Genomic DNA, 66,306 nt, shown 5'->3' with positions numbered 1-66,306 from the left:
GAGGTGGGATTACTGGACTTCGGAGTCTGGTCAATATATTTTTCACCTCTTTCTGGACAATCTCGGAGAAAGTGGTCAAGTGAACCACATTTATAACAGGCTCCACTTTTTAGTCGGCAGTCCCCAAATGAGCTTTATTATAATACCGCCATTGGGGCTTAGGATTTTCAACACTACCTACATTGGTCACAAATATAGTGAGAGATCTCGGTTTGGAGCATTGAGAGCCTCGCTCTCTTCCAGAATACCCAGAAATAGAAAGAGAACGATCTTAATACCTTTTTTATTTCTTTGAAGTAAAAAATTGAGATTTTCTTATCAATATTTTACTAGAAATCCGAGCTTTCTTTTCAGCCTATTTCTTTTCTTTACTCATTTTTCGGCTTTATGTACCCGATTAGCTAGAACCGTAAACTCCCTTAATTTGAGAATTTCAATCAGCAATTTTATGTCTTTATTTAAACCCTCTTCGAAGCGCTTGCATATCTCAGCCTCAGTTTGAACCTATTCTCGAGCATATTTGCTCTGTCAAACAAAATCCCTCTTATATTTTGACACCATTATATTACCCTACTTAAGTTCTAGGAACTTTTTCCTTTTCTGATCCAAAAACCTCTAACTAATATACTTTTTCTAGAACTCGATCTGGAAAAATTTCCAGGTAACCACTTCCTTTGGCACAACTGAAATTTTTGTATTCCACCAGTGATAGACTGTGTCTTTTAACAATGATACTGTACACTTCAGGCATTCAGTCGGTGTACAAGACAACTCATCCAAAACTCTAGTTGTATTCTCTAACCAAAATTTCGATCTTTCAGGATCATCATCTGTTGTAGCTCTAAACTCTTCAGCCCCATATTTTCTTTTTTGTCGACTGGAGGTTTAATAATTCTAACAGATTCGTTACCTTATAGCAGTTCGAGAACTAGTTGAAGAGTAGGAGGGGGAGTTGGTTGGACCACTGGGTTAGTTCTCAGGTACTGATTGAACTATTCATTCATCATTTGGAAGAAAGCTATTTTTTCCTCCTCTCAACTGCCCTCAGACTCTTGTCTTCTACTAGTAGTTTTTTCCCTCAAACTGAAGCTGGAGCATGACTCCCAGCTTCCTCAAATTGAGCCCAGTCTGATGACATTATTATAAGAAAACCACATTTTAAATAGTACGGGTAGGGGGTATTACATTTATTAGTATCAAAACTATGGTTTAGCCAGTTCTAGGACCGATGTAGCAAATACGGGATTAGCTATACATGCCATTTAAATTATTATTGATAGTGTGATATCTCCTGACCATTTAAAATATGTTTTTCTTATAGTAATGTCATCCGACCAACTCAATCTGAGGAAGCCGAGTCATGTCTCACTTCAAGACAAAGAGAAGAAACTAGCAGTAAAAGACCCGAGACAGAGGGTCGAGGGGAGGAGGCAAAAACAACATTTTTTCAAATGATGATTGAATGGTTTAATCAATACTTAAGAACTAACCCTGTAGTGCAGCAAGTTCAAGCTCCCCCTCCTGCTTCTCTACCTGTTTTTGAGATCTCACAAGGTACAAGTACTGAATCTGTCAGAAAAGGAAAAGCTCCAGTAGATAAAATTCGAAAATATGGGGCCAAAGAATTCTGAGTAGCAGTTGATGATGATTCTAAACAGGCTGAATTCTATTTAGAGAATACTACTCGGGTTTTGGAGGAACTATCTTGCACACTAGAAGAATGTCTGAAATGTGTCGTTTCACTGCTAAAAGACACAACTTATCATTGGTGGAATACTAAAGCTTCAGTTGTTCTGAAAGAAGAAATTACATGAGAGTTCTTTTAGAATGAATTTAAAAAAAAATATATCAGCCAGAGGTTCCTTGATAAGGAAATAAAAGAATTTCTTGAGCTGAAACAAGGCAATAGATCGGTATCTAAGTATGAAAGAGAATTAGTTTGATTAAGTAAATATGCTCAAGAATGGGTACAGTCAGAAGCTGAAATATGCAAACGATTCGAAGAAGGGTTGAATGAAGACATTAAGCTACTGGTCGGAATTCTTGAAATTCAAGAGTTTGCTACATTGGTAGAGAGAGCTTATAAAGCAGAAGAATTAAGTAAAGAGAAGAAACAAGCTGAGAGGGGAGCTCAAATTTTTAGTAAACTCAATTTTCTGCTCAAAAAAAATTGAAGAAGTACCAGAATCGTTCTACTTCAGCCACTGGGTATTCGGGCAGAGAGCAAGGTTCTCAACGCACTAATCCAAGACCTTCCACTCTATCAGTGACCAGTGTTAGCAGTGTTGGTACCCCTAAGCCGAGATGCCAGTACTGTAATAGAGCTCATTTTAGAGAATGCCGGCTGAAAAGTGGGGCTTGTTACCGATACGGTTCATTTGATCATTTCCTTAGAGATTGTCCAGAAATGGATGAAAAAGAAGCTGAATAGATATCGAAGCTGAGTAATCCAGTTTTGAGAGGTAGACCACCTCGACCATCCGGTAATGTCAGTGGTAGCTGAGGAACTAGAAAAGATACTACAGGTAGGCCTAAGGCACGAGCACTTGCTAGGACATATGTCATTCGTGCCAGAGAAGATGCCTCAGCACCCGATGTTATTACTGGTACATTTTCTTTACTTGACACTGATATTTTTACATTAATTGATCCCAGTTCTACGCATTCATATATATGTATAAAGCTTGCATGTGTTAAAGATTTATTTATTAAACCTATTAAATTTGTGGTTAAAGTCTCGAACCCCCTGGGTCAATCTGTTTTGATGGATAAAATTTGTAAAAATTGTCTACTGATGGTAAAAGGTTATTGTTTCCCAGCTGATTTGATGTTACTGTCATTTGATGCATTTACATGATATTGGGCATGGATTGGCTAACCTAGCATGATGCAATAGTAAATTGTAGACAAAAATATATTATGCTAAAATGTCAGAATGGTGAGTTGCTCCGGGTTAAATCTGATCAGACAGATGGGTTATTTGATGTGATTTCAGTAATGGCAGCACAGAGGTATGTCCAAAAAAAGTATGATGCTTACTTGACTTATGTACTCGACACCAAGGTATCTGAGTCAAAGATACAGGCAGTGCCAGTGGTATGCAAATTTTCCAATGTGTTTCCAGAGGAATTACCAGGGTTGCCACCAGAAAGAGAAGTGGAAATTTCTATAGATTTGATTCCAGAAACTACTCCGATTTCTATAGCTCCATACCGGATGGCTCTTACAGAATTAAAGGAGTTAAAGATACAGTTGCAAGAACTTGTTGACAGGGGTTTTGTCCAACCGAGTCATTCTGCCTCAGCACCCAATGTTATTACTGGTACATTTTTTTTACTTGACATTGATATTATTGCATTAATTGATCCCGGTTCTACGCATTCATATATATGTATAAATCTTGTATGTGTTAAAGATTTATCTACTGAACCTATTAAATTTGTGGTTAAAGTCTCGAACCCCTTGAGTCAATCTGTTTTGATGGATAAAATTTGTAAAAATTGTCTACTGATGGTAAAAGGTTATTGTTTCTCGGCTGATTTGATGTTACTGCCATTTGATGAATTTGACGTGATATTGGGCATGGATTGGCTAACCCAGCATGATGCAGTAGTAAATTGTAGACAGAAATATATTGTGCTAAAATGTCAGAATGGTGAGTTGCTCCAGGTTAAATCTGATCAGACAAAGGGGTTATCTGATGTGATTTCAGTAATGGCAGCACAGAGGTATGTCAAAAAAAGTATGATGCTTACTTGACTTATGTACTCGGCACCAAGGTATCTGAGTCAAAGATACAGGCAGTTCCAGTGGTATGCAAATTTTCCGATGTGTTTCCAGAGGAATTACCAGGGTTGCCACCAAAAAGAGAAGTGAAATTTCTATAGATTTGATTCCGGGAACTACTCCGATTTCCATAGCTCCGTACCGGATGGCTCCTACAGAATTAAATAATTTAAAGATACAGTTGCAAGAACTTGTTGACAGGGGTTTTGTCTGACCGAGTCATTCACCTTGGGGTGCTCGGGTTCTGTTTGTGAAAAAGAAGGACGGGTCTTTGAGACTGTGTATCGATTACCAGCAGCTTAATAAAGTAACCATAAAGAATAAGTACCATTACCCCAGATTGATGATTTATTTGATCAGCTAAAAAGTGTTACAGTGTTTTCAAAGATTGATCTTCGATCAGGTTATCATCAGTTACGGGTAAAAGAGTCAAATGTGCCAAAAACAGCCTTCAGAACCAGGTACGGGCATTATGAGTTTCTGGTTATGCCGTTTGGGTTAATTAATGCACCCGCAGTATTCATGGATTTGATTAACCGGATATTCAGACCGTACTTAGACAGATTTGTGGTAGTATTCATTGATGATATTTTGGTTTATTCTCGGGATGAAGAAGAACATGCAGAACATTTGAGAATTGTGTTATAAATCCTGCGAAGGAAGCAGTTATATGCTAAATTCAATAAATGTGAATTTTGGCTTCGAGAAGTGGGTTTTCTTAGACACATTGTATCTACCAAAGGCATCAGGGTAGATCCAAGTAAAATCTCAGCTATTGTCAATTGGAATCCACCGAAGAATGTATCTGAAGTTAGAAGTTTCTTGGGTTTAGCTGGTTATTATCGGAGATTTATACTGGGATTCTCTATGATAGCTTCACCGATGACTCGATTATTACAGAAAGATGTAAAGTTCGTGTGGACTGATGAATGTCAGCAGAGTTTCAACCGATTGAAAGATCTACTAACGAAAGCACCTGTATTAGTGCAGCCTGAACCGAGTAAGGAATTTGTTATTTACAGTGATGCATCATTAAATGGTTTAGGTTGTGTCTTGATGCAAGAAGGTAAAGTAATAGTCTATGCTTCAAGGCAACTTGAACCACATGAAAGAAATTACCCAGTACATGATCTTGAATTAGTTGCTATTGTATTTGCGCTGAAGATATGGTGTCATTACTTGTATGGTGAGAAATCTCATATTTATACTGATCATAAAAGCTTGAAATATTTGATAACACAGAAAAATTTAAATTTGAGACAGCGTAGGTGGCTTGAACTGATAAAGGACTATGATTTGATTATTGATTACCATCTAGGTAAGGCTAATGTTGTAGCTGATGCTTTGAGCCGGAAATCTTTGTTTGCTTTACGAGCTATGAATACCCGGTTATCATTGACTGATGATGGTTCAATCCTAGCTGAATTGAGAGCTAAACTGATATTTCTACAGCAAATATGTGAAGCTCAGAAGAATGATGAGAAGTTACAGGTTAAACGGGCACAGTGTGAGGTACTGGTTCTGAATTTCAGATTGGTTCTGATGGTTGTTTATTATTCAGAGGTAGGGTATGTGTACCTCAAAATTTAGAGCTCATACAGAAGATTCTACGCGAGGCTCACAACGGTACTATGTCTGTACATCCAGGGAGTAATAAAATGTATAATGATCTGAAAAAGATGTACTGGTGGTCGAGAATGAAACGTGATATCTCTGAGTTTGTATCAAGGTGTTTAATATGTCAGCAAGTTAAAGCTAAACATCAGGTACCTTCAGGGTTACTTCAGCCAATTACTATATCGGAATGGAAATGAGAAAGAATCACTATGGATTTTGTATTGGGGTTACCGTTGTCTCCGAGGAAAAAATATGCTATTTGAGTGATTGTTGACCGATTGACAAAGTCAACGCACTTTATTCCAGTACGTATGGATTATTCTTTAGATAAATTAGCTGAACTGTACATATCTGAGATTGTCAGTCTACATGGAGTGCTTGTCTCCATTATATCATATAGAGACCCTCGATTTCATCTTGTTTTTGGGACAAATTACAAGAAGCCTTGGGTATTCAGCTGTATTTCAGCATTGCATTTCATCCTCAGACAGATGGCCAATCTGAACGTGTAATTCAAGTATTGGAAGATATGCTCTGATGTTGTATACTAGAGTTTGAAGATAATTGGGAGAGGTATCTACCTTTGATTGAATTTGCTTACAATAACAGTTATCAGTCTAGTATTAAAATGGCTCCGTATAAAGCTTTGTATGGTAAAAAATGTAGAACGCCGTTATATTGGACAGAGCTCATTGAAAGGAAGATACATTGGGTTGATTTGATCCAGAAAACAGAAGAAAAAGTAACGGTTATTAAGGAAAGTCTAAAAGTAGCTTCCGATCGTCAAAAATCATATGCCGGCCTTAAACGAAAAGAGATTGAATTTGGAGTCGGTGACAAGGTATTCTTAAAAGTGTCTCCTTGGAAGAAAGTTCTCCGATTCGGTCGAAAGGGTAAATTGAGTCCAAGATTTATCAGGCCATATGAAATCATAGAAAGAATTGGATCGGTCGCTTATCAATTGGCATTACCACCGGAACTTGATAAAATCCATAATGTTTTTCATGTATCTATGTTACGACGATATCGATCAGATCCTTCACATGTTATTTCTTCGACAGAAGTGGAGATTCAACTGGATATGACTTACAGTGAAGAACCGGTCAAGATATTGGCACGGGAGACAAAATAGCTTAGAAATAAAAAGATAAATTTGGTGAAAGTATTGTGGAAAAAGCACGGGATTGAGGAAGCGGCATGAGAACCGGAGGAGGCAATGAGAAAACAATACCCAAACCTCTTTACTGGTAAGATTTTCGAGGACGAAAATCCTTAAAGGGGGGAGAGTTGTAATGGCCTAAATTCAAGGTTATCAGAATAGTAGTTTCGTAACCATAAATCCGATTTAAAGAGAAATTTATTTTAATATTTTTGCATGAATATTTATATGATAGGAAAATCGTATTAAAATATCGATAGAAAAATTTTACCGATTTAGTGGTTAGTTAGAAAAAAAAGAATAATTGAAGGAATTGGGTAAAAACAAAGTATCGAGACCTTGATCTCGTAAAGCTGAGTAGGAAATATTTTTATAAATATTTATAAAATGTTAGTGATGTGGTATTAAAATTTCGTTAAAAATTTTAACGTTTGGGTAGGTAATTAAACGAAAAGGACTAAATTGGAAAAATGTGTAAAAATTGCTAGAATGATTAAATAGCTTAAGTGTCTAATGAGAAAGGATTTAAAAGGAATTAGACCCAAAATTTATTTGGGCTGGATGGCAAGGGCATGAAATCAGCAGGAAAATTGATGATTTAAGGGCAAAATTGAAATATTGCATAATTAACTAAATAAAGATAGGACTAAATAGGAAATATCTAGATTTCTCTTCATTTTTCTTCATTCTCATCAGCCAAAACGCCATAGGAAGGGTTCTTTAAGCTGATATTCCATAATTTTTGCACCAAGTGAGTTAATCCTTGCCTTTTTCTTATAATTTTTGTATTTTTAAGACTTTTACAATCAGGTCCTACTTTTAAATTCATTAGTTTTTTATTTCATGGATGAAATTGAAAGTCACCATGGTTTAGTGCTATAAGTTTATGATGAAATAGAATGAAATTTAAGCTTTAATTTGTTTATAAGATGATTTTATTAGGTAATTTCAATAGAAATTGATTTTTAGGATCTAATTGTGAAAATATTTGGAATTAAAGTCTAGTGCTGAAATTCTGATTCCCAAAGTTTATAAGGTAGTTTAAAGTGATAGAATAAAGTGTTAATTGAGAAAAATCAGCTCAATTAAGAGGCTAATTGAGTACGGACGAAATTATTATTTATTAAAAGCTTAGGGGGAAAATAGTAATAAACAGCTTGCACTAAAACAGTTTTAGACAGCAGTAGTAGATTAACTTTGAAAAATCACCATAAATTGTAGAAATCGAATTAGAAGATGAAAAAAATATGAATTAAAGCTTATTAAGTCTAGTTTCCCATAGAAGAAACGGTGTAAGCAATGGATTTTTAAATCATGAGATATAAAAAATTTTGTGAGACAAGATCAAAATAAATTCAGGTTCCCCTGTTCAAACTTTGAAAAATCATAAAAAATTGAATAAAAATAATTAGGGGCTTAAATTTATATTTCTAGAATCCTGAATGAGTCTATTTTTAATAAAACAAACAAGAACATCATTCGAATCTTGTATCAAGAGATAATTAATTTTTAGTGAAGAGAGGTCAGAACTATTGGACAGCAGAACAGGGGTGAATTTAAAGAATAAACTGTACTTATTGGCTAAACCAAAAATTCTAAAAATTTTATGGTAAAAATATATGTGAGCCTAGTTTCATGGAAAATTATCGGATCCTAATTTGGAGTTCTGTAGCTCAAGATAAAAATAATTTAGTGACTATAACTCAAGTAGATAGCTTTGAATGAACAATAAATAATAGTTGAATTATAGAGAATGTTGCATATGAACATGAAATGTATTAAATTGATAATTAAATTTATTTATTTAGATCCAAAAAATTCAAACATGAAGCAAGATCAAGGAAAAGAAAAAGTTCGGGATTAGTAGATTTGTGTATATGAATAAGTATCGAGATAAGTTCATGTAACTTGAATTATATTCTTAAATGCTTGAAATGTATGTTATTGATATGAATATAATTTGAATGTTCATTGTATGAAAATTGATGAAACATTGATACATTTGATAAAAAGGGGAAGAAATCTCGGTTGAATGAAAGGAAAATTCGATGGATCTCTGAAAAGGAATTGACGGTAAAATGGATCTTGCCCGGACGGGTGATCCTATCCTAATATAGCCCTCCCGAATAATATGTGGAAAATGGATTTAGCCCAGATTGGTAATTCGAATTAGGGTCTAAATTTAGCCTGGACTCATAATTCAGATCCAAGCTCATTAGAGTAATTGTCATTGCAAGGGATTTAGCCTGGACTGGTAATCCCGCTGTAAGGATGAGGTTCGTGGGAGTGTGCTCTCTGAAATGGAAATGTGCGCACATGGATATGAATTGATGGACCCGGAAATGTACACTAAAAGTGTACCTCTGAAAATCCATCGAAAATTTCGAGAAATTTAACGGGATAAATATGGAAAAATAATAAGGGAATGGAAATCATGGTATTGATGAGTTCATCAATCATGGTATATATATTATTGACACATGGAAATTATTGTACTAACTTGAATGTTGAGTTTGTGCATGTTAGGGTAATAATGCATTGAATGGATATATGAATGTTTATTGCATTGTATTGAAAATATTAGGTAAGTATAATTCTTGTTATATGAGCTTACTAAGCACAAAGTGCTTACCCTATTTCCTTTTTCCCTGTTTTGTAGTGTTAAGAGCTCGGAGGTAGGATTTGGTCGGAGACACATCACACTATCAACTTCAAGATTTCGGTATATCAAGAAACTTTATTTTGGAAATCAATGGCATGTATAAGCTAATACAGTAAATGTTAATGTGATATGAATGTAAGGTCAGCCATTGGTATGGCTAACAAATCTTGGTTTTGGTATGTGATGAGGTTATCTTATAAAAATGCATGAATCTACCTTGAAAATATGTTGAATTGGATTGGTTGATGTGGATTGGTCTCAGTTAAATATTGCAGGGAAGGTTAGATATCTATAAAGGGGCTATATTGAGTAAAAAAAAATTAATTCGTAAACTCCAGTAATGCTTCGTACCCTATTCCGGCAATGAGTACGGGTAGGGGGTATTACACCCTAGGCTCAAAAAATGAAACTTGTGCAATTTACTCCCTATTCCAAGCCTAATCAAAATCCCATCACAAAATTTATAGCACATGTTTTCATAGAAATTCAGAATTTTCATCAAATTTCACAACTTTACATTTAGTCCATTTTTAATAATTTCATCAAAAATCACTTTGTAAAAGTTGTTTATCTACAACAACCTTTCATTTTCTACCATAAATTTTCAATTTCCAGCATATTCATCCATGACACAATTTCTATACTTTAACATCTTTTCAAATTAACCCCAAAAATAAAGAGAACAAGTTGTCCCGATCTCAAAAATATAAAAATTACTAAAAACGGGACATGAGAACTTACCAATTCAAGCTTGATTAGTTTCTTTTCTCTCTCCTAGGGTTTACATAAAATTTGGGGAAGAAGATGATATGAAAAAGATGATAATTCCAAGTAATTAAGTTATCATCTTTTAATTTTCATAAATTCCAATTTAGACCTTGCCCTTTTTTAATTTTTCCATGGATGAATCACCATTGATATTATTTAGCATATAATTGATGGTCTGATTACCATATAAGGACCTCAAAATTTTCAATTTCACAACTATTTGATCCCTTTAGCTTCTAACATATAACATTTACATTTTATGCAATTAGGTCATTTTTCTAATAAACCATTAAATCGGTAAATTTTTCTGTCAATATTTTTATACGGCTTTCCTACCATAATTAATCATGCAATAATATTAAAAAAAATTCCCTTTTTATCTCGGATTTATGGTTATGAAACCACTGTTCCGATTTCACTAAAATTTGGCTATTACAAGAGGACTTATTTGAAAATTAATTGAATGAATGAACAATTCATAAAAACAAAGCTTTCAGTCATATTTCATATATTTTATAGCTCCTTAACGTGTTAATTATCAATTATTAGTTATTGATATTCAGGAGCAATAGAAATTAATATTTAGGGATAAATATTACCTTTCTTTATCTTCTTTCAAATAAAATTTAATTGGTTGAAGTTTTTCTATTAGGAATCATCTTAGGTCTAATTCGTATTACTTTAGTCGGATTATATATTCATAATCGCATATTTACAATATAGATGTGTTGATGAGTTAGACCTTTGATTAATTAACATACTTTTTTTGGATTAGTTAACCCTTTTGACTGACCCTTTAATTTTATAATTTTAATTTAATTAATTTAATAATTTAATTCAAAGAGGTCAAATTTGAATTGTTATTCAATTTTTTTTTAGTTCAATGTAATTTTTGACCTAATAAGAGCGCAATCACACTCTGTAGGATTTGAACCTATGACATTGGATTTTGGAAACCCACGTTCTACCTGATTGAACTAAGATCGATTTCTTATCATAATAAATAAGATTGTAAAAAAAGGTTTCTTTTATTTTATAACCCCAATATATCGCGCACACCTATAATATCATATATAATATGATAAAATGATAGATTATGTATGCTTAATTTTAATCAATCTAAAACGACTCCCTTGTTACTATTCAAAAGAGAAGTAATAAGTAGGAATGACAAAATTTGAACCCGTGACATTTTGTACCCAAAACAAATGCGTTACCAAGCTACACTACATCCAATGGTGAATCTAGGGGTTGGCAGGGGCCCCGACCCCTCTTAAAATGAAAAATTTTTCATTTTGGCCTTTAAATTAATAAAGGTAAAATTTCACTTTGGCCCCCTAAAAATGATAAAATTTTGATTTAATAATTTAAAAATTATTTTTTTACTGTTGTAAAAATTATGATTTAATTTTGTCCCCTCCTAAAAAAATTTTCTGGCTTTGCCCCTAGCTACATTCTTTTCAATTGGCCTACAATGTTATTGTAAGGAATCCCTTTCAATCTTGTTTTCCGCACCCTTATTTCATCTATTGGTATACAAAAATTATCATTCTATTTCCTTTTTTGGTCTCATATCATATAACAACCATATAATGAATAACAAATGAATATTTTTAACGGGAATTCTTAGGCGAAAAGGGACTTATTTTGTTTTGTTGTTTTATGAAAGAGAAATTCTTATTTATCAAATCATAGTACATTTGAATTTGAATTTTGAATTAGGAATTTTGGGTAAAAGTAAACAAATACAAGTGGTCTTTTTATATACGTATTACCATAATGTAATACGATAAAAGGAGGATTTTAAATGTGACATCCAAGAATATATCTTTCCGTAGCACTGGTATTAAGTACTTTCTAGTTCGATTCTTTAGTGGGTTATTGATAGAGATCAATCGTTTCTTCCTAAATGTGTTAACATTCCCCCTTTTTTTTTAATTCTAGTTATTATTGCGAGACAGAGCGAAAAAAATTAAATCGAGATCCAATAAAATATTTGTGACTACTTTTTTGCCCTATTGTTTTATTTTTATTTTAGTTTTTTTTTTAGAATTACATAAGAATTAGATAAAATAAATAAGGAAGGTAGAACGAAAAAAGTGGATTCAACCTCACTGAAACTCAGGTTCAAGCTCCAATTAAATTACTAGTAGAGGAAAAATAGAAATGTGGCTGGAATAACAGTATCCTACAAGATGCTTAAAGAAAAATGGTACTGCGGTTCTTGTATCAATTTGAAATTTCAATTGATTCATAAGGTCTTAACAAGAGACTTCCTATCAAAAAGAAAAAAAACAATAAAAAAGCCACATTTTATACAAAAAACAAATCAAAGCAAAGAAAAAGAAATAAGTAGGCAAATAGAATATTCAAGAGCCTTGTAACGATCAACATAAAAACGACTACGCCAACTTGATTTTTTGGCATTATAATTATAACTACAAAAAAAAAAATCTTTCGAATTTTCACTCTTTTGTGTCTTCAAATAATATTGAGTGGAAAGATTAAGAAGTTTCAAACTTTCTATTCCATATCTGTTTCAGCTATTACTTGGGTGTTTTTGTTTGAGTTGTATAAGATGAAATTCTCATATACAGTTCTTGGGGAGGTCCTCTTAATTTACCTATTTCAATAAAGTCTAAGATTGGTTCAAAGTATGCCTCGAAATTTAGGCGATTGCAGATGAGATAACTAGTAATATGTTCCTCCTCATGTTAACATATTTTATTGTCTAGGAGGAATTACGCTTACTTCTTTTTTTGTTACAAGTAGCTACAGAATTTGCAATAACTTTTTTGCTATTGTCAAATTGTTACTGAAGCTTTTGCTTCTGTTCAATACATAATGACTGAAGCTAACTTTGGTTGGTTAATTCGATCAGTTCATCAATGGTTGGCAAGTATGATGGCCTTAATGATGATCCTGCATGTATTCGTGTCTATCTCATTGGTGATTTTAAAAAACCTCACGAATTATAACTTGGGTTACAAGTGTAGTTCTAGTTGTGTTGACCGCGTCTTTTGGCGTAACAAGTTATTCCTTACCTCAAGACCAAATTAGTTATTGGATAATCAAAATTGTAATAGGCATTCATAAAGCTACTTCGATAAGAAGATCGCATTTGGTTAAATTATTGCGTGCAAATGCTAGTATGAGACAATCCACATTGACTTGTTCTTATAATTTACACTTTTTTATATTATCTCTTCCTACGGTAGGCACATGTGCCTTAGCCCATACCAGGGGCAAAACCCGGGGGGCTTGCAGGGCCCTAGCCCTCTTAAAATGGAAGCCCTTTGAAATTTTAAAAATTTTAAATTAGTAAAGGTAAAATTGTACTTTGGCCCCCTAAAAATAATAAAAATTTGATTTGATCCTTCAAAAATTATAAAGATAAAGGCTATTAAAATGGTGAAATTGTACTTTTACTATCGTAAAAATTACAAATTAATTTTGGCCCTCCCTAAAAAAATTTTTTGACTTCTCCCCTGGCCCATACCATACTCATTATTTTTGGAATTTCCTAATATATGATATTTACCTATGTTTGTCCAAATCAGAAGGATTATCATTCAATATTAATTGAATTGATAGTGATGATACCGTAAACTTCTAAAGACGGTAAACTAAGTACTTATGTTTTCTTTTTTTAAGTATAAATAATTTGACTAATATTTGATGTATCGATGATAAATATTTAGGTAAACTACAATAATAGTTTTTTTTATTTGTCTCAAATTATATTTTAGTCACTTATGTTTAAAATGTTACGTTTTAGTCACTTACGTTATCGTTTTGTTACGAAATGGTCACTCTACCATTAAGCTCCATTATCTCCCTAACAGCGGTCCTATGTGGCAGTCTAAATGGATTTTAAATGCCAACTTGGATGTCCTACGTGGCAATCCAAATTAAATTTATTTAATTAAAAACCTATTTTCATCCTAGCAACTAGACATCCAAGTTGGCATTTAAATCCCATTTGGACTACCACGTAGGGCTGTCGTTAGGGAGTTAACGGAGTTTGGCAAAAGAGTGACTACTTCGTAACAAAACAATAACGTGACTAAAACGTAACATTAATTTCAAACATAAGTGACTAAAATGTAATCTGAGTCAAACAAAAGTGACTATTTTTATAGTTTACCCTTAATTTTATACATTAACACATTATTTAAAATGAAATTAATTGAATTTATTTTTGAAAATTTTAAATAATATATCATTATCTGATTTATTGACGATGCATAAAATTATACTACAACAAATATAATATTAATTAATTAAAGTTTTAAAGGGTTTAAGAATAATTTTTAAAAATATATATTTATAAAAGTTTATAGGCAAATATTTCTATTTCAATGCGCAAAGCCAGAATTCACTACCATTTCTAAAACGTTTTGAGATAGTTTCGGTTTAAGCCCAAGGTTTTTGGTGGGGCATTGTGCTATAGTCCGAATGGATGGAACCTTTATCCCTCCCGAGCTGTCCATATTTGAGCTTGTAGGCCTATTCCCCAAATGTTCATCCAATATCAAAGCATAAGTATCAACGAGCTTCCCTGACGTCTAACAAAAAAGAATTACCTGTTGGGTTATGGCGGCGAGCGGCAGCTATCCAGTGCATGCAAAGGCAAAGACACATCAGTAACCTACCAATGCACAAGTGTCTCCTTTTACTACTACGTGTCTCCATTCCAGGTACACTCCAATCAAAATGCTAATCATTTATCTAACCTCATTTTTGAAGGAAAAAAAAAAAAAAAAGAGGCTACGAGAGAAGTGTTTCTCTGTGTTTGAGATAACAAACCGAAGTAACATATTTTTCCAGCAAAAAAAGTGAAGTGATCAAATAGCCATGTCGAGTACGGGCGCCGCTGTAGATCCCCGCAATAAGATGAGGGCAAGAGACGTGAACAGGGTGGCCAGAGGTGAGCAAGCTCCTAGGCCGGTCCACGAATATGGCACCGTTTCGGCACCGCCTAGTCCTCAATCCACCTCGCCACCTCCTGCTCAAAATATAGCTATCAAAGACATGGCTCGCAAGGTTCATGCTTATCTTTTATGAAAATCAATATTTGTTGGTGAATAAATAAATGGGTGATGATAGGATATAGGTGTTCGATAAACATACAGGTTGCGGAGGGAGAGGAGGACGTAGCACCAAAAGCAAGCCACTGTTACGACTCCTACGTTGAATATCATAAGTAAGGTTTAATTTATACAGACGTGGTTGAAATGAGTTAAAAATTAACGAAAAATTAACTGATATCCAAGGTGCATTAAAGACAAGGATGCTCCCCAATGTGACAAGTTGGCAAGGCATTTCCGGTCACTATGTCCCGATGAATGGGTAAGTAAAAGGGTTTTGTCTTTATTTTGCACAGATGATGATATGCCTAAACATAATTTGTTTGTTTAATTAGATTGAAAGATGGGATGAAGCGAGAGCGGTCGGAACCTTCCCTGCCATATGAAGACGAGAATATCATTATTACTACTTGCTTTGGTTTTTTACTTAACATGATGTGGCAAACTAATTACTATCCTATAAGATTAGATCAATATTAAATTCGCTTCTTAATCTTAATGGTATCTTTTAAAAAAATTTCAAAAAGCATTTAGTAATTATAAATAGAAGAATATATATATATTAAAAATAATTCTGAATCAAATTTCCATTTTATGTAATCATCGAAATTTTTAATAACATAATAATTATAATTTTTGTTTACGGTGAGATAGCAGGGTTTTTTCATATCATTGCCTTGAGTATAAAGTAATTTTAAAATTTATAGTCAATATTTACTTTTTAATGGACCTATAGAATGTGGAGGAAATCGAATATATATACACTAATTATGCTTAATTTAATATTTAGTATTTAAATTAGATATAGGTATAACAATTTTTCTAATTTAGTATTTAGAATTTAAATTTGACAATTTTTTAATTTAGTACTTAAATTTAATTTGTTACCCAAACTTTTAATGATATAAAAGTTATTTAAAACATTAATTGTGTTAAAAATTATGTTATGTTATGTTATAAAATATTGTTAATTTTAAAGGAAATTTGTGTGCATTGAATTATATTTAAAAACACAAGAGTTTTATACTTTTAACAGAGTGTTTGAAATTAATTATCAACTCTATTCCTTTCTCAATCATTAAAAATTTAAATATTATGTTTTAAAGAAAGTTTAAATATTATTATGGTGTTTAGTTTAAAGTTCAAAATGTATATAAATTTTAGTTGGTTTTATATAAATATAAAAATATATGCTCATAATAATGCTATTGATTTAAAAAACATTTTAAATATTATATTAATTTAATCAAACTTTTAAATAATAAAATTATAGATGAATGTATACATCTTATCTGATCACTATAATATGCTGGACAAATTATTTTAAGGACTCATTTAATATTTAAATTTTAGACTTGTTAGGATTTCGACCCGATTAAGCAACGAACAAGAAAATAGCAGAATAAATTGAGAAATTGAACACACAAATTTAACGTGGAAAAACCCCTCCAAAGAGGATAAAAAACCACGGGCAAAGATAATTTTATTATAATGGCAAAAGAACGAAGAGTACAAAAGATGGAGATAAAAGTAAACCCCGAAAACTCGAAAATAAAAAACCCACAAAACGTAAACACAAAATTCTCTAAATGTGTTATGAGTTCTAATCTCTAATGGTTGTTTTCTAAGGTTGTAAAAGAGCCTATTTATAGGCTAAATTCATAAGTCAAATAATAGTAAAATAATCTAAACTAATCAGTGTTTGATTGAAACAAGTAAACAGAGTTTAACTGAAAGACTATTTTTCAAATTTGACTGAAAATAGGAGTCATATTTAACAAATCTCCACCTTAACTCATATTTCCACAACACCATCTTTGCCAAAGCTCGCCATGAGCCTATTTTGAACTATGCAGGGAATTAACTGAGTCGAATTTGTGCTTAGAAATTGGAAGACTTCTAGCCTTCGACTTGTACACTGCCAGATCAAAACTAACTCGGGTCTGATTTTCACGAACACAGTGCCCTAACTTTTCAAAACCTGCATCTAAAAGAGAACCTCTCTTCAACGAAACAGTCATACCTTTTTCCCTTGCCTCCGCTCCAAACAAGTTGACTTCAACTCCGTAACGGACGAGGGACGTCCGATTTCACCGGTCATTGTATAACCTTCCAGAATATAAAGACTGCCGGTTCTTTTACCTTTTAACAAAACGAGAGCTCCACGAGATACTTTAATACCGCTCGACTCGATGTTGATTTTGCATCCTTTCAAGTCTAAAATACTTAAGGAGATGAGATTCTTTCGTAAATCAGGTACATATCTGACATCTGAGAGTGTCCTAATCGTCCCATCGTGCATCTTAATTTTAACAGTACCAATACCAATTACCTTACTAGATGAATCGTTTCCCATGCGCACAACTCCACCTTCAATTGAACTGTATGTGGAGAACCATTCTCTATTGGGACACATGTGGAAAGAACATCCTGAATCTAGGATCCACTCGGACGTGAGCTTGGTGTTATCACTTGTTGACACTAACAAGAAATCATCCCCATTTTCATCGGCCAAATTAGCACCAGCTACATCTTCCTTGTTACTCTCAGCAGCTTTTTTATTTCGCAGTTTATAACAATCTGCTTTGACGTGACCTAACTTTTTACAATAGCGACACCTTTTATCTCGTTTCTTTGATGCTACCAAAACGAAAGCTTGCCTATCTGTCTTGCTATCCAAATGAAGCTCATTGTCGAGTTTGTCTCTACTCAACAAATAACCCTTCACATCTTCGAACGAGAGTTTGTCTCTGCCATAAATCAGGGTCTCCCTGAAAGACTTGTATGAAGGGGGTAAAGAGCACAATAATAGCATAGCCTGATCTTCATCGTCAATATGAACCTCAACATTCTTTAAATCATTTAAAAGAGTAATGAATTGACTGATGTGATCTCTAAGAAGCTCACCTTCGTTCATGCGAAACGTAAATAGACGTTGTTTCAACACTAAACGATTAGCCAGAGACTTAGTCGCATAAAGAGTTTCTAACCTTTTCCACAAAGCAGATGAGGTCTTCTCCATCAATACCTCCTGTAATATCGTATTTGTGAGGCACAACTGGATTGCAGATAAAGCCTTTTCATCAAGCTCTTCCCATTCTGTTTTATTTAGATTCTCAAGCTTTTTCCCGATAACAACCTTTTTCAAGCCTGACTGAACTAGAATTGCCATCATCCGAACTTGCCACAGATTGAAATTTGTCTCACCATCGAACTTCTCAATTTCAAACCTTGTTGTTGCCATCTCTGAATGGGCTGATCTATGAAAATTGAACTAGCTCTGATACCACTTGTTAGGATTTCGACCCGATTAAGCAACGAACAAGAAAATAGCAGAATAAATTGAGAAATTGAACACACAAATTTAACGTGGAAAAACCCCTCCAAAGAGAATAAAAAACCACGGGCAAAGATAATTTTATTATAATGGCAAAAGAACGAAGAGTACAAAAGATGGAGATAAAAGTAAACCCCGAAAACCCGAAAATAAAGAACCCACAAAATGTAAACACAAAATTCTCTAAATGTGTTATGAGTTCTAATCTCTAGTGGTTGTTTTCTAAGGTTGTAAAAGAGCCTATTTATAGGCTAAATTCATAAGTCAAATAATAGTAAAATAATCTAAACTAATCAGTGTTTGATTGAAACAAGTAAACAGAGTTTAACTGAAAGACTATTTTTCAAATTTGACTGAAAATAGGAGTCATATTTAACAAGACTTTTTACAAATCTCAACAAGAATTTTATGAGTTAAATTAGGTTATTAGTCCATTTAATTTACAATTATGAATTTTGTTCTTGTACTTGGAAATTTTTGTTTTGTATTTATAAATTTTAAAATTACAGTTCTAGAAAATTGTTAAGTTCATTCAATTAAGTTTTGATATTTCTAAAATTTGATATAAAAAACATAATATCATATGTATAATGACATGTTAGTTTGTTATTTTCACATATTATTTACTAAATTTCATTTAATGGACTAATGACGGTCATTTACGTCAATACTAAAATTTTAAAATTTGAAAAGTATTGGGATTTAGAATAATTCAATTAGAGAATATGGACGAAATCTACAATTGTGCGCATAGTATATGATTTGTAATTGAATTTAATGAAAAAATCTAACTGCTGCTGTTAGGCTTAGGACTAAAATTTCAAAATTCTTAGAGTATAAGGACTAACATTGATCAATTCAAAGAAATACAGGGATTAATTTTGATAAAATTAAAGTATAAGGGTTAAGTTCATAATTTTCTCAAAGTACATAAACTAATAGGAGAATTTAATCAATTTTTCGTTTACAACAAATTGAGGGTTTTTTACTGAAATGGTTTTTTAAAAAAAAAAATACTGAAATAGTATAGGAAAAAAATTAATGACGAAAATGGTATGGACTAGGGTGGTGCCGCCTATGGCAGTGGCGTTGTAACGGCCTAATTTTCAGTGGTGTCGGAAATGGTGATTTGAGATCACTAAATTCGACAAATAAGATTGAACAAGATAGTAATTTAATATTTATGAGTCAAGTAAGAATTTAGAAGAATTTGTGAAATGGTAAAATTAGTGAATTAAAAGAATTTATTAGGTCAAACGGGTCAAAAATGAGGTATCGAGACCTCAAAGTTGAAAATCGAGCTATAAATATTTTTATAAATATTTATGGAGTGTCATTGAGTTAATATTAAAGTTTCGTTAGAAAATTTTAACGTTTGGATGGCTAATTAATTGAAAAGGATTAAATTGAAAATAGCACAAAATTTGTTAAATTGTGAGTAAATAGCTTAAGTATTTAAAAGATGGATTTAAAGAGCAATTAGACCCAAAGGTTAATGGCTGGACGGTTTGGGTATGAAATAAGCAAGAAAACAATGTGAACAAGGGCAAAATTGGAAATAGATAAAAGTTAATAGTTAAATAATGATGTAATTGAAAAATCTAGACATTTTCTTCATAATTTCTCAGCCAAAACGCCATAGAAGGTCTGGAGAAAGCTGGTTTTCATATTTTTACATCATGTGAGTCTAATTCTTGCTTTTTCTTAAAAATTTTTATGTTTTTATGACTTTTACAATTAGGTCCACTTGTAGAATTCATTAGTTTTTGATTTTATGGGTGAAATTGGAAGTTACCCTGGATGGATAAGGGAATTTTATGATGAATTATTATGAAATTTAAGTTCTAATTTCATATTAAGGTGGTTTTATTAAGTGATTTTGATAGGAAATGATATTTAGGACCTAATTGTGAAAAAGTTGTGAATTGAAGGTTGCTGTTGAAATTCAGAATATAAAAGGTTTTGAAATAGTTTATAATGATAAAATAAAGTGTTAATTGAGAAAAATTAGTTCAATTGATGGGTGAATTGAGTAGGGACTAAATTGTGAACTGTAAATTTTGGGGTAAAAGTGCAATTTCGAAATTTGAACAGCATAAATTGTGAAGTGAAATAGAAATCAAATAAATGCTAATGAGTAGAAATATTTTATATTATAGATCAAGAATCCAAAGAAGAACGAGGAAAAGAAAAAGTTGCGGAATAGTCCCAAAATTTCGATATCTTCTACAAATTAGCGGGTAAGTTCATATGGTTGAAATTAGACGTTTATTTGTGAATGATTGAAGTATATAATGTGTTATTATATACGAATTTGTTGTGGGATTGTGTAGATTTTGTTAATGAAAGAATAAATGTGGAAATGCAAATTAGGAAAACGCAGGATTGAGTACGTTCAGTATCGTGACGTGTGATGAATTGATTGGATAAGACCATGGTTGTTCCATGGCAAAGTGTGAAATGTAGGTATGGTATCATCCATCTTGAGTTGTGAAATGTAGGTATGGTATTATCCATCTTGAAATGTGAAATGTAGGTATGGTATTATCAAATCCATACCGAGTTAAGAAATGTAGGTATGGCATTTCCCATACCGAGTTAAAAATGTAGGTATGGTATTTCAATGAGGAAAACCATACTGAGTTGTGAATCGTGGCATTGAGCAACGACGTACTCAATTTCGTAAGCCGTTTCCTAATTTGATTATAAGAAATAAAGAGAAGTGATCCAAATGAAAGAGATTGAGTAGTTATTCTTGTTGAGCTCAACTATGTGAATTATTATAACAATGGTTGTGAATCGCAGGAAACTTTAGTAAATGTTTTGGTATTGTTTGGAAATATTATGTTTGGTAAGCATTACTTTTAACCTATGAACTTACTAAGCTTCAATAAGCTTACTTGTGTGTGTTTAATATTTTATGTAGATTGACTTGAAGTGAAGTGGGTAGATCGGATCAACACAACAAAGCACACTATCCAGATCAATTTCGGTAGCTTTTGTTTTATGTTTGAAGATTTATATGGCATGTATAGAGTTTGAATGAATTGAAGTAAAGATGTTATAAACTAGTTAACAATATTTGTACTAAAATAGTTTTCGGTAAGTAGCAGTAGTTTGACTTTGAAAAATCACTAAAAATAGTAGAAATGGAATTAAATAATGAATAAATTATGGAATCGAATCTCGATGAGTCTATTTTCATATGGAAGAAGCAAAACAGGTATATGAGCTATATTTTATGAGATGTTTAAATTTTTGTGAAACAGGGCCAGAGTAATTTCTGGATCCCCTGTTCTGACTTTTGAAATTCACCATAAATTTTACAAAGATAATTAGAAGTCATACTTTATATGTACAGATTCCTTATTGAGTCTAGTTTTATTAGAGACAAACGGCATAGTCATTGAAGCTCTGTACAGAGAGATATCTGATTCGTAATACACAAAGGTCAGAGTAGTCAAACCCTGAAACAGGGAGATTTTAAATAATAAACTGTACTAATTGGCTTGACCAAAATTCTAGAAAAAATTGGTAAGTAGATATATGAGTATAAATTTAGAGAAAATTTACGGATTTGGATTTGAGTTTTATAACTCGAGATATGAATTATTTAGCAACTATGACACAGTTGGACAGCTTGTCTGGAAAGTGTGATATAAATTGTTTGAATTTATTTAAGTGCTCAAATAAGTTTAGTAATGCCTCGTGCTCGACTCCGGCGACGGTCTCGGGTAAAGGGGGCGTTACAGGCGTGACCACCATGGGTCCCACTGATTCTGCCATTTTCTGTTAAAAAGGAAAAAAATAAAAAAAAGGGGTTGTGTGGGTCCCAGAGGCGATACCGGTTGTGCCTCTGGCATAGGCGGCATGAGTTTTGCTATACTACATTAAAAAATAAATATATCCAACTCAAATACAAATATTTTTATTATAATTTAAAATATTTAATAAGTAAAATATTTTGGTTTAAAATATAATATATTTAATACACCGACATGTAGTTCAATATATTTTAATTTAATTTAATTTTATTTAATAATAATTTCAGTAATGCAATAATAATTAAAAACACATGATAAGTTGTTCAATATTATTTTAAAATATATTATAATATGTAATTAATTAAATTCATTGGGAAATAAATTTTTTGTATTTTTAAAATTTTAAAATTTTCGGATTTTATTTTTAAAAATATACTATTTTCGTATTTTATTTTTTATATTATTTTAATACATAATGTTTCAAATATATTATTTTAGTATTTTTATATTAATTTAGTAAAAACCCTGATTTTGGCCATTTGTTTGTATTTTTAAAATTTTCGGATTTTATTTTTAAAAATATACTATTTTTGTATTTTATTTTTTATATTATTTTAGTACATAATGTTTCAAATATATTATTTTAGTGTTTTTTATATTAATTTAATAAATAACCCCGATTTTGGCCCTTTCTTTGTATTTTTAATATTTTTGGATTTTATTTTTAAAATATACTATTTTCGTATTTTATTTTTTATATTATTTTAGTACATAATGTTTTAAATGTATTATTTTAGTATTTTTTATATAAAAACCGAAAATATTAAATATATTATATTTTAAACCAAAATATTTTACTTATTAAATATTTTAAATTACAATAAAAATATTTGTATTTGAGTTGGATATATATATATATATTTTTAACGTAGTATAGCAAAATCGGTGTCGCCTATGCCAGAGGCACAACCGGTGCCGCCTCTGGGACCCACACAACCCCTTTTTTAGTTTTTAACTTCTTTTTTTCTTTTTAACAGAAAATGACAGAATCAGTGGGACCCAAGGTAGTCACGTCACTACCATAGGCGGCACCACCCTGATCCATATTATTTTCGCTATTACTTTTTTACCTAAACCATTTTAGTATTTTTTAAAAAACTATATTAGTAAAAAATCCACAAATTGATAAGAAGTTGCGAGTTTTTTTCCTCTAGCGGCAGTAGATAAAACAGTTACCCTTTTATAAATAGTTATGCAAAAGAAATTATAGTTTTAGGGTAATGTGAAGGTCTATATTGAATTTTTTAAAGAAAACTATTTTATATATAATTTTTAAATTTTATATATAGGCTAAGAATGTGAAAATTTAATTGTAGATTTTAAAAACTCCACAAGCTGTGTATAAAATAATTACATTTATATATATTTATTAGAAAATATTTAATAGATATATATATTTAGTACATAATTAACGAAAATTTTAGACTCCATAAGTAAAATTAGAACGATCACAAAAGCTTAATAGAGTATATAAAAATATAAAATAAACATGTATAAGAAATGGGATGCATGATATTTTTTAACAGTTAAAAATAAACTGCAAAATGCGATAAAAGGAGGAAAATTCATGGACCAATCTCATTGCCTCCACCCGTACCATATTAAATATTAACTCTTTATTTATTAGTTCAATCTTTTCTTCTTCTTTTTTTTTAAAAATTACCTAATTAAATTAGTGATTTACTTAACAATAAGTATTGGGTTATAAAGTGCATTGCACTTTTAAAATGAAACACATGTTCAAACTTAACATGTTATAAATTTTGAATATAAACTATAAAACCAATATTAATTTATCTAAAACAAATTCACATAATATTATTATAACCCAAACAAGGAAAATTAAATTGGATTTTCTATTAGATTAAGTTTATATTTTTATAGTTTAGATAAAAATTTAAGATAAATCAAATTTTAATTTTAAAATATATTTTTATATTCTGTTTTACGTTTTCCTTTAATATGATTTATCACTACATTGTTAATGTATAAGATGCTATAATTCTGATTTTAATCAAAACTCTAAAGTGATATATGTATTTCCATTTTGGAACAAAATTGATATATGAATGTAACTTATAACACCAAACTGAATTTTTATATAAAGGTTTAACCTCTTTCCTTCTTTCAGTTCCATTATTCTATTTTTTTAATACTATTTTTCTTAACCAAACCCTAACCATAACTCTGAAAACAAACATCAAAAACCCTAATCTCAATCTTCAAGATAACGCTTCGGCATTGAAATTTTTCTTCTATGGATTCTCAATTCGAGACGGCCTCGCAACCTGACCCAGCCACCGACGCTTACACCTTCCTCGAATTCAACACCCAAGGTGAGTCCGATTTCGAGTACACGGACTTCCGTGATCCGATTCGTTCATGGCCGACACCCTCCGACGCCCACTCCGCCGAACGATCCGGCTCCGACCACCACTCGGACACTGCTGCTTCCTCTTCTCCCTCTAGCGCTTCGAAAGGCGCTGGCCGTGGCGTAGCGAGCAATAACAACAGCCATAGCAATAGTATTAGCAATAGTGCGGCCGTGGTCGATGCGTTAGCCACGGGGATCGGTGGATTGAATTTTGAGGAGACAGTCGGGGATGAGTATGGCGGGTATGACTACGGAAAAGGGGATTTCGCCGAGCACGCTTGTCGGTATTGTGGGGTTTCAAACCCGGCTTGCGTGGTTCGCTGTAATGTCCCTTCGTGTAGGAAGTGGTTTTGTAATTCAAGAGGGAATACATCCGGCTCGCATATTGTTAATCATCTCGTAAGTTTTCTCCTTTTAGTTCTTATTTTAGGAAAAAAATACACTGGTTAAGTCTTAGTGGGCGTGACATTGATGTAGATTTGCATGTTTGTGATCTTGGTTGAAATATTGAAGGCATGTGTTAGGGAGAGAATGCATTAACTAGGAATGGTGCTTTTATTTTAGGGTATTGGCTTTGGATTTTGTTGAGCTTAAAAAAAAATGCATGTAGGTTGAGAAAGGAGATGATTCATATGATTGTTTATGCTTTTAAACGGTTAAGCTTCATACTAGGTTTATGGATTCAGTTTTGAAAGTTTAAAGTAGGGATTTCTGCTAAAAATTTTGCCTAAAATTTGAAAGGCAAGCTTAACCTGAAATCAACATATATTGTGAATAAGCACATGAAGTTATGGCATTATTCAGTGTCTTCCTCTTATAGGCTATCCTGAAATCAAAATTAGAGATGTTGGATTTTGATTGAAAGCATGTTTTGACTTTCGTTTCTATTGAGACTGTTACAGCTAGTGTTACACTCCTGAGGCTGTTATAGGATCTGTTGTTTTTCCCCTTAATTTAAGGAGTTTGCTTATAAGACAATTAGAAGTCAGGTGTTACTCTTAATATCTTCAGACAGAAACTTTATTATTTATTAGAAGTCAGGCCTTCATTCCAGATATTGTCTTTTGTTCCTGTTGGAATTTTAACATTTATTACCATTTTGCTTGATTATAGGAATCAGTTTTGCTTATTGTACTTTACACAGGCTGAGGATCACTGTTGATGGTTGCCAATGTTATGCGCACCATTCTTTCTTGTACTTTAAGCATCGTATCTTCTTGTAGCTAGGTAACTGCCTTTCATAGTCATGCAGGTTTTGTTGCATCTACTTGTTTTGCATGTCTGTTTTCTCTTTTCCCATCTTGCATTCATTAACCCAGAAGATCTGACAACACAAACTGCAATCTAATAGTTTGCTTTTACATGAACAAAGAAACAACTGTTTCTTGCTTGCTTCAGACTAATGATGCTGCAGGAAAATGGGCTTAACTCAATTGGGACCACATTGAATGTTTGTGACTAAGTTTTCAGTTTGTACCTTGTCATTCAAGCCTGCCTAGGAAAGCAGTTTCACTTAACCATGTTATTCTGTTTGAAAAAGTTCCTTTTAGTTTTGTGTTTCCATATTTTGTTGAACATCATCTGAGATGCTTTTACTACATGTGTGTGTTATTAAGAATGAGATTATTGAAAGTATTAACTAGTATGCTGGATAAAGCAGTTGGGGTAGTCACTGGATGTTGTTGATTGCTGAGTTCGTTTTTTTTTTTGTCCCTTTTTAGGTGAGATCCAAACACAAGGAAGTCTGCCTTCATAAGGATAGTCCTTTGGGAGAAACAATTCTTGAATGCTACAACTGTGGATGCAGAAATGTTTTCCTTCTTGGTTTTATATCTGCTAAGACAGAGAGTGTTGTCGTTCTTCTTTGTAGAGAACCTTGTTTGAATGTCAATGCTTTGAAGGACATGAATTGGGATTTGAGTCAGTGGTGTCCCCTTATTGATGATAGGTGCTTTCTGCAGTGGTTGGTTAAGGTTGGTGTTCCTTGAATCACATGAAAATAAACTAACGGTTTGAGGACTTACTAATACATTTCACTTCGGCAGATCCCTTCTGAACAAGAACAGTTAAGGGCTCGACAAATAAGTGCTCAACAAATAAACAAGGTGGAAGAGCTTTGGAAGACAAATCCCGATGCCTCCTTTGAAGATCTTGAGAAGCCTGGTGTAGATGATGAACCTCAGCCTGTGGCATTGAAGTATGAAGATGCTTATCAGGTACCCACACTTGCAACAATTGCACTATTTGGCTTATTATTTGGTGAAATTACAGGAAGTTATATAAAGTCTATAATGTGGTTTACCAATCATGTTGATGGTTTCTTTTGCAGTATCAAAATGTTTTCGCACCACTTATTAAGCTTGAAGCTGACTATGATAAAGTATGGATCATCATGTTCACACTCCTTATGTCCAACCAGCTGCCCTCAACTGTTTATGGGATATTAAATTATTTGTTAAAATGTAATCTTCATGTCTAAATCAATATTTTGCGTTTTTTTGCCAGATGATGAAAGAATCTCAAAGCAAGGACAATGTCACAGTTCGTTGGGATATCGGGCTAAACAAGAAACGAATTGCATATTTTGTCTTTCCAAAGGTGCGTTACTGTAGTCTTTTTTATTAATTGTCTTCTCTGAATTTATTCCATGATGTAATTGTGTTTTTGGTCAATGCCCCACTTGCCCCTGTATGACAAGGTCTCTTTTCATTTTTGAAGTTAATAGAAAAGTTGTGGTGCTGTAGGAAGACAATGAACTCCGTCTGGTACCTGGTGATGAGTTGCGACTGCGTTATTCAGGAGATGCTGCACATCCAGCGTGGCAGGCTGTTGGGCATGTGGTATGTGTCCTTAGTGAGTTTGTGGTTCAGTTCTGGTTTTGATGCGTGCTTGTACATATGTGACATCGATTCTGTGTATTGTTTGTGGAAAACCTGATTTTATCGTATTCCTTGGCAAGGTTTGTGCAGTTGGTGCACCTGAGGAACACACTTATGAGATATCTTTCTATTGTTTCAGATCAAGCTAACGGCGCAAGAGGAGGTTGCACTTGAGCTTCGTGCTAGTCAGGTAGTTCTCATGTTTCCTTGTTTTCTCGATTGATTTTGGCTTTTGGGGAGGTACTTAAAAATTTGTTCTTGTTGTGGTATAGGGAGTTCCTATTGATGTGAACCATGGGTTTAGCGTTGATTTTGTATGGAAAAGTACAAGTTTTGACCGAATGCAGGGGGCAATGAAAACATTTGCAGTTGATGAAACAAGTGTTAGTGGGTATGTTGGCTCACTTTGTTTTCTTTGCATTTGCTTCTTGTTATTCTAGATTGTTATGTCAGATATCATCATATGTTTTCTTTGCAATTTTTTTGTGTTAGTATTTTCCTTTTGTACATGTACCATGGTAGCAATCTTAATGGTCAATAATAGAAATAAAAGTTTTTTGGGAACTTGCAATACACCAGTCACTAGATGCTTTTGAGTGTCTTTGTGTACTATAACCTTCTTTATATAGTTTCTTATACATATCTTAAGATGGATTAGATATATGCCATGCATGGGTTGAAATATAGGTCTGTCTGTCAATAACCTAAAGAAACTGTACTTTTCAGTTGGATGGCATGTCTTAATTGTTTTTCTGTTCTTTATTCAAGGAAAAGATAGCCACTTTTATTTCAGCTAGGTGTCTAGCATTCAAAACTTTTTTCCTATTTATTTCGAAGGTCATGCATTTGTTGAGCTTGAAGTCTTTGTCCCTTCCAAGTAAGTAATTGTTAATTTCTTGCAGATATATTTACCATCACCTTCTCGGCCATGAAGTTGAGGTTCAGATGGTTCGTAATACACTGCCTCGTCGTTTTGGTGCACCTGGTCTGCCAGAATTGAATGCATCTCAAGTATAGACCCATTTTTCCCACTTTCTTTGCGTAGATGGATTTTGTTAAATAACATTTCTTTTTTGGTTATCAAGTTGTGTTGACCTTCTTTTGTTGGAAAGGTTTTTGCAGTGAAGAGTGTTCTTCAGAAGCCTATAAGCTTGATTCAAGGCCCCCCTGGCACAGGAAAAACTGTGACTTCTGCCGCCATTGTCTATCACATGGCCAAACAGGGGCAGGGGCAGGTAGCAACTTTGAGACTCTCATGTAGTTCGTATTTTGTTCTGTCTATATTTCTGATATTTGATTCTCTTATCAGGTTCTGGTCTGTGCTCCAAGTAATGTGGCTGTCGATCAGCTAGCTGAAAAGATAAGCACAACTGGGTTAAAGGTAGTGAAGTTAAAACTCTTCTAGTCAGATCGTGGTTATGCTAATTGTTCATTTCTTCAAAGGTGTATATTGTGATGCATTAATCATATTAGATTCAAGGGAACTATGTTCTAATGTCTTGAAGGTTCAACTAATAATATGCATCAGTCTTAGTTTTCGGGGCAATTATGATTAAGTATTTTGAAGGCTTAACTTGTATTTATCTGTAAATTCATACTTGTTACTAATGTGTTTTTTGGTCCGAAGGTTGTAAGGCTTTGTGCAAAGTCTAGAGAAGCTGTCAGTTCTCCTGTTGAACATTTGACCTTGCATTATCAGGTTTGTGGTGTCTATTTCTTCCATCTGTAGCTCTTCAACAGTTTTTTGTTCATAGCATTATTTCTTTTTTGCAATTTCTGCATGCAGGTCCGACATCTTGATACATCTGAGAAGAGTGAACTTCATAAGTTACAACAATTGAAAGATGAACAAGGTCGGGATACTTTGTCCTGTTGACAATGATGAAAAACCTTGTTTGCTGGTGTTTTTTTTCTTCTTGTTATCGAAATAGTTTTAGTTAGAGTTTACAGGGACATGACCCTGCTTATACTGAGATGAAAAGGAACCCTTCAATTAACTTGCAAAGTAATGATGAATGTGCAAGTCATTTCTTGAAATTGAAATTTTAAAAATGCCACAATGTTTGTTATTCTAATCCCAAATTTACAGGTGAGTTGTCAAGCAGTGATGAGAAAAAGTACAAAGCATTGAAGCGAGCAACAGAGAGGGAAATATCACAAAGTGCTGATGTCATTTGTTCCACTTGTGTTGGGGCTGCAGATCCCAGACTTGCCAATTTTAGGTTCCGCCAGGTGAATACATCAGATATGTGATATTTAATAACCACTAAACAAACAAACCTACTGACACTCTTTTGCATTCATTTAGGTACTTATTGATGAGTCTACTCAGGCAACAGAACCTGAGTGTCTCATTCCTTTAGTTCTTGGAGTGAAGCAGGTATGAATGATAAAAAATTTAATGAGATAAATTCTATTGCGCTCCTTGAATGCTTCTTTTTTGTTCTTCTAATGTTAATATTTTTATTTTAGGTTGTCCTTGTTGGTGATCATTGCCAACTTGGTCCTGTTATAATGTGCAAGAAAGCAGCTCGTGCTGGGCTGGCGCAATCTCTTTTTGAACGTCTAGTTTTACTTGGTGTTAAACCTATTAGATTGCAGGTGATGTCCTTGTATGTTTGCTGGTTTTGCCCTTCATTTCGATGTGATTTGTAATAGAAAACGTGCATTTATCTGATGGGTAAATGTTCTGTTCTATTTTAGGTTCAATACCGTATGCACCCATGTTTGTCAGAGTTTCCTTCTAACAGTTTCTATGAAGGCACATTGCAAAATGGAGTGACAATCAATGAAAGGCAATCATCAGGCATTGATTTCCCTTGGCCTGTGCCTAATCGTCCCATGTTTTTCTATGTACAGGTATTGGATCTTTAAGTAACAACGTAACAATCAAAATATAATTTTTTTTCATCCCCCATTCATATTCTTCTTTATCCGTCACTCTGTGGCGCTGAGGGTGGGTGCAAATGGGAAGAACATCATATATTATAAATTTTGCTAATAGTTTATTTATTTCATGGTTAAGTTTTGTAATTAAATAGTTTTGTTTTAGATGGGACAAGAGGAGATTAGTGCTAGTGGAACATCATATCTCAATCGAACTGAGGCTGCAAATGTTGAAAAGATAGTTACCACATTCTTGAGGAGTGGTGTTGTTCCTAGTCAGGTGATTTTCTAGACTTCTTTTTTCCTTTTCGTTTTCAGATTGATATCAGATTGTAAACAAAATTTTTAATACATTGCAGATTGGGGTCATAACACCTTATGAGGGACAACGGGCATATATTGTGAACTATATGTCAAGAAATGGTTCTTTGAGGCAGCAGCTTTACAAGGAAATTGAGGTAATGTGTTTGTTTGAACTTTAGGAATAAAAACCATAGTATAGTTATTTGTTATTTAATTTGTGGGATTTGCATCAGGTTGCAAGTGTTGACTCATTCCAAGGACGGGAAAAGGATTACATCATTGTTTCTTGTGTGAGAAGTAATGAACATCAGGTTGGTTAACATATTGATACAGGATTTTAAATTAAACTTGCCGCATATGCTTGAATGACTTCTCTGTCTGACTGAATATTATCTGTCTGTCTTGTATATATCTAATATTCAATTTTTTTGACTCCATAATTTTATTCATTTGTTTGCTGGATCAACCTTTAGTTATGGTGTTCGTTTTAAGCTTAATGCTTATATTTTAGTCTGCTCTGACTCTCTTTGCTTTAAATATGAGAAGAACTAGTTTTAACTGTTTTATCTATTTTTTAGGGTATTGGCTTTCTAAATGACCCTCGAAGGCTTAATGTCGCCCTAACACGTGCTCGATATGGTATTGTAATTCTTGGAAACCCTAAAGTTCTTAGCAAACAGCCTCTGTGGAATGGTTTATTGACACATTACAAGGTACCTTCCAATTTTTCTTCAAAAGCAGGTTATTAGCATATTATATGTTCGTTTTTTGGGTACATAGCATATGTAAATGTTAAAGGTAGCTTAATGCTAATTGTGCTGCAGAGAATCTTGCTGTTCTTGTCACTGATCCTTTCTGCTAATGTTTGTAGGAAAATGAGTGTCTGGTTGAAGGACCCCTCAATAACTTGAAGCAGAGTATGGTTCAATTCCAAAAGCCCAAAAAGGTTTGTGTATGGAATACAAAGAAAGTGCTTGTTATCTGTTCAAATTTTTAGCTTTTGCTCCTTGCCTCCCAATTGATATTTTGTTTTTAGAGGTTGTCAAGATGATGTGAATAGTAATGTTTGTGTTTCTTATAGATCTACAATGAACGGAGGCTGTTCTTTGGTGGTGGACCTGCCATTGTACCTAATGATAATTTTGGGGATGCCTCATCTAGTCCAAACGTTGATAGAAGAAGCAGCCGTGCCCGGGGTAAGCGCTTGAGCATCTTGAGTCTACAAATTGTATGCCATTTATATCATTTGCACGGAGACATGCCACTGATATTTCTTTTACTGAGATGCACAATAGCAATAGAGTATGCCTTTGGCACTGAATTTTTAATGTTGAAGAGGGTGATTCTTAGCTGCTTATAATATAATGTGAGCCTTCTCATGTTGGTAACTGCAGGTACTTATATGCCTACTGGTCCACCCAATGGTACACATAAGCCTGGAGTGCATCCTACTGGGTTCCCAATGCCCCGGGTTCCTCTTCCACCATTTCCGGGCTCTCCTTCTCAGCCTTATGCTATTCCATCCCGTGGAGCTGTACATGGACCAGTGGGAGCTGTTCCTCAAGTCCCTCAACCAGGAAGTCGAGGCTTTGGGGTTGGTCGGGGTATAGCTAGTGCTCCTATTGGCCATCATCTCCCACATCAGCAAGGCTCACAGCAAAATGTCGGTACTATCGGATCTCCCTTTAACTTCCCTCTGGAGAACCCAAATAGCCAGCCATCTGTAGGTGGTCCGTTATCTCAACCTGGATTTGTTAACAATGTCAGCACTTTATCCTTTCTCTTCTATTATGGTTTTAGTTTTGTACATTTATTATGTTCTTTGATATCATGGGATTCTGACCATGCTTGTCATCTGAAATAGATGCCCGTCCAAGGGGCAAGCCAGACAATTCGTGATGGATTTTCAATGGGAGGAATGTCCCAGGTACGTCATCTTGCATGAATCTTCTAATTTTCTTCCATAATTGCAATTAATGTTCTTGATAACTTATAATTGGTTTGTTTGACCATCCCACAGGACTTCTTGGGTGAGGACTTCAAAAGCCAAGGCTCACATGTTCCTTATAACATTGCTGATTTTTCAACACAGGTAGAGGCTGTTTACTTCTAGCATTTTTCATTATATTAATATTATCTTCTCAATCCTGTACGTCATACATCAGTAAGTGGGGTTGCTTGGTATTTGCTTTGAATTTTATTGGAGATTGCTCTAGTGGCTTACTGCCAAACTGCCAAGCGCCCAAGCCTTGACCGTATGGAAAGAGAAAGAAACTATCAAGGCAATTTGCTAGATGTTTCTTTAGGGCCTACCTTACAGAATGAAGGTGGTATTGAAGATGTCAAAGTCCCATATGCCTACCTCTTGTACCTAAATGTGGTTTATATACGGCTATTAGATTCTCCACCTTAAAAGTTCTCTTGCTTTTGAAGTTAGGTTTGAGTTTCTTTGTATCAAAGCTATGTTCTTTGCCCTTTGCTTTGGGTTGCCTGTTATATGTTGATTTTGTCAGGTATGTTGAGAGGTGGGCTTATTGTCAAAAGCCTCAAATTGCTTCCTTTATCTGTGTGTGGTTTATATATCCTATTAAACTCTCTTTGAAATTTTCTGTAATAAAAAAAGGAAGTTTCTTTTGTTGGTTGACTTCCGGTTTGATAATGTGGGTTGCTTCTTGATGTGTTTGCTTGAAGGTATTTAGATTTTCACATTAGTTTTCTCTTTATTTTGTAATTATCTGTATATAGAAAAAAATGTTCCTTATTTCTGGCTTGATAATGTGTTTTTATGTTGGCTTCACAGGGTGGCTATGCGGTTGATTATGCTTTACAAGGAGCTCAGAGTGGGTTTCCAGGGAACTTCCTAAACCAGAATTCTCAAGCTGGGTATTCTCGTTTTGGTGCTGGAAATGATTTCATGACTCAGGTTGCTCAAAGTGCTGTGTTGTGATTGGCTAATGTTTTTCCCTGTTTTTTTTTTTTTTTTTTTCTAAAGAAGTTATGTTTTACAGGACTACATGAATCATGGATCACAAGGCCTGTTTACTCAGGCTGGCTTTAATGATCCTTCACAAGATGATGCATCACAGAGCCACTTTGGTGCGGCTAATCCCAACCAGCTTCAGTCTCAGGTTTGCAGGATTTAATAATCCTTTTCTAACCATAAAGTTTTCTGATAATGCTTGTACATTTAAGCCACTAGCGGTAGTCTTGGTCTTGTTAAATCTGTCTAAAATCTCACATTGAGATACGGTTACATATTTTCTGACCATTTAGTTTTGGCCCATGCATTTTGTGACCTTGTTAAGTTCTTTTCTGCATTATAAATGGGAGTATTTGGCTATCTATTTGCAGGGTTTGATGAACTCTCTCTACTCCCAGCCCTTTGCACACTACAACACACAGCCACTAAACTTGCAGTCTCCTCAACAGCAGCAACCACAGCAGGGCCAGGGTTCCCAAAACCAGAATCTTCGCTATAATGGTTAATAATAAAGATGTATTTGGCTTTGATGGGTTATGGTCTTTGCAATCAGCAACTTGGTTTGTGCTGTCCTTGTATGCCCAAATATATCCTTCTCTCAAGTGCAAAATGTTTGCCAGGTCAGTTAACTTCCTGTTCGTAACCTGTAAGATGATTCCAGTTGATGGGGAATAAATATAATTGGAGTAAGGATTATATCATTAAGGGGAGTTGTTTGAACACGGGCGGTACATCCAGTGCTGAGAAAGAAAAGGATAACCCCAAATACCTACTTGGAAGTGTTGCATTGTTTTTGGAAAAAAAAAAGAAAGAGCATTTACATGATAAGGTTTTGTTGAAAGGGTTTGATGATAAAATGAGGGCAGGTGGGTTTGTTTGAATTACTGGGACAAATAAACCCATTCATTATATGATGATGATGATGATGATGATACAGAGAAAGCAGATACAGGTGAAAATTTTTGTACAGCATGCTGGGGAAAATCGCCTGATCCTTTCAGCTCTTCCTGACATGTAATTATACATTACTCTTAAACTATTGTTAGCAAATGATGGCGATATGTTAGAAAGTGTTTTTCTAGTGCTTGTAGACATTATCATATAAAATGTGAGAAATTGGGGTTTGTTTGACTTGGCATCATTGTTAATGATATAATAGTTGTCTCTTGTCTTGATGAGATTTAGCATTCAATGTTTCATCGAAGAATATAGCTTGTAGCGTGAGTTTTACTTCAATTACTTTAAATTGTTCACTTTTATTGTTTTTGTCTAATTTCAAGTTTTTAATTAAAATTTGTTATTTTGATGTGGTAAATATATTATTATATGTATAATGTTGTAAGTTTGTTAAATTTGAAAATTATATGAAATAAATGGGTTAATGTATAATTGAAAAACATGAATTAATTTTATTTTACGACTTTTATGTATGGTGCAGAATTAATAGGATCTAACCAAGTTAAAATTTTAGTAGTAGAAACCACAAGAACTATAGACACTACTAATAGCAGCAGAATCTGACCATGCATTTAAAAGAGGTGCTGGTCAAGGCTGGGAATTCTCTGCAAGTGTTGGCTTGATTTGAAAGATGGCAAAGAAGGTATTAGAATCTTGTACTGCTGCATGAACACTGAGTTGACTCGTTTCTTGCTCAACCACTTGGAAGCCTTGAGCCATCAACTGATCCAGGCATTCAATAGTCCATGGCCTCATTTCTGTGGCGGCCCAAACTTGCGTAGCTTCTCCACAGACTCTTTTGAGCGTCTTACCCAATCCAATCATATCTTCTGAATCAAAGAACACGTCGCTCATCAAAACTATGTCAAACGTGCTTGACTCCGTTATTCCACTGTCGTCCGATCCCCAAACCAGTTGTTTCACTTCCACTTTGTCTGTAAAGCCGTTAACTTCAACGTTCTTTAAGAGGCCTGGGAGGAGCTGTTGGACATCAGTGAGTACAACTCGGGTGGCACCAAGCAGAGCTGCGGTCAAGCCAGGGAGACCAGCACCAGCTCCGAGTTCAAGGACAGACTTGCCTTGAAAATTGAGGTGGGTGGACACCCAGCGGGACAAAACAAGGGCGGAGTCCCACACCCATGAGCCGGTGAGTGGGCGACCCGTGATGGAGTCAATGGCATCGTCCAATTCTTCAACCAAAACTTTGTGGGCTGCTGCTTCTGCTACTGGGATTTCTCTTATTATGCCCATGCGCCTCCTCTCTTTACATAAACAAGAGTTGGGAGTTGCGGGTTTCTCACAATATTGGCTTTCTTCCACTTTCTTCTTGGATGCTTGGATGGTAACCATTATGTATCTTCATTCTTGAATGCTTGGAAATCCTTGAAACAACCACTATAGAACAGTTATGATAAATTTTATAAAATGTGTTTTGAAAAATTATAAATTAGTAAAATACTATTGATTTTTGACTTTTTTTAAAATTTTATAATTTAATTCTGATTTTTCTTTCTTGGGGTGGGGCGGCCACGCTTGATTGTTCAAAAAGTTTGTTCCTCGTGGTTTCATTGACCCTAGCATGGTATGGGGAATCTTTGTCATGAAAATCATAAAACAGCAAAATGATATGAAGCGTTGGATTAATGAAAATAAACCACTACCGTCAACACATATTGATGACCATATATTTTTCATGCAAAATATGAAGGGATGAAGCATACTTGATTCTCCACCAGCCAAAAACACACACCCACAATTACCTAATCCAATCATGTGCAGGTTCATGTCCCTAACCAGGGTCTTGCTTGCGGCAAGAACAGAAAATCTCTTTTCCTGGGCCAACAATCCAACGATCTACTAATAAGGTTAGGTTGATGGCAGGTCGCAATTGGCCAAGCTGACAATGCCCCTTCAAGTTTGGAAGAGGCAGCGCCATATTTAGAGCCTGGTTCCGATGCCCACCATTTGGCAGTAGGACCTTGGTTCCTTGTTTGCAAATAGGCGTCTAGGAAATTCAACCAAAAATCCTATTATAGTAGTATGGGACAATTCGCTTTATAAAATCAAGCTTTATAAGCTACTACTTTTAATATTTAGAAAAGTAGAAAGTCATCTTATTATATCGGATTTAATGTACACCTGAAACACGTTATACTTTATATTTTAAAAATATAAATCCAATTCTCACATTTCATTCTACGAAATCAATTAATTTGAAAACCTTGATTTTACCTCTTATATTTGATATTCAGTCCATGTAATTTAACTTCACATAATTTGATTTCTACTTTATAATATCATTAATAAATCAAAATAGTTAACACCATTGGCTACTATAGTTAAAATATAGATTTGAAAACATTATAAACGCCGAGAATCAATTTATAATTAATTAAAATACAACTAAAAAGCTAAAATAAAAATTTGATATCTATATTCCTTTAGCCTCTACTTGTTCCTCCTTTTTTCTACATAATTATCAAATTTTACCTTATTTATCTAAATAATTATTTAATTGACATTGCTCTTTTCTTTCTTTTTGAATAGAAGGGAAGATTTCGTACTTGACTCAGTACTTTGAGGACTTATTCTATTTATTTTTTGTTTTAATTAATATAAAAAATCTCAATTAAATTATCAGTTGAACTTTACCACAATTGACATCATTGCTATTACAAGAATTAAGGTGTACATCATTGCTAGAATTAAGAACATCTGAATTCAAATGTGCTTAAACACATTTTTCTGAGAGGGATTACAAGTAAAAAGTAAGTTTTGTATACAAAATAAAAAAGAAAAAAGTCTCAATTTAAATTCAAAATTGGGTATGTTTTAAATAAAACATCAAAATCAAATTTATTTTTACTAATTACTAATTATAAAAGAAGAATTGAATTTGAACAATTTGAGCCTTATTTTGATTTAAAATAATTTACAAATAAAATTCAACCGAACTCAAAGTAGAAATTCAAATCTTTATTTTTGAGTCTTTAATTTAAAATAGAACTTGAGCTTTTGACAACTTTAATGTTGACACACCTACTCAACAGTCAACACTAGAATCAACAACTATTCCGTGTCTCATAGATAGCGTACGGCGTTTTAGCATCGGCCGCGTCATAGAGAATATTGTTAACCCTTTCAAATCGCTGTCCAATGTTGAAAATCTTGGGAGTTAGGAATTCTTTTTACTGTTACTAAAGCTCATAACTAAAAAAAGAATAAATGCTGCTCCTGCTCCACCTTTGACATCATAATACATTTTGTTTTCTAATGCAAAATTGTATGAAAGAAAAAAAGAGGGGGGGAGGGGGAAGAAAAAAGGTTATAAAAGAAACATGCCAAAAAGAGAGAAGAGAATATAACACAGGAATATTTGCAATACTCATGCATTGAAGAGCTTTCTGAAAGGTCCATCTTTACGGTCCTTGGCAGCTTCGGTTAAAGCAAGGAACCTCTTGAACCCTGTTGTCGCAGCACCACGTCCAAGAGCAGCCGCTCTTGTTAGCACATCTTCCCGAGAAGCAATAAATCCAGCTGAAGCGGGATTTGAAATGGCTGGAACTGTACTGGCAGGTGGGGCTGGTGCCATCGATTGCCCAACTGGTGCTGCACTAGAAGGTCGTGAGATTGCTGGCGAACCTTTGTTGAAGTCATCTAAGATACTTTGTTGGTCCGATTTCTTGAGGCCCTGCTCATGAAATTTTTAAGTTTTTACTCTAGAAAAGTTATTGAATCATTTTAATGATATACTGAACTTCAAGCTGACATTCAGCTAAAACTGAAATCAAAGTCAACTTCACCTTAAGCTCTAGAATTCGCTGAAACTCCATTGGTGTTCCCTCTGGTAGCAATGCCCGGTATGTATCCGCAACCGAATCAACAGGAGATAGTATAACCTGGGTAATGATAAGGAGCAAAGGTGTATTATGATAGATGGCCATAACCTGATAGAATAAGAGCTGACCAGACTTTTTGTCACAAACCTTCAAAAGTGCTTCAGCTTTGCTCATCTCTCTACTTACAAATTTTGAATAGCCAGCAGCACCAGATGTCTGCCAATAGAAGTTAAAAATTTATCAGTTCTTTCCTTTTTGCACCCTCAATTTCTCCTTGTCTTGCAAAAAAGGAGAAAGGATGATCATGAAAATGCAAATGGAAACAAATGCTTACGTATATACCAGAGGTAACTTCATTATTGAAATTGCAAAACAAATAGAGTACCGAAATGAAGGGGTGTAAACCAATTGAACGATAAGTTTTCAAGCATAAACCACATCTTTACAATTTGTGTACCAGAGACCAGAGGGCCCGCTTCAATGGGTCCATAATACAGTAGTGTCCTTTTAAATAATAAAATATACAATGTCACGCATCTTTCCAACATCAACTTTTTTTCCGCAGTGAGAGTGGATTAGTTATTGAAATTTCAAAATAGCAAATGAATTCAATAAGAGCTGTGAGAAGCGTGATTTCATGAATATGCACACTCCACAACTAAAAGGTGATGCAGCCTTGCCGAAAACAGAGATGCAAAACCATGAGTTATGTCAGTAAGAGCTAACTGCAGCATCATATGTGACACTCAACTGCTAAATAAGGGAAATAGAAAGGCCTTAAACCTGGATAACTAGAATATTCACATGCAACAACCAGTAGACGAACAGATAATCATGAGTATTCATTTGAATGCATAACTCACCTGTCGACCAAGTGAAGGAATTTCCAAAAGAATTGTCTTTACAGCTTGAGTATCCAACAGCATCTGCAATACAATATACCATTAGTTTTATACATTAATATACTTCAATGCTCCGGTATCAATTATTCCAAATTCCATTTTTGTTATCAGAAGCCATTCAATTACATTCAAATGTTGATACACGGTCGTTATAAGTACAACAAGTTAGCGCACACCACAAAGACATAAACAACTAAGTATCAACATCTCAATTGACCTTGCCTTGTATGCTAATATTCACAAAATAGATATAGTAATAGAGGTAATGGCAATATTAGTATTACATAACCACAAGAATAGCAAGAAGGAAACTGAGAGAAACAATATGTGAAAAGTACTTGCTGGGCTCCAGTTTCTGATATCTGCTTGCATTTGAAAATATTCATGTAGAACCGGGGGCCAACCGATGATGCAAGCTGCAAGAATTAGCAATAAGCAAGTTGCACAAAATATATATCTACAAAAGGAAAGAGAGAAGAAAAGGAAAATAGTAAGAGAAAACCATGTTAAGAGACATAGTGCAAGACCCCTCTTTTCTGGTATTTACCTTGTCCAAGAAGAACTGGAAGTAAATAGGTGAAAGAAGGCTCCCAAGTACAGGAATGCTACTGCTAAGGATCATATTTATGCCATTGACATATCTGCCACAAAGACAATGAGATTGCTTTTAAAAGTTGAACCTAGCCTGGGTGAAATTAAAATCTAAAAAGGAATGCATCTTACCCTGATTGGTCCCCAACGCTTTCAAGGGTACCCCATGGAACACGGGTCATTGCAGCCATTTCAGCATCAAATTTAGTTTCCAGGCCATGCACCAAGGTTACTAAAGATTTGGTTATAACCGCTGAAAATTCATCCTGTAAAATAGCAAGACCTTGTAGAACCAACAGAAGCAATGTTGCAAAATGAATTTGTTATGAAGTAAGCAATACCTGCACTTCAGACATATCCACCCGGTCTGCGAATTGAGAATCGATGATTTTGGATACACTTTCAGCCAGTTCACCAGACTGTCGAAAAAGTAGATGTGGGTTACTAAAACTCTAAAATCAGTTTTCATTATCAATGTAAGCATGAATCTAAGTTCGTCTATAAGAATAACAGCATATTCAACAACCGCCTGCTTGAAATGTTTAATATTGCTATGATGCTCAATGCAGTGAAGTTACCCTACCTCAAACATCAGTGAGACCAAGATTCTAACTTGTTTAGGGGAAAAAAAACGAACTGGTAGATTATGATACCATTAAATAGTTGAAGAATGAAGATGAAACAGAACTACATCAAAATTAATGACTGCTGCCTAATCATTCACACATGCAGTAGCTATGCAGCAGTTTTATGATGCTTAAACTAAGCAAAACAGACATCAAAGCTCCTGGCTCTGATTCACCCATAGTAAATCACAAAGAAAGCCAATACCCTTTACTTCCTATTGTACCCATAATTCTTTGATATGAATAAATGATATGGCATGCACATAGAAGCAGGCACAAGGAATAAAATGGTAGTAGTACATTCCAATATTTGGTAACCAGGGAAGCCATGATTAGAGAAACTGACCGTTTTATGGCAATATTCAGATGAATTTACGATATAGCAGATCACTCTTTCGTCCCTGTCAGATGTCTGTCAAACATTGCCAATAAATGCAAAATAAAACATTAGCATTTGGCATAGAGTTTACACAAACACCTCAAAGGTTATCACACTGAGACTATACCTTTATCTGCCCATCCATACCAGTGGCTGCAGCAACAATCCCTGTACCACCCTTCGGCAGTCTCCCAAAAAGCTTTGTAGCATAGGCTTTGAGGACTCTTTGAAACACCTGAGGATGGAGAGATTATTTAGGACTGCATTAACCAACCACCTCAAGTTTTTCCCTCATAATTTGTTCTGATCCTTAAGATCACTTGTATATAGTTCTTGACAGGTAAGAGTTTAATCTAACCAGAAAAAGCACCAACAGAACTTTCTTCTACAATGGAAATTATGCACATAATGATCTTGAATCTTTGGCGGCTTTATCCATTATTTTCAAATAGACTAATCATCACCATTCAAATGTATAGGACCCATCCATGAATTGTGGAAATCATAATTGTGAATGGTGATTAAACTTGTATTGGATAGTAATGGAGACAAAACCAGATATGTTTGGTTCAGTAGTTCAAAGAATGATATGGTTGGCCTTCTTGATAAGTTGGGGTTTTCTTGTCAAATAAAGCAAAATGTAAGTCAAAGATCAAGGAATCAACATGTCCATCCATCTGAATTTATGAAGCCTTCCTAGCTTTCATTATTATTGAATAAATTATTTTCATTCCAAGAAAAAATAAATGTTACTGCAATGCAAGAAAAAGCAAGATTAGATTTGAGGAAAATACCTTGAACAAATTATATAAAGTTTGGCTCTTTGTCAGAGCACTGCATCGCTTTAAGCTTCTCTTGATTATGAGAAACAACTAGCACAGGAAAGACCAAGTCAATACAAAGAATATACTAAATATAACCGGCAATACATTATTAAGCAACAATCTGCAAATCAATATAAGCACATAGTTGCTCTCTAAACAACAGTGTGTACCCATTGTAGGAAACTAGAAAAAGACGTAAGCAATCAACTTGAGTTGTAAAAAGAAAAATACTTAGCATTGTTTAGGAAGACATGATGTGTTAACATGCAGGTAAGTCAGAATATGCAGTTGCTTACCTGCATACTACTGGAAAGAACATTATTCTGACTTCCTTCCTCAACATCCCATGTTTCCTCCTGTCATACACAATGGGTCAATGAAATATGAGCACCAAAAATTAGCAGAAAGTGTGTACTGAAGAATGATCCTTATTATGCCTGAACTACCTGAACAAGTTTCTCGAGATTCTCCATCAGCGTCTTTTCTTCTAATTCTATATATACAATTAAGTGAGGCTCAAAGCAAGATGAAATAATCCCATGGAAGTTGAACTGCCAGGAAATGAGTTAAAGACCATTTCAGTAGCAAAATTACGAGATGAAAGCTAAAAGCCAAACACGATGGCGTAATGCAATGGACAATGCAAAAATGCAGATGGAAAATATGTTTTCCTATATGCTAAATTAGAAAAATCATAGGCAGATACGATTTCTCAGAATGTAAGTTCAAAGTGTGAAATTAGATAACTTCTTAGATATAGCATATTCAAACTACAATATAGAAAAACAACCTTGAGTAGGCAATTACACTCATCCAATTTGAAATAGACGGCAACATGTTACTGCAGCATTTCAATGAGACCCATAAAGACAGTCTGAGATGACGTGCATGCCTCAGAATAAAAGCAATTTTACAGAAAAACATGTAGACATAACCAGTAAATAATTTCTTTAGGCACCAATCACCTTCCAATTTCTCAAGGAAATGCAGAAGATCTAAGGGTAAGACACGTTAAAGTGATCAAATTGTCCAACATACAGTTTCTGCCATTAGTGCATAGCACTTGACTATGACCGAACAATATGTAAAGATAATCTTATAGAAGATTAAAATTTTACCCCAGCTCCAGGTGCAGACAAATCTTTGTTTCCATCCTTTTCCTGTCAACACAACATCCGAAGAGGAAAAATCATGATTCTGTAATTCTCTAGCAGAAGGATTTTTCCATAACAGAGAGAAGTAATCTTTGTGTGGACTGTGGAGCATACCTCATTTTCACTTCCTTGATGTGCAGCAAGCTTTTTCTCATACTTCTTTCGAATATCTGATGCACTTTGACTATTATTCTGCCTACCAATTTCTTCAATTTCATTTCCAATCTCTCTACTCTGAGTACCACCACCAAATTTCTCTGCCAACTCATCCTCAAATTCTAAAGTTCTTTGCAATGCCTGCAAAATTCAAAGCATAAGAAACTTCAGAATTAAAACTAGCTGACAGAAACTCACGGGTAAGGAAGTATGAAATTGAAATTTGCCAAATTAAATCATGTTATGGTTATTCCAACAACAGAAAATAAGTAAAATGAACAGAAATGTGATACTGATCATCTGAGTCCAACTATCCTAGGATGAGATTGACAATAATCAGCAGAACTGTATCAGAAAAAAGAAATATGCTAAGCTCGTGCAATAATGAGAAATAATAAAAACACTTTTTTCTCTCGTCCTCTTCCCTGTCATTAATTTTGTACTACAATTCCATGCTATAATCCACATTTGCAAGATACAACAAATAACAGGAGCTAGTTTACTATGGCATCTATAATTAAGTTTGTTTTTATTAAACGAAAATATAAAAGAAATAAATTCTGCTAAATAACAATGCAGTGACTGAGCTTTGATCCTTGATAATGTACCCAAACTAAAAGCAATGGGAATCAAACACAGTAAGGTAGCATACCAGTTTCTACTTATACTGAAGAGTTGATTATTTTGCAAGACTCTTGCCGAAGATCTAGAAAATATAGCTTACCATCAGCAACGTTGCAACATCAGGCTTCTCTTTCATGTTGTCAAGGATCCCCTCCAATTGTTTCCTGGAAGCAAAATCCCAAGTAAGAAAGTTTAAATCATGTATGATAGTATGCTGCAGTTTCCCACTCACTTTGGACAACCAATAATTCATTTGTAGTATAACTCAGCATCATCTCATTAAGTCTTTTTTCCAAAAAAAAAAAAGGTTGAAAAACTCTTTTTGTCATTTCTTTACCCAGAAAATAGTTCTCTAGAATCTTTCTGGAAAGAAAATTAGAATGTTAACTTGACCATTGTTTAAAGAAAGAAAAGTTGCAAATGCTTGAAACTGCTGCTTCAATTAAATAAAAATGAAGATTATATAAGTTATTGAACCATCCTAGAAGTACTTATGCTGTCCTAGATAATACATACCTTGTCTTCTTACAGAACTGGATACAGAGACGGTAAGGAACAAGCCAAGAGGTAGGAAAGATTTTCCATATTTCCTCGTTTGTTCTCATTCTACGTTTGATCCATGCATATCTTCGTTCCGTTTTATCCAGTTTAGCTAGTTCTAATTAGAGAAAAAATTCAAAAATCAGAACCATGAAAACTTTGCGAAAGCTTAATGCATAGAAACCATATTAAAGATGGGAGGATGGAGCCACACAAACCAGCTCCTTCAAAGATCTGTTCATATGAAGTAAGCTCTCTGCTGCAAAAGTTATTTACTAACTCCTCTCTCACAGATGGCTCCAAGGCATCGACAACTAAACAAGCATCAGACAAGTGCTGCAGCAAATTTGTCTCTTCGGACTCTTTGCCGGTTCCTAAGCTGCAATTAAAACCTCAAAAATTTATAAAATACAAAAGGTATATTTAAATAATTAATTTAGCGGGAAGAACCAACAGCTGTACTATAAAAACACAGTAATAATTCTTATTTGATTGTTCAAGAAGTATAAGGAATTCTAGGTTCTCTAAAACCCCCAAAACCACCATGGCACCACCCCCTACAGCATGAGAAATTCTTCCAAAACAACATTTAAAAAGATAAGATTTAACAACATTAAAGATCACCTTTTAGTAAATTTCAGCAATAATGTAAAAAAATTACCTTTAGAAGTTATAGTTCTATGCATACAGAGCCAATTTTGTTCTATTTAATTTTTTTTATTTCATTTGCTTAATACTTATTGAGAACTTGCAGACTTTCAGATGTGTAAGTTCCATATTTTGTCATTTCTACATATATAGAACCAGTTTAATTCTCTTAATTAAAGTTTAATGAAATTGCTTCATGAATATTAAGATTTTGCAATGTCTCAATGAACTATATTGGCAATTAGCTTCTAAATAGATACCTTTAGTTTCATACCAAAGGACAGCATCAAATTTATATATTACTTACCTTGAGAAATCAGAGAAGACATGAGATTTCAGTATTTGTTTAATACTCTTAAACTTCTCCCTTAGCTCTGTGATTTTTGGGATATCCCTGTAGGCTTCAAAATGGCTGCAAAGCTGGTTTACAGCCTGAAATGCATGATAAATTTGACTTCTTAAGATGAACCAGATTTGTTAAAGGGAATGAAAACCAAACTTCAGAAAAAGAAAACAAACAAAACGCAAAAAAGGATATCTTATATGGATATAAATAGTATGATTAAATGAAACATTACAAAGATAGAATTTTACTAAGTAAAAAAGACGACATAAACAAACCATAGAACAAGTAGGGACTAAGAGAACTTTTTAAGAGAAAAGTAAGAAAAAAAGGGAGAGGGAGGGCTTAATGGAAACTAAAGCAACCAATGTCGATCAAGGTAAGCATCTCTAAGCAAAGAAGATCTGGACTGATGCATTCATCTAGTGCCATCCAGAAAACTTTGGTTTTTAGGTTGTCCTTCTTTTAAGCAAAAATTCTCAACATGAGGGGTAGCTTATCCACCTTATACATTTAATAAAAGTCTGAAAACCTAAGAAAAAGTTTAACTCTTCCAAAACACCAAAAACAGAAGAGAGGACAAATGCAGTTGAACAAGCCAAGAAATAGTGAAGTGTTCTATCTATACTCATGATAAGGCCCTTTGTAGATTCAGCCAATGAATCAAAGCATGCCAGAATTAGTTTCACCAAAACCATAAATATTCAGCCATCTCTTGCAGCAATCAATCTCAAATCAAAAACCAAAAGAAATGAAATAGTTTTGACGCCAGTACAAGTAGATCACCGATAAGATATTTAGTACTTTCAATGACAGAACATCACATAGCTTCTTAAGAGATGGCGAACAAACTATACACTCAGAAATGACATACCTCTAACTGGGCAGCTGCCTCCTTATATTGTCGTTTTGACGCCATAATTTGAAGTTGTTCTACAGCGGAGACTGCCATGACAAGGAAAAGGAATTGATATTAAAAAGCAAGTTCTTTTAAATCCTAAATACCGAAGGCAGCCAAAGGTTAGAACCAACATAGTCTTATGTAAGCATGTTTTATGACTGATCAGTAATTAAATTGCAAAGACTTGGGTGAGGTGTCAGGTGTCACACAAGCACAGATAAAGAAGACCCAAAAAGAAAAGACTGACCTAGCATGGTTAGACGATGAAGAGCTGTAATTGTAGAGGTTATATGCTTCTTAGCAAAGTCCAGCTTCTTGATATCGCGGCATATTTCTTGAACCATCATCTCACTTTGCTCAGCTTTTGTTTTTATTTCACGGATTTTATATGTTAGTTCCTGTGCAGACAAAACCATGAGTTCATAAAGAAAGAGGAAAATGGCCCAAAGGGGGAGAGGAATTTTATATTCTTTTCCAAGTCGTGCTACTAATCAGAATAGGAACAATTATTTTCTCAATAGTACAACTGAAAACCTATAGAATTGCTTGTATGTGGAAAAAATTGATGCAAATAGTATGAAGGATCTCATCTATAGCATCTACAAAATTCAAACAAGCTAACCTCCACAGCATGTGTAGCAGCAGCAAGATCTTCCTTAGCTTTGGTTCCTGAATTACTCTGTAATCAAAATAGCTTGTCACCTTTTACAGTTACCTCAACTTTCCCAAAGGCAAACTGCAATATATCCTAGTTGAAAGATTTGATAAATTCTCTTGACATTTGACTTTCACATGAGTGAGTTGCAAAACCAATAAAAAAAAATACACTGCATAAATGAATAAGAAATATTTATAACCTGTTGGCGAACAGCAGCCAGTATTCCAGCATCAACTCTACGGATCTCACTTTGTATCTTTTGCATTAGTGGCTCAACGCCAGATAAAGAAGCCTCTGAACATAAAAAATATGTGCAGCATCAATGCCAGTTACAGAATTTTGCATAACTTCGGGATCATATCTAAGGCTAAAATTATCGCAAATCCTGCTGAAATTAACCGTATTTAGATTTCCAATAATCCTTTTTATCAGTTACCTGTGGGAAACATCTGGTTGATGTACTCTAGAGTACTCATTTTGTCCATTGCTTCCAAAATTCCGATCCTATCGACCTGGAAGCCATAGAAACAGTTTTAAGCCAAGCTTCAAAGATGGATCCAAATAAAAAGGGGAAAAAACAACAAAAGCAAGTACGTGCTAAATGTTCTTTTTCGTTAATTCTTTTCAAACTAAAATTGAAAAGCGGGAATAACATTACAATAATCTCCAAACTTTAGAGGAAAACATAAAGAGAGCATACAAATTATAATGAAAATCAGATGCAATTCGTTAGATCAAGATTGCTAATGATCTACAAATCACTAATTCTTCCTTAAAAATCAAATTTAAAAAATTTCGTGTCATGAAGTCGATACCTGAGTGAAACTTTTCTAGAGATAAAATAAAATTGAAGAAAGGAAAGAAAATTATTTTATTTCGTTCTTACCGCTGAAAATTTTTATCGCCAATCTCCGACACCAAGTGGAGAAAGACTTTTCTGTTCTGGTGGCTATGGGCTGGATTTTAAATATTTTTTGGGTTTCCCGTTACACGTCGGCCTATTAATACATTCATTTTAGTCTAGTAATAGACCCCATCTACTTCGCATGAAGTTTACTTCAAAAGATTGCAAAATTTGAAACACATTCATAAAATCAAACTGCCTAATCATATCCTTCCTTATCTTCTTTCACCATCAAAAATCAATTCTGGTCATGCTATCAACTTCCTCACCAATTTCCCTGGGCAGTTGAGTTGGTCCAGGTTTAGCATTTAGTTTAAGGTAAGTCAATTTGATGGGTTTGGTTTGAGAAAGTTGGATTCTTGATCTCGCGAATTTGGTTCATGGATTATTAAATTCATATATGTTCGGTTATGGCTCCATTGGTTAGGTTTATGATTCAATTTACGGGTCCAGTTCATGGGTCTATTCATGGATTTGATTTATAAATTAACAATTATTATATTCATTTAACTTCAGTATTATTATCAGTGGAAAAAATAAATTTAAACATAATAAATTTCGTTTATAATTTTATTTAAGAGTTAGAGTAAAACTGTCCATATTTATAAATATTATTTTTAAAAATCATTCTCATTTTTTAATTTCATTATTTTATTTTTATCCATTTTAATATTAAATTTGATATAATAAAATCTTATATTAAATTTTCAATTTTCAAATTCATCTTCTTTTCAATTTTCATCTTTAAAATTTGAAAATTATCTCAAGGTTTAAACCTTCAGTTCTTTTTTGTGCCAATTACAATGTCGATTGCATATAATCTCTAACTCCGACAGGGACTATAACTGGTCTAGAATAAAGTAAGTTCATGATGGAAAGATCATTCATGGCCAAATCATATGTGAATGTTTTCTGGCAAGTGGTATGTTTGTAGGAGTGTTCTTAGCCAATTGGCATGTGTTTTGGCTTTGATTTTGGTTGTAATCTGTAAATTTTGTGTGGCTATTGAGATGAAAATTTTGTGGAAAATAAATCTATGATGAATGATTATTTAAAAAGAACTAAAAATTATGGGAGTTTTATTCGACTTGATATTTGTTGAGTAATTTTTCGTTGTGTCTCATTAAAGAAAACAATTAAATATTTATATACGTGGTAAACTCTATGCATTCAAGACACGTGTATTGCTCTGGGTTGCTTGCTGGACTTCGTTGCCCCCACATACAAACTCATTTGGTATATGCGAGCTGAGACAACGAGCTCTTGTTGTTGACTTCTCTCTATAAAGCTTGCGTGTATCCATCTGCTAAGACTTAGCCGGATCGCAAGTGAGCAACTTAAATATTGTCTGATTCTCATGTTGGTGATCATAAGTACGTAACAATACTATTTGTTATGGTTTGGTTGTTATCCAGCTGGGATGGAAATGTTTATGAAAGGAAGGGTATCTATATAGGGTTCTGAAATTTTATAAATGCAGTATGCTAATATATGTCATGGTTTTGCTAAATGAGTTTGTTGGTGAGCTGTATTTGATCCTTCTTTTTTTTTTTCTAATTGTATTTGTACGTGATATGTCTATGATCCTTAATGACTGCAGATTGGTGTTATTGTTTCATTTAATATGTTTTTGTAATTTTGATTTTCATTAATAAACTTTTCAATTTTGACTAAAATGAATAAATAAACATTGCCTCTTTTTCCCACCTTAAAAATTTGTTAACATTAAAATATAATATCATAAGGAAAAGTAAAATTATATTAAAAATTGTTACATAATATTTTTGTATCAAATTTAATTGAGATGATTCATTAACTATAAGTTTATGTTTGAGTGTAATTTTAACCAATGCCACATTTTGATAAAGCTACAGAGAAATATGCTATGATTTTTTTACTAGATTTTATTTTAATTTGATTTCGTATCATAAGCATCACCTTTAGCATGCCATTATTGTAACTTTTAACAAAATTTGAAGTGGTGTGAAATATATATATATATATATATATATATATATATTTAGTTTCAATTTATTTATATCTATGTATTTTTTTTTCTCCCTGCCAACTTAAAATCTTAACTGTCGCTTCCCTTATTTGTTTTAACTGCTGAAGAAACATTGGTGAATATTAGAAAAAATTAAGGGAAAAGAAAAAAGAAAAAAGAAATTTAAGCGTGGAAGAATAAATGTAATGCTGAGTGATTTGTTTTATTTTTTTGGTTAAAAATATAATCAAAATAAAAAAAATATTGGGATGATCCGCCATGTAAACTTTGAGATACATAAAAGAAATAGGATTAATCTTAATTTAATTTAATAACCAATTTGGCATTCCTTTAATATTTCTTAATTTGCGAAAAAAAAACCGTTATGCCTGAAACGTTTATTATAGCTATAAAGAAAAACCCATTTTTCATGCGACAATTCTATTTACGGATTTATCGTATTACCTACCACTATGAAAGGCTTGAAAACTACCCTAAAACCCTTTACGATAACGAAAACCCATCATATAAAAAATTGAATTGGATTAACGACTGAGTCTGAGAGTGACGCCATCCTTACCAAGCTTAGCAATCAGCAATAGCATCTCTTGGTTCATGCCAATGTGCGTCTGGCCATGTGCCTGCCCCATTTCCGTCACTTTTGTAATGCAAAATGACTATAAAGCACTTGCCACTCATCACTCCTTCAAGTGGGAAACTGTCTAAAAACGACATTCGGCTCAGCTGCTTCGATCCCGGGAACCTGGGACCCACCTTCACAAAAGGGAAAGCATGGGAATAAGAAACAGTTGGAGCAGTTGTCCATTGGCTCCTTTATAAAACTTCCTCCTTTTTCCCTTAAATTTCACTTTTGCCCTTATGTTTCTTAAGTCTCTGTTTATCCCTACGTGTCTTCACTATTATTGCAATGCGTCACTTAGGTTTGATGTTTAGTCTCAGTGAATACTAAAGCCAATGTGTAGATGTGATTTGAGTTACATTAATTATGTTATTGTGAGGGATTTATGTTCTTTTTGCAATTCAAAAAATGTATAAGGGTATCAAAAATCTTTAAATTTTAAAAAGAAAGTAATTAATTTTTCCTTATTCAACTGATATCAAAAAGTATTTAAACTTTTTAAAAAATAATTAAGCCTATGCTCTTCTTAAAAATTAAAAAATTATTAAATTTTAATAAAATAAAAATTTTAAAATTATTAGAAATTAGAAATTAGATTTTTTATAAAATCATAAAAAATTGTAAAATTTTATAAAAATCATAAAAAAATTTAACGACCGTTAATGTTTTTTCAATTAAAGTCATCACGTGTCTCAACAAGACGTGACATAGGCTGAAAAATAATTAAAAATAAAAATTAATAAAATTATAGAAAAATTATAAAATACTTCTTTTGGTGCGATAATTTTATAAATATTTTCACAAAATTTATATTTCTTTACATTTTGTATAATTTTCTTATGACTTTATAAAATTTTACATTTTTTATATTTCTATATATTTTATAATTTTTATGATTTTTATAAAATTTTACAATTTTTATATTTCTTTTACGATTTTATATTTTTTCTAATTTTTAATATTTGAGTTTTTATAAAAATTTAATAATATTTATAGCTTTTATTGATTTTAATTTTTATATTTTTTTCTAATTTTTAATAAAAGTAAGGGCTTAATTGCTTTTTTGAAAAAATTGAGGATCTTTTAATGCATTTTGAAAGTTTAAGTATTCAATTAAGTGCAAAAAAAGGGTTTAATTGTTTTTTTGAAAAGATTTGAAGGCTTTTTTATGCATTTTGAAAGTTCAAGTATTCAAATGAATGCAAAAAAGGACTTAATTACTTTTTTGAAAAAGTTTGAAGACCTTTTGCATCATTAAGCCTTCAAAACAAATTATATAAATAATTTTAATTAACTTAATAAAAATATTTTATATTTGATTTGAATATTATTTTCCACATATTTTATTCATTGGTTAATTATAAATAATAATTTTAACTACTTAAATGATTTATTTATAGCAAAGAACAATTATTTTTACATGAGTTTTCTAATTACATTTTTAAATTTATACTAATTATTCTTTATTATCTTAATTATAATTAGGACTTAAACTATACTCTTTTTCAAATTAATATATTTTTCCTTTTATAAAAAATAATACTTAAACTATATTCTATTACCCAAATCACTCCAAAAAAAAATTAACGCCATTAAAAAAATTCACTCAATAATAACACAGACATCATTTTTATCTACCAATTTTCGGGTGTCTGTAGAATGAATCTAGATCTACAATTTGTACTTTTGACTAGACTTTGATGGGTTTTTGTTTTTATCTGCACTACCAGCGAATTTAGCTCCTTTCCTCTCCATCTCCAACTGTAGCTTGTGTTAGCTCAAGGATACAAATAGCTCCCCTCGTCTTCGATTTGTCTAACGTAATTCAAAGTTCAAACTTTTATTCCCATTATGAATCTCCAGAGCATAAAAGTCCTGGGCACTGCAGGAGGACCATCACCACCTCTTTCCAAAATCTCAATTTGAAGATTTTGAGTTTCAGTCTGAAGATCTAGGCATTTTCACCCAACGCGAACTTGTCCTTTTTAGATGTACCATTCTTTCGGACTAGGGGGTGGCAGGGCGGCAGCAGTGGGGTTAGAGTTTTTGGCAGGCAAAGAAAAAAATGGATAGACAAGAAAGAAAAACAAAAAAGAAAATAAAGTAAAAAAATTTAAAACAAAAATATGTAACAGTGTATTATTGGCATATAATTTGTGACAAATTAATTTATCAATTTGAGAAAAAGCGTCTACTTTAAATATTAATAAGAGTTTTTTTTTTATGTCTAATTATTTTAGAATATGTGTGAAATAAAAACTTTTCTTCTATTATTATATAAGTAACTAAACGTAACATTGTTTATCACTTAAAAAATGTCGGCAGATGAGATGGGTAAGGTTTTTGGATAGAAAGATTTTGAGAACTGAGACCGAAGGAAGGGAAGGAAGCAAAGACTCTGACGACGCTCAGTGCTTGTGAGACTGATGGTTTCTGTGGAAGATAAAACAGATCGATGGGAAGGTGACCGGCCTCTCACATCTTCATCATCCGATGCATTACGAAAGGGGTTTTTATGAAGGGGCTAAAGATGTGTTTAGAGATTTAGTTTCTGTTTAGTTTTTTTTAGGACGTTTTAGTTGTCTTTGTTGTTGTTGTTATTTTTTTTTTAATTTATGAGAATAAATGTTTAAGAAGCTGTTTTCTACTTTTAGGAACCCCAAAACACCACCCAGACCAAGCGCTGGTCGAGTGACAGTTGAAATGTGCGTAAGATTTTTCATTCAATAAATGCATCGAGTATTTTTTTAAAAAAAAGTTGAAGTGAAAAATATTTACTTTTAAACTTTTATAAGTTTAAATAAATTTTGTCATTTCATTAAAAATGGATTTAGAATTTGTTACTATATTTGTTACTAAACGCAAAATTTCTACTCTAAGTGCTATTAAAATTTGCAATTTAACTTTGTCTGAATTTTGCTACCCACTTAAGAGTTTTTAATTAAACTTTATACTCAACATCGAATTTTGGATGATTTTAAGCTACAACTTAAAAAAAGTTATTTCAAACATTTTACTTAAATAATTAATTTTAAAAATATTTAAAACTTAAGAAACAATTTTCTTTTTGAAAGAAATATTTGAAAAGTTTAAATTTTTCAAAAGTTAAGTTGAATTTTATTTATAAAATAAAACATTTATTGTTAATTCTTAATTTTTTCATTATAAAATATGATATTTAAAAATAATAATTATTTAATACAATCGATAATGTAACTTTAATTCTATAAGTAGGATTGAAATATTATCATATATTCTTAAATTAAATTTAAAATAAATAAATAACAATTAAAAATTTCACCATCTATATTTTAAAATGAATTTGAGAGGACAAGTCACTTAATCCGCATTTACTTTTTCATCTACTTTTGTGCTTAAGGATCCGTTTATTTGTCAGGTTGCTTGAAAATAAATTCCATTGGTAAAACATTTTCTAAAACACGGTAAATGAGATGGGCTTTTAGGGAAAATGTCTTACCGATTTTATTTCTGTAAGACATTTTCCTTCTTCCTCCACTCTCACCAATTTGGTTCCTCCTCCTTCCGTTCTTCATCTGTCCCTTCTAGAATCTCAATCAAGGTAAGTTTTTTATGCTTTTTATTTTCTATATTTCATCTGTCTGTTGAAGAATCTTATTCTTCTTCCTTTTTTATGCTTTATTTAAAATCTGTTTGTTTCTGGGTTTTGCATCATTAGCTTCTTCTTTTTTTTTTTTTTTGAAATTTTGGAATTCATTTAACTGTTGCAAATAATTTCGTAATTATTTTTCTTGCTTATTTTTCGAATCTTGTTTTTGTTGATCTGTTTCGAGGGGGGAGAGAGGCGGGGCATTCTTTGTGGAAGCTTTGTCGCTGAACTTGAGAATTAATTGATATGAATAACGACTTTCAAGAACCTAGGTCAAAAGAAGATGATGGCTATTCCAAGATTTCTACAGTTTTAAATCCTATTTCTTCTGAAAATTTTGTTAGTAAAATATCTCCACAGAATTCACTGCAAAGCAAGGCTAGTGAAGGCAGCATTTTGAATATTCATATTGAATATGCTTCTTTTATAAATTATATGACCAGAATTTCTTTCCATTCATCTATATTTTCAGCATTTTGATTTACTGAGGAACTGACACAGCATAGCATGTTATGTGGCTTAATTGCAGACTGCTCAATCTACCTCTCGAAGCTGATTGTTGCTAATGAGAATATATTGGAGAAGAAGCATGATTTTTACTCTACCAAACAGAATGAGGATTTTGCTGCTTTGGAGCAGGTAGTCACATTTTCTATTCTTGGGGTGCCACTATGTCCAGGTTTCTAATAATTATAGTGTTTTATGGTTCATCCCTTGGGCAAGTTATACTGCTTGTAATAACAATTTCCTTACCAAACACAATTAAACATTTTTTGAAGTGTACTTTTTGATGTCTTAGAAATATGCCATTATAAGTATCCATGGTTATATTTAACTCATCTGATGCAATTTGACATTCCATAATATATGCAATTTATTACTAGTCTATGTTGTTCTATCCATAAGAACCATGATATAATAGATGAGTATATTTGTATCCTTAGATTTGTATCTTGTGTTTACCATCTTGTCTTTTGGTGTGCATGAGTTGGATCCAGGCTTTGTTTGGTTTGGATATAAGAGGCAAAGATAAGGAGACTCTTGAGCATTTTAGTGATAATGCATTGTTCTGTATTTCAAGCCTAATGTCATGTTGGTTTTTTAAGATAAGCTAATACTAATGGTTGGTCAAAGAACTCGAATAAGTTGTTGAAACGAAAACATTGTTGTATGTTTTGAAGTTCCTAATACGCTCACACAGATAATTTGATGTAGAAAACTATAATTTTAAGTATATACATGTTAAGTATAATTTGGCTTCAAAATTTTTCTGAAGGTTGAAGATATTGATACTTTAATGTGGTGTAATATTAGTTATGCACTTGGACAGTATTGTTGTTATCATGTGATGTACTACTAATTATGCATTTGGATAATATTATTAATTTCTAGTATTAATTGTGGTTTGGAAGCTAATTTATAATTATTCAACCATTTTTCTTATTTTTATAACACAATTAGAAATAATTTATTTGACTTTGGTTGTTTTCAATTTATGACGGTTAATATTCTAGCTTAATAATTGAGTATTATTATATATTTAATTTGATTTATTTATTTATTTATAAATAAATTATTGCAATATATGTAAAAACAATTTAAGATATAAATTTATTATTATATATATAATAAACTCAATTAAACAATGAAACGGACCCTAAATTCTCAAGTATATATTTGTTTAATTTAAAACAACTTTTATAAAATATTTTTGAAATCGCCAAATAATGTAAAATATTTTATATAGATTCATCCAAACACCGTAAAAGTAAATCATTTTTCAGAAATTATTTTTCAAAAATATTCTACTGGCAATCAAACGGATCTTAATTGTTAAAAGTATTTTTCCTCTTGAGATTAAAACACCAATTTGATTTTAAAAATAAAAATAAAATAATTTTAATGAATATCTATACTATATAAAAATGTCTAGTGAGTGAATGTCACAGATTAGCTCAACATTAACTCAATTATGAAATTATTAAAATATTCTTAGTCTAAAGAGTAAATAATATTATTATAAGAGTATTTTTATCTTTTATCTCTTTATATATCTTCAAATAAAACAACCAAAAATATTATTTAATAATTGAACACTAGGCTAATAAATTTCTATAAAAATTTCTCATTATTCCGTCAATGATCATTTGTTAAAATATTTTCGTTCACTCGCGAAAAAATCTACTAAAATTGAAAATCTTTGTTAATTCATATTTATCACATTTTTAACTAAAAATGTTGTCCATCTTTTAACCTAAGAAAACATATTCCAAATCAACTTCTGATAGAGTGAAATCAACGTAGCAGAATATAATAAAATAAAAGCAAAAGTTAAAAATTTATATTAAATAATAAAAAGTTTTAAATAATATTAGATAATAAATAAAGAACTCTTTACGGTTTGTCTTGACCCAAATTTCAAGGTCTATTCAAAAGTGAGAGGATTTGAACAAAAATAGAAATTTAAAAAATAGGTTTAGACAAAAACTAAGGCCCATTTTTTAAATGGATCCCACATTAGGTAATGTTTTTTGGTCCAAGCCCATCCCAATTTTGCAAAAAAAAAAAACAATTGCTTTTATTTTTTATTTACTGCTATTTTTTCCTATCATTTTGTAATTATATTATTACTATTTTATTATTATTATTTAAATATTATATAATTCTTATTTTTATTATTAATTGTGCTACTATTTTAAAGGTATTTGTTTGTTAAGTTGCACTTTTTAAATATATATTTTAATTTCTTTTTCCTATTTGTTGGGAAATATTCATCTTAATGTTTTTGGTATATTTGATGCATTATATTTTTAAAGTTTATTTTATATGAAAAATAATATAAAATTTTTAATATGATTGGGCCAGGCACAACTTTTAGCATTTTTATTCAGGTTGGATTTAGACAAAATTTTATGCCCATTTTTCAGGCCGGGTTGAGCCAAAGCCTAAAAAACGGTTCGAAATTTTTACTATATTATACATATTTTTTATTCAATATCTAAAATTACCTATAATCTCTCCTCAATCTTTAAATACGAGGATAAAACGTACTTCAACACATTTGAACCTACATTCTCTTAACACTGACAATAATATCGATATGAATCAAATTAAGAGTCAATTAAGATATTCTGAAAGCAAATTATTTAATTATTTTGTTAAAAATATTTTCATGGAATGCAGGAACATGTAATATACTACCTATTGAATTGTTGGTACAAATCAAATTTAATAATATATAATTGTATGATGTGTAAAAAATTATAGTTTGTTCGTAACATCGATAGCTGACCGAATTCTAGTTTTCATCTTAATAAATTAGTAGCTTTGTTGATATTATACGTGGAAAAATGATGGTACAACTAAAACACACATGATTGATTTATTTAATATAAACTTTTGTAAGAAGTGTTAATTATATGTATATATTGTTACCTTATTAATCCCATATATCTAATAAAAGCAATCTCAAATTGCATGACCTGTTTGGTATGGATGTCACATAACTAACGCTAATAAAATTGATTTCAAAGGTAATTAAGGACTTTTAACATATAGCTTTGAAAGGTTAATCTACATAGTCAGCTATAACATAAAATTTTGTGTATTTATGTATTTTTTAATTTCAATAATTTAACTTTTTTATTCATTTAATTTTAATAATTGAGGTGTAATTGATAATATTGTTAAATTGAAAATATAGGCGGTGAATTTAAAAACAAATTTAGGGCCAAAATTAAATTATAAATTTTAAGATGTTAAATATAGATTTTATCATATATTAATTTATTGTTTTATCATTTTTGAAAGAATGGAATTGAATGTTTTTCTTTTCTTTTTATTTTATTTTATTTTGCATAATTTTCCCTATATTAATTTATAATTTAATCATTCAAAGAGGAACTAAAATTTGCAATTTTTAATTTTGGGAGGCCAAGCCCCTATCCGCCCTTCGTATTCACCATTGAATATATGTCCAACCAATTACAATGTAGCATTCCAAAACAATCCAAAGTGAACAAAGAACTAGACAAAAGTTGGATTAAAAACCATTAAAAGGATATAAATTATTAAAATAGGTTAACTAGTACCATAAGTTTATCCCGATCAATTGAATAAATTATTAAAATTAAAAAAAAAGAAAAATAAAATCACTTCAACTAATTTGTGGATCAAGCGATCCAACACCTTATTCCAAACTAGTATCTTAATATAATTGATATCATGATATAACTAACAACTCCGATTCTAAAACCCTCAATTTAAGGTTGTGGAATTAACTTTAACAACAAACTTTTATTAATTACCACTTTTACTATTTTAATTTTAAATTTTTAAAATTAATATTCAATCTATCTTTTTATATTTATTACTTTTCAATCATAAATATTTTTTCATTATATAAACTCGTGGTTTGAAATAATTTTTATATTTATTTTTTGGTAGAAGAAAATATTAGACTAAAACAAAACTAGTCTAATTTTCTTCGATTACATTAGACATAGACATTCCGTGATAAACATCAATTTCCAATAGATATCACACATAGATCGAAGGTTCATTAAGGATGATCAATTGGTTCAAGCTTCCTAAGATTTCCTTAGCCAAGTAGTTAGTGACTCTATTGCTATCTTTTGATAAAAGTCTAAGCTTCTTGCCAATCTTTAGCAATCCAAGTGTAGAGCAGTCTGACTTCCGCTATATTGTTTACACAAGAAAAACCAAAATGTAAAATTTCCAGTAAGAGAGCATTGTCGGTTTCCACTTCCACCTGTCGAAATCCCCGCTCATAAGCTAGTTTCAACCCTTCAAGCATCACCTTAGCCTCTACCTGAAAGATATCAACCAAGCCTGTCACCATGCCAAATCCCACAAGCCATCCCCTTTGGGGTCCTCTTATAACTCCTCCAATAGCCACTCTTGATTGAGACATCGACATTAATCTTGGTCCAACCAGTATTAGGGAAATGCCAACACTTCCTTCAACTAGTAGAAACATCCCAACTAGGTGTCCCAATTTTGATGTTCAATGACCTCATCCATGCTTTTGCTAAGGAAAAAAGCTCATGGCTATTACCACTAACGTTGTTAAAAATAAAATCATTCTGATTCTTCTAAATAAACCAGCAAACAATAGAGAAAAAGGTGTTCCATTCACCGCTTTGGATTGATAATTTCCATGCATTCCTAGTGTTCCACAATATCCACTCTACAAGAGGAAGGTTAAAGAAAACCCCTTAACTGAAGTTTGGAATAACAACTTTCCAAACTGCTTGGGCAAATTCGCAATCCCGAACTGTATGCAAAGCATATTCAACAGTTAAACCACAACGATCGCAAAAAGGATAGTAAGACATACCTCCCTTAGTGCGTTCCTCATTAGTCAAGATTCTCCCGCGAGCCAGCAACTAAAGAAACATACGAACTCTTTGTGGTTCCAAAAGTTCCAAGTGTACTTATCACTAACTAAACTTCTGTTTTCTAATGGAGCAAATGCCCTCTTGTAAGTTTCCGACAAAGGAAATTACCTACTGGCGTCCATCTCCACGCAAGATAATCCAATCTAGTTTTGAACATTGTGTACGTGTTAAGAAAATCCCGACATGCTGATGCAACTTTCTGGCCTATTCAAATATATATAATTTTTTTACATTTTTTATAAGTTATTATAATTTTTCATAATTTCTATATATTTTATATTTTATATTTTTTTATGATTTTTATAATTTTTTTATAATTTTCAATATTTTTATATTTGTAGTAATTTTAATTGAAAATATGAATTTTTTTTACAAGTAACCAAATTGACAAAAATATAAAATTTAAGGGTTAAAAAAGTTATTATGGTCTTTTTATTACTATCATATCAACTATGCTAATAGTAAACTTGTAACAGCCCAATTTCGGTGAGGTCGAAACAGTGGTTTCGAGACCACAAATCCGAGTTAAAAATAAAAATCATTTTATTTTATTTTATGATTGGTATCATGATAGGAAGGTTACAGGAAAATTTTGATACGAAAATTTTATCGATTGTGTGGTTAATTAGGTAAAGGACTAAATTGCATAAAATGCAAAAGTTAGATTCTAGTAGCTATAGGTATCAAATAGCTATGAAATTCAAAACTTAAGGTCCTTAAATGGTAATTAGATCATTGAAGAGTAGTTAGTAGATATTTTAATGACTCATCCATGGAAAAATTAGAAAAAGAAAGGGACTAAATTGGAAATCACTAAAATTAAAATATGAAAATTAAATAAAAAGAAATATTCAAATGATTTCATATCATCTTCCCCAAAATTTCTATGGAAACCCTAGAAAAGAGGAAGAAAACTTACCAAGCTTGAAAAGATATGAAATCAAGTCTCGTTTTTAATGATTTTTATATTTTTAAAATCGAAATAGTCTAATCTTTCTATTTAGGGGATTAATTTGAAAAGTTATCAAGGTATGAAATTTGGCTCATGGATGAATATGCTGAAAATTAGAAATTTATGGCAAAAAATGAAAAGTTATTCATAGATAAACAACTTTTACAAAGTAATTTTTGATGAAAACTAGATTTAGGGACTAAAATGAAAAATGGTAAAACCCATGGAAAATTCTGAAATTTGTGAAAAATGTGTGCTGTAAATGTTGTTTATAAATTTCAGCTAGGCTTGGAAAGAGGGTTAAATTTCGTGAATTTCATTATCCAAGCCTAGGGACGAAATCAGAATTTTTGAAAAGGATAAAAGCAAAATGGTAATTTTGCCTAGGATGCAATAGAATGCAAATGTATATGATATGTGATAGATTAATAGTTAAATTTATCCATATAGATCTGGAAAGACTAACTACGAAACTAGATTGTAAATGCCCAAATTTGACCGAGCCCAATAAGCCCAAATCAGAAAAAAGCAAAAACAAACAAAAAACTAAATTAAAATGTCCAATTAAAATTACAGCCCAAATTAACAAATCCCTAACCCAAGAATACATAGCCCAATGGCCCAAAACCTAGACCTAGGATCGGCCAAATAAAAGCCTAGGGTTTCTCTTGCCCCGCTTCCCCCACGTTCAGCCTCCAAGCGCCGTACGAGCACTAGCGCCTCCGTACGATGCCAGCAAACTCCGTACCTGCAAACAAATGCAAAAACAACAGCAAAACAGAGAAAAAAAAGGGGCAAATTTTTGTATTTTTCTTTTTTTATTTATTTATTTTGCTTTCGGATACAAAAGCCAAAGAAAAAAAGAATGTAATGAACACAGACACATACACAACAAAAAAATCAATACAAAAAAGCTTGAAAAGAAAAAAGCTTCCACAAGGTGATTTAATCTCGTTTTTCTTTCGATTTAGTTTCTATTTTTCTTTGATTTATCTACTGCATAAAAAACGAATAAAGAGAAAGGAGAGAGGTTTACCTTCGTGGATGCACCGTCGGGGTCCTCGTCTCCTCCGTCGAAATCGGAGTTTGAAAAGGGATTGTCGGGTGAAAATAAGCCTTAAATATCTACTTCGATGGAGATCAGGAGGGCCTTCGCATCATTCTCCGGTTATGATGGTGAAATGGTGTTTGAACGGTGAAGGAAAATAGAGCCTTTAGGGCTGCTGAATTATGCAGAAACCCTAGCAAATAGGGATTTAATTTGCTGCTTGCAAAAATGGCAGCCTGCCATTCCTTTTTATTTTTTTATTTTTTTTATAATAAAACGAAACGGCGTTGTTTTAAGGGGAAGGGTCCGCGCGTCAACCCGTTCCAGGACCCGAACCCATGCCTTTGTGCTTCAAAGGGGTTATTTGAGATATAAGTCCCTCCCTTTCGCGCTACTACATGATTGGGCCCAATTCGAATTCATTTTATTCTTAATTTTTTCTAGAAATTCGTGTGTTGTCTCAAATTAGTCCGCGCTTAAGCGTTTCGTTTTGGAATTGGGACCATTTGCATTTTTAATCCTCAGCTATTTGAGCGCATTGCGCTTTGGTCCTTTCAATGGTTTATTCTATTTGTTAATTATCTCTTTTAATTTGCTTTTATTTCAATTAAGTTTTTTCTCATTTTAATTTGTATAGTTCATTATTTTTAATTTGTTTAGCATTCATCTTTTATTTTTAAATATACATTTTAAATTACTTTGATAATTTACTTTTTTTTATTATTTTTAAATTATAAAACTATTATTTAAAATTACCTTGTGTATCATATTGTTTTTAAAATTTTGTATAATATTTAATTTAAATTAATCTTATATTAATACATATATGATTTATGACAAAATTAGTTTTATTTTATACACATTATTAGTTCCATGTTATTTTACATATATAATTTCTTTTAAATCTATTTATTTGTATTTCCTTTCAAATTTATTACGTATATAGTTTATTCTTTAAAAATATGTTTTATTATTTCTTTATTATTTAAGATTATTTCATGTATATATTGTTTTAATATATATTGATTTGTTATTCTGTCATGTATATTTTTGATTTTTATTTTTATTATATCTTCATTATATATTGTTTACATTGATTTTATTATTGTATGTATATCATCACCTTTAAATAGATATGTTTTGTTTTTAAAATATTTTTGTATGTTATTTGCTCCAAATTTCTTCTTTTACAATATTTATTTTAATCTTCATTTACATATTCTTAGTTTTATTTTATATATATGTAAATCATTTCAAACCCTAACATGTATAGTTCATTTTTAAAATTCTTATTATTAGTGGTTTTTGAATTGTTGCACATTATATTGACTCCTATTATCCGTATTGTTTTGTATATTATGTATTGTTTTTTAGTTTTCATTTCATTTCATACATAAATGCTGCATATTGTTTACTCTTCATTTGTATTATCATTTTGATTGTTATTCATCTATATTTGAAAATTTGTTGTATTTCCTTCTAATATGTTTCTTTGGTGAATTATATTTTGGTTTCTTATTAATGTCTTAAATAAGATATGAACTCATTGCCATGATGTGTTGATTAATTCATTTTTTATGTTTATACTATTATTCTTTGCCGAATATAGTACTTTATTTGTGCGTATTGTCCCATGTTTATAATTTCACTTTTTTGTTTACAAATGCTACTTTGTAATTTGTGACTTTTTGTTTTAAATCATTTATTCCATTTTATTTCAACTCAAATTAATGTGTTTTAAGCTAGTTTTATAATTGTTCATTTGAAGATCTCCCAAAACAAAGGCAACGTTTAATGTTTGGAAATTCAGGGAACCGTGCCCTACCGTGCTGGGTTTCGATTTTCCTTTTGTCCAAAATAATCAAATATTCCTTTGAAATTTCATCCGTATTTTCTAAATTCTAAAACAAGGTAATGTTCAATGTTTGGAAATTCGAGCAATCGTGCCCTACCGTGTTGGGTTTCGACTTTTCGTTGGACTAAATAATTGGGCTTCCTTTTGTAATTTTCAATGTATGAGATTTTGGAATTCAATAATTGATCGTGGTTTCGAAAGAATAAAGGATCGTGTCCTAACGTGCTGGATGTGATGCTGTATTCCTTTGAAACAAGAGAATTTTGATGACCAACTCGAGCCATTCGAATGTTTTAAAAGGGATTGTATTTCAAAATATTTTTAAATCTTAGACATAAGGACAGTACTTAATCAATTTGGTACCAATTTAGGGCGTAGTGAGGGTGCTAATCCTTCCTCATATATAACCGACTCCCGAACCCGTTTTCTCAAATTTACGTAGACCAAAATTGATTTTAATGGGGTAAAATATTTTATTAGGTGATCCAATCACACCTAAACAAAAGGATTGATGGCGATTCCACAATTTGTTTCAAAAAAGGTCGATCCCCGTTTTTGTTTTCAAAACTCAAAAAATGGTTTCGACATAGATCGAGGAAAGCAAAAGGTTTCGGATTAGTTGAAATTCAAAAAATGAACCATTTTCAAGGTAAGTTCATGTAACTTAAAAATGTATGTTAATATGCTTGAATTGAATTGTATGATTGTGTTGTTATCTGTGAGATGATATATATACATAATGAAATAGTTTTAAGTTGTGTAATATGGACAAATTATCGTGTTCCGGTCGAATGTTGAATTTTGATGGGTTGAAAATAATAGTGCATATGTTGCAAATAGAATTTAGCCCGGACAGGTAATTCTAATGTAAGCCCTCTTGAGTTTGGTTATAAATTAGATTTAGCCCGGACGGGTAATCCATATTAAGCTCTTTAGAGCATATGCTATGAATAGGATTTAGCTTGGACTGGTAATCCTACGATAAAATGCACGACTCAACGGTGTGCCTTTTCATTATGTATCCAATGGGTACTTTTGCACATGTGTATTTTACCCGAACATCCCTTGAGATCTCAATAGTTCGACGGAAAAGACTCTCAAAGAGTGGAAAGGTGAAATTAATGGAAGCTTGTAATGTGATGAGCTTATCTATGTTTACTTGGTATTCATATGATATTATGTGACTAATTTGTTTGAATAAGTGTATGTGTTTAAGTAACTTACCCAAAGTTGATGGAATATGTATTTATGTGTGCTTGTGTTAATAAATAAGACCGGTAAGTTTATTTCCCGTTATACGGGCTTACTAGGTATAAAATGCTTATTCCGTTTATTCTTCCCTGTTTTATAGTGCTCAAAGTTCATGAATGTTGGAAGTGGGTCGGAGCAGTCATTACACTATCCACTATCTTGGTTCATTTTTCATGAATTTTGTATTTTTTGTGATTGTTCTATTGATATCTAGCTAGAATTGAGGTTATTTTGTGAAATTGTCAAAGTTTATAAAGTTTTTGATAGATGTTCTTAAAGTTTTATTGATGTTTACTCTTGAGCTTAAAGCTTGATGATTGTTTTGGTATAGATTGTAAAGTGATTTTGTTTAGTTTTTTATGTTTAGGAATTTAATTGAAAATAAGTTAAAATAAACATGATTTTCTTGGGAAATTTCAGCATTTAAGGACTGCTTTTGGGTGTTAATAACTTTGGCACATGGGTATAAGGATTATTTGTGAAAATAATTTTGTTTTAGTATTAGGGACCAAATTTATTAAAGTGTAAAAGTTTAGGCAATTGTGAAAAAAAATTGTAAATAGGAAGACATTTATATTAAATTGAATATTTTATGAAGTGAAGCTAATAAATTGAAATAAACTACTTTATAAATCAAGAACTAGTAAATAATCATGGAAAAGGAAAAGTTGCTGAATAGTCCTTGAATTTTACTATTTCTATAGTTTAGCCCTAGTAATTTCATACGGTTGAACTTGGTACAATTTGTAAGATTATGTTGATTTCTAAATTGTGGTATATCTAATATATATACATGTATATTTCATTTGTTACAAATTGGAACAATGTGAGAAAGTGGATTGAATTGAAAAGTGTTATACGATTACTTGTATCGAGCCCGAATGAACATATGATAGGATACAATTGGGATGCCAATAGGTTATATTGCCTGCTGTACAGGATTGATTTGTGATGAGACGATGATTCCTGACTTGTTACTATCCACTGAATATACCAGAGTCTAGCATTTGTTGCAAACTATTGTGTTATATTTAAAGTGATTTTGGCGTGTTACTAGGGGCGTATGTAAAGCCTATGGGCTAGGCACTTGGTGCCCAGGCGTGTTCTCGATTGGTTTGGCTCGTTTGAGCTTTTTGGCGTGTTTTGGGTGGATAACCACATATTTGTATCTGTGATATTGTTCATCGGGCCTATTTTTATTTAACTTGTTATTGAATTATATAAATGTTTGCATGATTTTTCGATATTATATCATGACTTGATGTTGAATGATCTTGTATGATTGAATAGATTATGTAACTCATGTATATACTCAAAACTTACCCGTTGAATGGTTGTGGTTGACATGATTAACGTTTATTAACATTGTTATTATATGATTTGCTAGGTTTATATGGTAAGTTTTATTGTTTCAACCTATGAACTTACTAAGCTCTATTGAAGCTTACTCGTGTTGTTTTTTTGTGTCCTTGTAGATATCATTTTATGGAATCGGAAGAATGGATCAAATCAAAAATCACACTATGCAGCTATCGTTCGATAGATTTTGAAAATATTTTCTTTTAGGATATGTGGCATGTAATATGAGTATCTCGTATATATTATAAGTATTTACTTCAAGTGGTATGTTTATGCTAGTGTGATAGTTGTATGTTTAATGATATTATTGTGGTTTTTTATAGCTTGATGTGAAAATCCAAATGTGGTAATGAACTTGTCTTGTAATAGGAGTTATCTTGTTTATGAATGTGTTTTTAAGATATGGAAATGCTTGTTATTGATTTGGCTATTTGGTTGATACTTCATGAATGTGG

The 66,306-nt window shown here is 32.4% G+C and overlaps 4 protein-coding genes and 1 long non-coding RNA gene across 11 annotated transcripts; 3 read left to right on the top strand and 2 right to left on the bottom strand.

The window, feature by feature from the left end:
* The first annotated feature begins 14,729 nt into the window (after positions 1 to 14,729).
* LOC108469365 (putative cytochrome c oxidase subunit 6b-like) lies at positions 14,730 to 15,581 on the top strand. The gene is made up of 4 exons (XM_017770255.2): positions 14,730 to 15,038; positions 15,128 to 15,198; positions 15,269 to 15,344; positions 15,418 to 15,581. Exons 1-4 carry the CDS (start codon positions 14,850 to 14,852, stop codon positions 15,466 to 15,468), a joined length of 387 nt encoding a protein of 128 aa, XP_017625744.1. The 5' UTR covers positions 14,730 to 14,849; the 3' UTR covers positions 15,469 to 15,581.
* Positions 15,582 to 24,229: 8,648 nt separating this feature from the next.
* Positions 24,230 to 34,843, top strand: LOC108469767 (regulator of nonsense transcripts 1 homolog). 2 transcript variants are annotated; one of them, XM_017770789.2, is made up of 29 exons: positions 24,230 to 25,016; positions 26,339 to 26,590; positions 26,663 to 26,833; positions 26,947 to 26,997; positions 27,123 to 27,215; positions 27,362 to 27,457; positions 27,636 to 27,686; positions 27,769 to 27,887; positions 28,399 to 28,507; positions 28,609 to 28,731; positions 28,806 to 28,877; positions 29,124 to 29,195; positions 29,283 to 29,349; positions 29,586 to 29,728; positions 29,805 to 29,876; positions 29,969 to 30,097; positions 30,200 to 30,355; positions 30,549 to 30,662; positions 30,742 to 30,840; positions 30,919 to 30,996; positions 31,264 to 31,398; positions 31,557 to 31,631; positions 31,767 to 31,881; positions 32,080 to 32,447; positions 32,550 to 32,612; positions 32,706 to 32,777; positions 33,486 to 33,608; positions 33,694 to 33,813; positions 34,037 to 34,843. In XM_017770789.2, the coding sequence occupies exons 1-29, from the start codon at positions 24,501 to 24,503 to the stop codon at positions 34,169 to 34,171; spliced, it is 3,789 nt and encodes a 1,262-aa protein (XP_017626278.1). In that variant the 5' UTR covers positions 24,230 to 24,500; the 3' UTR covers positions 34,172 to 34,843. The 2 variants fall into 2 exon arrangements, with proteins under 2 accessions (XP_017626278.1, XP_052874138.1); XM_053018178.1 differs by lacking the exon at positions 24,230 to 25,016 and adding an exon at positions 25,023 to 25,844.
* Positions 34,844 to 35,051: 208 nt separating this feature from the next.
* LOC108469255 (uncharacterized) lies at positions 35,052 to 36,699 on the bottom strand. Of its 4 annotated transcripts, none has more exons than XM_053018181.1 (2): positions 36,344 to 36,699; positions 35,052 to 36,004 (listed from the first exon to the last, which is right to left on the bottom strand). In XM_053018181.1, exon 2 carries the CDS (start codon positions 35,970 to 35,972, stop codon positions 35,211 to 35,213), a length of 762 nt encoding a protein of 253 aa, XP_052874141.1. In that variant the 5' UTR covers positions 35,973 to 36,004; positions 36,344 to 36,699; the 3' UTR covers positions 35,052 to 35,210. The 4 variants fall into 4 exon arrangements, with proteins under 4 accessions (XP_052874141.1, XP_052874139.1, XP_017625634.1 ...); XM_053018179.1 differs by having other exon boundaries at positions 35,052 to 36,196; positions 36,383 to 36,699; XM_017770145.2 differs by having other exon boundaries at positions 35,052 to 36,017; positions 36,383 to 36,699.
* An 818-nt stretch (positions 36,700 to 37,517) lies between these two features.
* On the bottom strand, positions 37,518 to 48,093 carry LOC108470053 (vacuolar protein sorting-associated protein 53 A). 2 transcript variants are annotated; one of them, XM_017771236.2, is made up of 25 exons: positions 47,623 to 48,093; positions 47,244 to 47,319; positions 47,007 to 47,101; positions 46,772 to 46,828; positions 46,397 to 46,547; positions 46,123 to 46,193; positions 45,213 to 45,337; positions 44,476 to 44,636; positions 44,234 to 44,375; positions 43,818 to 43,881; positions 43,052 to 43,234; positions 42,902 to 42,943; positions 42,230 to 42,334; positions 42,080 to 42,139; positions 41,754 to 41,831; positions 41,087 to 41,194; positions 40,927 to 40,992; positions 40,296 to 40,373; positions 40,087 to 40,220; positions 39,911 to 40,004; positions 39,702 to 39,779; positions 39,325 to 39,387; positions 38,609 to 38,677; positions 38,426 to 38,521; positions 37,518 to 38,313 (listed from the first exon to the last, which is right to left on the bottom strand). In XM_017771236.2, the coding sequence occupies exons 2-25, from the start codon at positions 47,290 to 47,292 to the stop codon at positions 38,008 to 38,010; spliced, it is 2,475 nt and encodes an 824-aa protein (XP_017626725.1). In that variant the 5' UTR covers positions 47,293 to 47,319; positions 47,623 to 48,093; the 3' UTR covers positions 37,518 to 38,007. The 2 variants fall into 2 exon arrangements, with proteins under 2 accessions (XP_017626725.1, XP_017626726.1); XM_017771237.2 differs by having other exon boundaries at positions 47,694 to 48,090.
* A 5,611-nt stretch (positions 48,094 to 53,704) lies between these two features.
* LOC128279445 (uncharacterized) lies at positions 53,705 to 54,849 on the top strand. 2 transcript variants are annotated; one of them, XR_008269631.1, is made up of 3 exons: positions 53,706 to 53,918; positions 54,151 to 54,305; positions 54,496 to 54,849. It is a non-coding gene; the product is annotated as an uncharacterized LOC128279445 (long non-coding RNA). The 2 variants fall into 2 exon arrangements; XR_008269630.1 differs by lacking the exon at positions 54,496 to 54,849 and having other exon boundaries at positions 53,705 to 53,918; positions 54,151 to 54,250.
* The last annotated feature ends 11,457 nt before the right edge of the window (positions 54,850 to 66,306 follow it).

The sequence above is a fragment of the Gossypium arboreum genome, chromosome 8, assembly GCF_025698485.1.
Source record: "Gossypium arboreum isolate Shixiya-1 chromosome 8, ASM2569848v2, whole genome shotgun sequence".
NCBI lineage: Eukaryota > Viridiplantae > Streptophyta > Magnoliopsida > Malvales > Malvaceae > Gossypium > Gossypium arboreum.
This window is presented reverse-complemented; position numbering and strand designations above follow the sequence as displayed.

Excerpts from the sequence above, each read along its gene's own strand:
- LOC108469365 (XM_017770255.2), top strand. The coding sequence starts at position 14,850 with ATGTCGAGTACGGGCGCCGCTGTAGATCCCCGCAATAAGATGAGGGCA. Across the intron at positions 15,199-15,268 it reads TCCTACGTTGAATATCATAA|GTGCATTAAAGACAAGGATG; the intron begins GTAAGGTTTAAT and ends CTGATATCCAAG. Across the intron at positions 15,345-15,417 it reads CACTATGTCCCGATGAATGG|ATTGAAAGATGGGATGAAGC; the intron begins GTAAGTAAAAGG and ends TTGTTTAATTAG.
- LOC108469767 (XM_017770789.2), top strand. The coding sequence starts at position 24,501 with ATGGATTCTCAATTCGAGACGGCCTCGCAACCTGACCCAGCCACCGAC. Across the intron at positions 29,196-29,282 it reads ATTTGACCTTGCATTATCAG|GTCCGACATCTTGATACATC; the intron begins GTTTGTGGTGTC and ends TTCTGCATGCAG. Across the intron at positions 32,613-32,705 it reads CAATGGGAGGAATGTCCCAG|GACTTCTTGGGTGAGGACTT; the intron begins GTACGTCATCTT and ends ACCATCCCACAG.
- LOC108469255 (XM_053018181.1), bottom strand. The coding sequence starts at position 35,972 with ATGGTTACCATCCAAGCATCCAAGAAGAAAGTGGAAGAAAGCCAATAT.
- LOC108470053 (XM_017771236.2), bottom strand. The coding sequence starts at position 47,292 with ATGGACAAAATGAGTACTCTAGAGTACATCAACCAGATGTTTCCCACA. Across the intron at positions 40,005-40,086 it reads AGCGTTGGGGACCAATCAGG|ATATGTCAATGGCATAAATA; the intron begins GTAAGATGCATT and ends TCTTTGTGGCAG. Across the intron at positions 39,780-39,910 it reads TCCAGTTCTTCTTGGACAAG|CTTGCATCATCGGTTGGCCC; the intron begins GTAAATACCAGA and ends TAATTCTTGCAG.